General features: G+C 48.9%; 6 protein-coding genes and 1 pseudogene across 11 annotated transcripts in view; 3 read left to right on the top strand and 4 right to left on the bottom strand.

Moving 5' to 3' along the window:
• MED11 (mediator complex subunit 11) overlaps positions 1-4247 on the top strand; it is a 6723-nt gene extending 2476 nt beyond the window's left edge. Inside the window, exon 3 of the mRNA XM_012449419.3 lies at positions 1-4247. This exon is cut by the window's left edge and continues 616 nt beyond it. The gene's annotated coding sequence lies outside the window, so the exon portion shown is untranslated.
• Positions 807-6223, bottom strand: CXCL16 (C-X-C motif chemokine ligand 16). Its single transcript, XM_012449421.3, has 6 exons — positions 6016-6223; positions 5539-5677; positions 5161-5243; positions 1844-2260; positions 1357-1404; positions 807-1238 (listed from the first exon to the last, which is right to left on the bottom strand). The coding sequence occupies exons 1-5, from the start codon at positions 6083-6085 to the stop codon at positions 1358-1360; spliced, it is 756 nt and encodes a 251-aa protein (XP_012304844.2). The 5' UTR covers positions 6086-6223; the 3' UTR covers positions 807-1238; position 1357.
• A 358-nt stretch (positions 6224-6581) lies between these two features.
• On the top strand, positions 6582-13832 carry ZMYND15 (zinc finger MYND-type containing 15). The gene is made up of 14 exons (XM_012449420.2): positions 6582-6810; positions 7275-7893; positions 8659-8893; positions 8986-9141; positions 9407-9567; positions 11012-11164; positions 11478-11558; positions 11701-11817; positions 11901-11989; positions 12078-12176; positions 12331-12484; positions 12572-12630; positions 12914-13074; positions 13433-13832. The coding sequence occupies exons 2-14, from the start codon at positions 7305-7307 to the stop codon at positions 13602-13604; spliced, it is 2226 nt and encodes a 741-aa protein (XP_012304843.1). The 5' UTR covers positions 6582-6810; positions 7275-7304; the 3' UTR covers positions 13605-13832.
• Positions 13833-35723: 21891 nt separating this feature from the next.
• LOC105715173 (nucleoside diphosphate kinase B-like) lies at positions 35724-36597 on the bottom strand (annotated as a pseudogene).
• A 1659-nt stretch (positions 36598-38256) lies between these two features.
• On the top strand, positions 38257-44788 carry TM4SF5 (transmembrane 4 L six family member 5). 2 transcript variants are annotated; one of them, XM_012449422.3, is made up of 5 exons: positions 38257-38563; positions 42655-42735; positions 44056-44192; positions 44418-44601; positions 44678-44788. In XM_012449422.3, the coding sequence occupies exons 1-5, from the start codon at positions 38387-38389 to the stop codon at positions 44690-44692; spliced, it is 594 nt and encodes a 197-aa protein (XP_012304845.1). In that variant the 5' UTR covers positions 38257-38386; the 3' UTR covers positions 44693-44788. The 2 variants fall into 2 exon arrangements, with proteins under 2 accessions (XP_012304845.1, XP_064223695.1); XM_064367625.1 differs by lacking the exon at positions 42655-42735.
• Positions 44789-46893: 2105 nt separating this feature from the next.
• Positions 46894-52721, bottom strand: LOC135270978 (vitelline membrane outer layer protein 1 homolog). 3 transcript variants are annotated; one of them, XM_064367623.1, is made up of 4 exons: positions 51896-52721; positions 47752-48012; positions 47534-47646; positions 46894-47264 (listed from the first exon to the last, which is right to left on the bottom strand). In XM_064367623.1, the coding sequence occupies exons 2-4, from the start codon at positions 47950-47952 to the stop codon at positions 46967-46969; spliced, it is 612 nt and encodes a 203-aa protein (XP_064223693.1). In that variant the 5' UTR covers positions 47953-48012; positions 51896-52721; the 3' UTR covers positions 46894-46966. The 3 variants fall into 3 exon arrangements, with proteins under 3 accessions (XP_064223693.1, XP_064223694.1, XP_064223691.1); XM_064367624.1 differs by having other exon boundaries at positions 47752-48003; XM_064367621.1 differs by having other exon boundaries at positions 47752-47976; positions 51896-52709.
• Positions 52722-58588: 5867 nt separating this feature from the next.
• Positions 58589-64377, bottom strand: LOC135270977 (vitelline membrane outer layer protein 1 homolog). Of its 3 annotated transcripts, none has more exons than XM_064367619.1 (4): positions 63617-64377; positions 59447-59707; positions 59229-59341; positions 58589-58959 (listed from the first exon to the last, which is right to left on the bottom strand). In XM_064367619.1, the coding sequence occupies exons 2-4, from the start codon at positions 59645-59647 to the stop codon at positions 58662-58664; spliced, it is 612 nt and encodes a 203-aa protein (XP_064223689.1). In that variant the 5' UTR covers positions 59648-59707; positions 63617-64377; the 3' UTR covers positions 58589-58661. The 3 variants fall into 3 exon arrangements, with proteins under 3 accessions (XP_064223689.1, XP_064223690.1, XP_064223688.1); XM_064367620.1 differs by having other exon boundaries at positions 59447-59698; XM_064367618.1 differs by having other exon boundaries at positions 59447-59671; positions 63617-64370.
• Positions 64378-67465: the final 3088 nt, after the last annotated feature.

Raw genomic sequence — 67465 nt, 5'->3', positions numbered from 1 at the left:
GATCAGACTCTTACTGGGGTATGCAAGGGACTGAGGAAGTAAAACCAGCCCAGATGGCATCCCAGCACAGCACCTGCTAAGGAGGGAGGGTGGGAAAGCCCAGGCCTTCATTGCAGGGCTAGGGAAGGAAGCAGGAGAAGGCTGTGGTGGAGAAGGAACAACTGGTATAGTGGGAGAATTGGGATGAAGAGGAGCCATCAGCAAAAAAAGCTGAACCCAGGAATCATGGTAGGGGTACAAGGGCCTGAGGCCAGTTGTCTCCGTAAAGAAGACTTAATCAATCATTATAAAAATAATTTTTAGTAGTTAAAAAAACACATAGGGCCAAGCACGGTGGCTCACACCTGTAATCCCAGCACTTTGGGAGGTTGAGGCAGGCAGATCACTTGAGGTCAGGAGTGCGAGACCAGCCTGGCCAACATGGTGAAACCCTGCCTCTACTAAAAATACAAAAATTAGCCGGGTGGAGTGGCAGGCGCATGTAATCCCAGCTACTTGGGAGGCTGAAGCACAGAAATTGCTTGAACCCAGGAGGTGGAGGTTGTAGTGAGCCAAGATTGTACCACTGCACTCCAGACTGGGAGACAGAGTGAGACTCCATCTCAAAGAAAAAAAAACACAGGCGGCGCAGTGGCTCACACCTGTAATCTTGGCACTTTGGGAGGCCAAGGCAGGCTGATCACGAAGTCAGGAGATCAAGAGTATCCTGGCTAACACGATGAAACCTCCTCTCTATTAGAAATACAAAAAATTAGCTGGGCACGGTGGCACGAGCCTATAATCCCAGCTGTTTGGGAGGCTGAGGCAGGAGAATTGCTTGAACCTGGGAGGCAGATGTTGCAGTGGGCCAAAATCACACCATTGCACTACAGCCTGGACGACAAGAGTAAAACTTTGTCTCAAAAAAACTGAAGAAAAACACATATAGAATTTGTTCAAGTTATTATCACCCAGTATAAAAAGCAGATTTTATTGTATAACCTTTTTTAATTTTAAAAAATTTCTATAGTGCCGGGATTACAGGTGTGAGCCACTGTGCCTGGCCTACATCTGCTGTTTTTTTAATTACCAAGGTGCCATGTTTTGGGGTGTTGTGTTCTGAGCTCCAATGGAGGGAATACACGTAGGGTGGATGTGGTAGGCCACGCCCATAATCCTCACACTTCAGGAGGCCAAGGTGGGTGCATCACTTGACACGAGTTCCAGAATGCCCTGGGCGACATAGTGAGAGCCCGTCTCTAAAAACAGAAAAACACAAGTATGTATACAGTACCTACCATGTTGTCAGTGATTGGTCTCATTTATACTTTTTATGAAAGTAAACCACAATTTACCCAAACAAGCTCACATTCTCACCTCAGATATTAGAGTCAGGTGCCACCGGTGTGTAATAAAGCTGCAAATCTGGAAAGGATGAAGAAATTGAGAAATGAGCTCTGAGATCAAGGAGAGTGATGAGGGGATGATAGCTTGAACTAGGGAATCAGACTTCAAGACATTAACCCTATGACCTGGCCCACAGTAGGTGCTCAGTGCAAATTTGTGAATTGAATGACTGGCCCTCACCTCCCTCCACAGCTTTGTCTCCCACTAGCTTGCTCTAGCCATCTTCTTCATGATGTTGCTCCAAGCACTAGTCCTTGTGCCATGGTTGCTTCCTTCCCTCTCCACTCTCTACAGTCCCTGGCTGACTGGCCTCAGAGGGCCTGCAGTCAACCTGTGCAGACAACCTTGATACTTGAGTGCCGAGGCCAGGGTTCCAGCCACCTGAGAGCTACTGGGTCAGGATCCCTGTCAGGAAGGCTCAGGGTCCCAGGGGGAAGGGTTCAGAGGTCCAGTTTACCTGGAGGGGACTGCGGTGACTGCCCCATCCTCCTCTTGCATAGCACATAGAAAAGAACTGCTATGAGGATGAAGACGATGGCCAGGAGGGACAGCACCGGTGCTATGGCTGATGTACCGGCTGCAGGATCGGCTGCTTTTTCCAGCTGCCGCTGGTTCTCCCCAGCCTCAGGTCCAACTCCTAGATTGTGGCCCGCAGTGGGAATGGTGGTTTCACTGGGATGGGTGAGCTCTTTGTCCAAGGATAGTGATCCTGGTGGGTGGGTGGGCTGCTGGGTGGGCTGCAAGGTGGACAGGAGCATTTGGGCAGGGGTACGGATGTCTGAAGCTGTCCCCTCTGAGGCCCGAGAAGTAGGGGGGCTGGTAGGAGGCACATGCTCCTGGTGGGCTGCACTCCCCAAGTAAGCATGTCCACATTCTGGAGAGGAAATACATGAGGAATCAGGACCATTAGGGGACAACATGAAAAAGCAGATAGAGGTGTAGGGGAGAAAAAGTAGTATCTTTTCCTCACGCATGACAACAGTCAAGGCTGATACCCCTATAAACAAAAAACATTAACAAGAGAAAAGCCTAACATTTATTTCATCTAAGTTTTACATCACATAGGAACCTTCAGAAATGAAGACTCAAAGACCCAGGAAAAAGTGTATTTTTATGCTTAGGTTTGCTGAAGAATGGACCATTGTATAGAAGTATGATTAGACAGGCTGGGTGCAGTGGCTTATGCCTGTAATCCCAGCACTTAGGGAGGCTAAGGCGGGTGGATCACCTGAGGTCAGGAGTTCAAAACCAGCCTGGGCAACATGGTGAAACCCTGTCTCTACTAAAATACAAAAAATTAGGCATGGTGGCGGGTGCTTGTAGTCCCAGCTACTCAAGGAAAATCGCTTGAACCCAGGAGGTTGCAGTGAGCTGAGATCACACCACTGCACTCCAGCCTGGGTGACAGTGAGACTTGGTCTCAAAAAAAAAAAAAAAAGAAGTAGGCTGGGTGTGGTGGCTCATGCCTGTAATCCAGCACTTTGGGAGGCTGAGTCTGGTGGGTCACCTGAGATTGGGAGTTGGAGACCAGCCTGACCAACATTGAGAAACCCCATCTCTACTAAATATACAAAAATTAGCCGGGCGTGGTGGTGCATGCCTGTAATCCCAGCTGTCGAGAGGCTGAGGCAGGAGAATCGCTTGAACGTGGGTGGCAGAGGTTGAGGTGAGCCGAGATTGCACCACTGTACTCCAGCCTGGGCCAACAAAAGCAAAACTCCATCTCGGAAAAAACAAAAACAAAAAAAAATATGATTGGACAAAAAGAGTAGGATTTAATGGTAATAAATGGCGGCTTTGGGGGGACAGCAAGGCCTGTCCAGATTCTTCTTGGCCTCCAAGTATAGGGCAGGACCCCTCTGAAATGACGGCCTTATGACCTACTTCCAGGTGAAGTCATAGAATTCCTTTATGGCCAGATCTCACAGAAAAATGGAAAGAGCAGAGTGAGCTACTTACTTCTGCTGGGGTTTTGTTTGTTTGTTTGTTTTTGTTTTTGAGTTTCATTCTTGTTGCCCAGGCTGGAGTGCAATGGCGTGGTCTCAGCTCACTGCACCCTCTGTCTCCAGGGTTCAAGTGATTCTCCTGCCTCAGCCTCTGGAGTGGCTGGGATTACAGGTGTGTGCCACCACACCCAGGTAATTTTTTTTTTTGTATTTTTAGTAGAGATGGAATTTCGCCATGTTGGCCAAGCTGGTCTCGAACTACTGACTTAGGTGATCTGCCCATCTCGGCCTCCCAAAGTGCTGGGATTACAGGCATGAGCCACTGCACCTGGCCTACATCTGCTGTTTTCTTAATTACCAGGGTACCATGTTTTGGGGTGTCGTGTTCTGAGCTCCTCTTCCAACAGAGGGAAGAGGAGTGAGTCAGGGAGAATATCAAGCTGAAAGCCAGAAGAGGAAGGCAGTGACAGAGAGAAAAGATAGGGAAATAGGAAGTGAGCAAACCACGAGACAAGTGTGTCATGAACCAGGAAGTCAGGAGACCAAGGCTGGAGTCCTGGCTCTGCTGTAAAGTAGCTGTGTAACCTCACCCCTTGTCTCCAACTTCTCTGGAACTGATTTCTTCTAGCTGTAAAATGAGGATAATTGTAGTACCAAGGGCCAGGGTAGCTGGGAGGATTAAAGGAAATCATACAGGTCTGGGCAGACTTAAAGGCAGTATGGGTGATGCTGATCCTACAAAAGTTTAGCTAGCTCATGGAAGAACCTTTGGTATTTTAATGGTTGTATATTTATTTTAGGAGAAAAATACAACCAGTGCATTAAACTTGTGACTTCACAGAGGTTATTGCTTAGGATAATTTGCTATTTAAATTTTCTTGTTTCTTTCTTCGTTGCCCTGGCTGGAGTGCAATGGCGTGATCTCAGCTCACTGCAACCTCTGTCTCCAGGGTTCAAGTGATTCTCCTGCCTCAGCCTCCTGAATAGCTGGGATTACAGGCACGTGCCACCATGCCCAGCTAATTTTGTATTTTTCGTAGAGACGAGGTTTCACCACGTTGGTCAGGCTGGGCTCCAACTCCTGACTTCAGGTGGTCCGCTGCCTTAGCCTCCCAAAATGCTGGGATTACAGGCATGAGCCACTGTGCCCAACCTCTATTTAAGTTTTCAAAACTGGTTTGTGCACACTTAAAAGTAATTCTTTCACTGTATGTAAATTTGAACTCAAAAGAAAAAAGATTGTTAAAATATTGAATGCTACTTAATATACATGCTGAAATGTTTTGGGATGAAGCACAATGATGCCTGCAACCTGCCTTGAAATGCATCAAGAAACAAGGTGATTGATGGACAGAAGGATGAATAGATGAATATGCAATAAAGCAAATGTCATGTCAATGCTGTAACATTGATATTATAAAATATATATTTGCTTATGTAAATATTTAAGATATACATATATAAATAAAATTGTAGTATCTAGGTGTAGGCATTGGATATTCACTGTGCCATTCTTTCAACTTATACATATGTCTGAATTTTCATAAAATACTGGAAAAGAAAAGTAGTACTTTGATTTCAAGAAAAATATTAATAAATAGACAATAGCAACACGTGGTAGAATTAATTGGCAGAAATCATGAAGGTGATGGTGAATGATCACCCTGTTTGGCAAACAGGGACTAGAGTCTTAAGTGCTTTGAACAGGATCAGAAGAAGGTTCTATGAATGTGCAGTCCCAGGGGAAAAGGCTCAGGTAAAGAAAACTGTCAGGTGGAAGCCGCTAAGCCATGGGGACAGAGCCTGAAGAGCAGCAGGGAAGTCTCACCTCTGCGATCAAGGCAGCTCTTCAATTCCTGAACCCATGGGTCCTTGCTGCTCCCACACACGCTTCGGAGAGGCAGCTGGAACCTGCGGGGGAGAGACCTGGGCTCAGCTGCAGCTCCACCTTTCCTTCCCCAGCTCCTTCCTCATTCCAGGGGCGTGAAGTCGCCACCAAGAAAGAGTCCTTTCTCCTGGGGCTGGGAAATTCCCCGGTAGGTGCGTCGGAGTAATGAAGTTTCGGGAAATGGGAGCAAACAGAACCCGGAGATGGGGCGAGGTGAGCCAGGAAGGAGTCCAGGTTTGACCGGAGAAGGTCCTGGAGGCACCTGGCAAGGAGCGACCGCGCAGACGCTGCCGTCGCAGAGGCAGGTGAGAAAATTACCTGATGTAGCGCGGACAGTGATGGTAAGATTTCAGATGTTTTCGGAGATGATATATGTACTGAGCCGATGGCGGGGAGTCCAAAGAAATTATTTTATCACAGTGACAACTTCCAGTGACGCTGCCCTCGTTGCCATTGCCTGAGCGAGACGGGTCGTCGGCACCCATTCCCAGACCCAGGGTCTCCACTCCGCTGTTCCCTGGCCTCCAATCCACTGTCTCATTACAGCCTCTCCCGTAAGTCCGGGGGCAGAGCGCCAGGTTCAGCCCACACATCATCACGCCCTCCACAACGTCCATAATCCCGCCGGGAGCCAGATGTCCCCTGGCCGCCGTCCCCAACCTCAGGTGGCTGGCTGGCTTTCCTCTGTTCCCGCTGCCTTCATCAACCCAACTCCATGGGCCTCGTGCCCCCTCCCCGACTCACCCCCTTCCCTTGACTTGGGGATTTGAGTCCCCTGCCCCGCCCCCGGCTAACCTGGCAGAGTCAGGTACGCCAGCTGGAGGAGCAGGAGTGCGAGGGACCCGGGTCCCCAGGCCCGCCGCATCTCGGGGCTCCGCGGAAGCGGCGGGGATGGAGCCGCCTCGCTCTGACTCCCAGACAGGCTCCGGCGCGTGACGTCCAGCTAGTTTCTCAATGGCTTTCACCAGGGGTCGGAGAAGACCGCGGCAGTCGACGCCACGTCGCCCCCCTGCCCCGCTGCACCCTGACCGTGCGCTCCTCACCGGGCCCGCGCCGCGCCAGCCTCAGGCCGCTGGGAAAGTCCGGGAGGTGGAGCACCCGCGCCCTGCGCCCCCGCACTGGGCTCGAGCTCCATCGAGGGACGGCCAGGAATCTCAGAAGAAACCGAAAGAACACTCCTGCGGCTGGCGAGGCGAGGCGGGGCGGGAGGACGGCGGCCCGAGGAGCCGATTCGGTTGGGTTCAGGAGCCCAGCCCCTCCGCCCGCCCCACTTGCCCGCGGGCCTGAGAAGCGGGTTACAGCTGCCCCGGCCCTCTTCCTCCAAGGCACTTTCACTTCCCCGCTCCCGCACCGCGGGACCCAGCAGCACTGGATGAGCCTCGGGGTGGCGCGGTGGAGGGAGCCGCCGCCGGGCCCGGCCGCGCGCCCCTGTGGGGCCGCCACACGCGGATGCACCGAGCCCGGTGCTGGGGCGTGGGGGCGTGACCGCCCGCTGAGCCGGTCGGGCCTCGGGCAGCCCTGACGTCACAACCGAACCCGCGCACCCTCCACTCCGCGGTATTTACCTTTGAAAAGTGGCAGCGGCTGCAGGTACCGGAGGAGTGGGGCGGCCGGGAGGGGCTACGCCTACCGGGGCTTCCCCGCCACACCGATCCGAGCCCAGGGCAAACCCTCTCCCACTCCCATGCCCCACAGACGCATCCAAAATGCTTCCCTCCTCGCCAAACCCATCCCGATAGAATTAGCCCTCTCTCATCTCTAGCCTTCATTTAAACTCTACTTTTGAGGGTCTGAACTCTCCAATTTTAAGCCCCAAATACCAACTCATCCCTGAGTAGTCTTCTCCAACCGTGGTCACCCAGTTTCAAGTCCTGCCCCCATTTTCCTCCCTGAACTCCCATCCTCAGCCCTGAAAACCCTCTTCTCAGCTCCTAGCCTATCCACAGATCCAACCCTAAGTGACTCTTACCTACCCTCTCCTCCAATTTGTGACCCAGCCCCAAACTCTCTCATTGCTACCCTGTCCCTCACCATATATCCCTTCCTTTGCTCAGTCTGGGCAGGGGCCCTGTGTCCCTGAAGACATGGAGTTTGTGTCTGGATACCAGGATGAGTTCCTTGATTTCGCTGCCCTTCTGTTTGGCTGGTACCGAAAGTTTGTGGCAGAGCGTGGGTCTGTAGGGACCAGCCTGGAAGGCCGCTGGCAACAGCTGGAAGCCCAGATCAGAAGGCTGCCCCAGGACCCTGCCCTTTGGGTGCTCCATGTCTTGCCCAACCATAGTGTGGGCATCAGCCTGGGGCAAGGGGCAGAGCCAGGCCCTGGACCAGGCCTGGGGGCTGCCCTACTCCTGGGAGACCACCCTCCACTCCACCTTCGAGACCTGAGCCCCTACATCAGCTTTGTCAACCTAGAGGATGAGGAGGAAGGGGAGGAGGAAGAGGAAGAAGATGAAGAAGAAAAGAAGAGAGAGGAGGGGGGTTCAGGCACAGAGAAGGTGGAACCAGAGGAGGATCGGGAGCTGGCCCCTACCAGCAGGGAGTCCCCCCAGGAAGTAAACCCTCCAGGAGAGTCAGAGGAGGCTGAGCAGGAGGCAGGAGGTGGTGAGGATGGCTGCCGAGAGAACAGGGTGGAGGACAAAACAAGACCCCAGAAGAGGAAGGGACAGAGGAGTGGTAAGAACTGAGGGCTGGCCCAGCCCTACCCTTTGCCCAGCCATCCTTCCTTCGGAAGCCCTCCCCTGCCACTAGTTCTGAGTGCTGGCCTTCAGGCCAATCTGGCCTGAAAAGGTGTTTTTACTGACCCACAGTGGTTTTTTGTTTTTTGGGTTTTTTTTAATTTAATGTTTAAACATTGCAAGAAAAAAAGTATCCAGAAGTCTGGATTTACACATTCCCAAGAAAAATCTCAAGCTCTGGCAGTGGGCCCACATTTCTGCACAGTAGTGCATTCTGGTCCTGTATAGCAGCTGTCCCCTTTAGAAGGAGCATGCCCTTGGCTGGGCATGATGGCTCACACCTGTAATCTTAGCACTTTGGGAAGCCGAGGCAGGTGAATCACCTGAGGTCAGGAGTTCAAGCCCAGCCTGACCAAAAGGGAGAAACCCCATCTCTACTAAAAATACAAAATTAGCTGGGTGTGGTGGCACATGCCTGTAATCTCAGCTACTCAGGAGACTGAGGCAGGAGAATCGCTTGAACCCAGGAGGCAGAGGTTGCAGTGAGCCAAGATCCTGCCATTGCACTTCAGCCTGGGCAACAAAAGTGAAACTTCCTCTCAAAAAAAAAGGAAAGAAGGAGCATGCCCTCTCTCCCCAGTGGCCTTTGCTCAGTGAGGTTATTTGCCTGGCCCCTGTAGGTATTTGAGTTCGGTACTCATGACTCTGACCATATCGGTCTCTTGCTGCCCCCTACCACTCCAACTTTTCCCTCTTTCCCCAGAGGCTGCCCCCCTGCACCTTTCCTGTCTCTTACTGGTGACGGATGAGCATGGCACCATCTTCGGCATTGATCTGCTGGTGGATGGAGCCCAGGGGACTGGAAGCTGGGGCTCAGGGACTGAGAACCTGGCTTCTCGGGCCTATGTGCTCCTCTGTCACAGCATGGCCTGTCCCATGGGCTCCAGGGACCCCCGAAAGCCCCGACAGTTTACTGTGGGAGATGCCCAGCTGCATCGGTACAGAAATCTGATATCTGAGGCTGGGGAGGGCTGGGGCCCTGGATTCCCAAGCACCCCTCCAGCCCGCTGCCATCTCCACCCCTATTTAGAGAGCTGAAGAGCTTGGTCCCAAGGCTAGGTGTGAAGTTAGCCAAGACTCCAATGCGGACATGGGGTCCCCGACCAGACTTCACCTTTGCTTCCCTTCATGCTCGAACCTGCCACGTTTGTCACAGGCACAGCTTTGAAGTGAACCTGACACCCTGGTGAGCAGCCCCAAAGCTGGGGGCAGAGGAAGACCCCGACAGTCAGGCAAATAGAAAGCAGGCCAGTGGGGGGTGCCTAGCAGACAGACTGAAGGAGGGGCAGGGACGTGAGAAGATGAAGAGGAAACAATACGGGCTGTTACAGGCGGTTAGAGGGTGTAAGACAAACAGACGGAGTGACACAGGGGCAGCTGCTAGGCAGATTGGCAGCAGACAGGACCTACAGAGGCTAACACTGGGTGCCCACCACCCACTGTGTCCCCAGCCCCCAGTGTAATGCTGTCTTGTATTGTGGAGAGGCTTGTCTCCAGGCTGACTGGTGGCGGTGCCCAGATGATGTGAGCCACCAATTTTGGTGCCCAAAGCTTGCAGCCTTCGTGGAGCGGGCAGGAGAACTGGCAACCCTGCCTTTTACCTACACCACAGGTACCATCAGGAGGTCAGAATGGTTGGGGAAAACTGGGATCGGGTCTTTGAGACTGGAAATTAGATGTCTGGCCAGGTGCAGTGGCTCACACCTGTAATCCCAGCACTTTGGGAGGCCGAGGAGGGTGGATCAGGAGGTCAGAAGTTTGAGACCAGCCTGGCCAACATGGTGAAACCCTATCTCTATTAAAAATACAAAATTAGCCGGGCGTGGGGCATGCCTGTAATCTCAGCTACTCAGGAGGCTGAGACAGGAGAATTGCTTAAACCCAGGAGGCAGAGGTTGCAGTGAGCTGAGATTGTGCCACTGCACCCTGGTCTGAGAGACAGAGCAAGACTCCATCTTGGAAAAAAAAAGGAATTAGATGTCTGGAAACAGGGTCCTGGAGTCGAAGGCTGAGTGTCTGGGGCTAGAGCCTAGATCCCTGGAATAAAGGCAGGGGCTGGATGTTTGGGGCTGGAGACAGGGTCTCTGAAGCCAAGGACTGAATGTCTCAGTCACTAAGAGAGTGCAGGGATTGGGGGATAGGGATTCAAATACTTACTTGCTTCCTAACTCCACCACTAACTGGCAGTGTGACCTTAAACAAATCACTTTACAGTGATTTGTTTTGTTACGGTGGCTCACGCCTGTAATCCCAGCACTTTGGGAGGCTGAGACAAACGGATCACAAGGTCAGGAGTTCAAGACCAGCCTGGCCAATATGGTGAAACCCTGTCTCTGCTGAAAATACAAAAATTAGCCAGGCGTGGTGGCACGCACCTGTAGTCCCAGCTACTCGGGAGGCTGAGGCAGAAGAATCACTTGTACCTGTGAGGCTGAGCTTGCTGTGAGCTGAGATCACGCCACTGCACTCCAATCTGGGTGACAGAGTGAGACTCCATCTCAAATAAAAAAACAAAAATCACTTTACTTCTTGGAGCCTCCATCTCCTCATCTGCAAAAGAGGGATGCTAACAAATGTAAAGGCCCGTGGAATTGTCACAAGGATTATGTGGGCTTCGTGCCTGGTACACTGGAGACCCTCAGAAATGGTAGTTCCCTGCCTGACTGGAACCAGACTTAGATCCAGAGTCCTTAGAGGAGGCTGAGGAGAGTTAGTCTGGGGTTCTAGGCCAGGCAATGCTTCACACCTGTAATCCCAGCACATTGGGAAGCTAACTTGAGCCCAGGAGTTTGAGACCAGACTGAGCAATATAGACTCTGTCTCTACAAAAAAAAAAAAAGAAAAAATTAGCCAGGCATGGTGCACAGGCTTGTAGTCACAATTCTCGGGAGGCTGAGGTGGGAGAATCCTTTGAATCTAAGAGGTCGAGGCTGCAGTGATCCATGATCGTGCCACTGTACTCTAGCCTGGGCAACAGAGCAAGACTCTCAAAAAAAAAGAAAAAGAAAAGTGGGCGCTAGCCCGGCACCTCAATTCATCCCCTTCTCCTTCTCCAGAGGTGACCAGTGAAACCTTCAACAAGGAGGCCTTCCTGGCCTCTCGGGGACTCACTTATGGCTACTGGACCCAGCTCAGCATGCTGATTCCAGGGCCTGGCTCTCCCTGGCATCCCCGAGGCAACACGCCATCCCTTAGCCTTCTTCTCGGTGGTGCGTGGGGTCTCTCTTCAAGCATGGGCCCCTCGGCCTAGAGGGAAGGACTAGGAAGAATTTGTCTGGGTCCCTCCCAGAAAATCCCTCCACATACACACTGACCCCCTACCAACAGCATCAGGGCCATTTCAGGCCTTTCCCCAGCCCTCAATGGAGTCACCCCTACCAACTCCACCCAGAAGCCCCATCCCTACACAAACCCCCATTCCTTTTACTGCAGCTTTCTCAGGGAATACAGCTCCTTTGGAAGGATGGGTCAGGTGGGAGGAGTCTCCCTGACCCCAGGATCTTCTTTCTTTCGTCCTCTCAGGAGATCCCTACCAGCTTCTCCAGGGGGACAGGCCTGCCCTAATGCCTCCTGTGCCCCCAGACCCACCGCGGGGTCTTTTTGGTGAGTTGGAGGGGCCCTGTGGGAGCTATGGGTAGGGACAGGGACTGGAGAACCAGAGCCTGGATGACTGTGGAAAAGCAGGCTATTAGACTAGAGGGAGTGGGGTCCATGGCCAGGTCCTCTAGTAACCCCCTCCTCCCAGGCTCATGGCAGGATTACTACACATGGCGGGGCCTCAGCTTGGACTCACCCATGGCTGTGCTTCTCACCTACCCGCTGACTGTGTACTACGTCATCACCCACCTGGTGCCCCAGTCCTGTAAGGAGAGCTGAGTGGGGGGTGTGGGCGAGATGGGGGAGTGAGAGTGGACCACATCCTTAAAGAGCTGGTTTCTCACCCAGTCCCTGAGCTCAACATCCAGAACAAACAGTCACTGAAGATCCACGTGGTGGAGGCCGGGAAGGAGTTTGACTTTGTCATGGTTTTTTGGGTAAGTCCCCCCCAGCACTGAAGGTTGGGCATTTTGGTGTGGGGGTGGATACTGGGTAGAACCCAGATCTGTCCTTTCTGTCCTCCAGGAGCTCCTGGTCCTGCTCCCCCATGTGGCCCTGGAGCTGCAATTTGTAGGTGATGGCCTGCCCCCCGAAAGCGACCAGCAGCATTTTACCTTGCAGAGGGTGAGGGCTGAGGGGGCTCTGCTCTTCAGCCCTGACCCCTCCAGTGACCTCCTGGTTGGGCCCTGCCCTTCTGCCCCCGACTCCCCATCTTGCTGGTGCATCCTCCAGTCCCCTGACTTCCTGTGGCTTTTCCATCCCTCTCCTGGCCCCTCAGGACGGCCCCAAGGTGTCTGTCCGGAATAGTTCTGGCGTATCAGCACGGCCCAGCTCTGGCACTAAGGAGAAGGGGAGCCGCAGGGACCTGCAGATTAAGGTGTCAGCAAGGCCCTACCACCTGCTCCAGGGGCCCAAGCCCGACCTGGTTATTGGTAAGAGCCTGGGGCTCAGGGGTAGGCACATGCGGAAGGCAGGAGGGAAGCCGACCATGGGAGCCAGCATCTCCTATCTCTCTGCAGGATTTAACTCTGGGTTTGGTCTCAAGGATACATGGCTGAGCTCTCTGCCCCGCCTGCAGGTGGGCAATGGGGGCAAACAGGAACTTCTCTCCCCTCCTGCCTGGCCCCTCTCCATCTCCTTTTCTGAAAGTCTCCGGGCTCTCCTCTGCACCATCACCTGCTTCACAGGCCTGGGGAATGCCCACGGGTCCCTCTGCCCCTCTCTGTGTCTGCCTCGGGCCTCCTCCTGCCCCACTCCCTCCAGATCTGTCCCGGGGCCTCGGCTTTCAGCCCTGTCTGTCATCCTGGCTGCTGGGATGGATCTGGAGAGGGGCCTCTCAGAGCTAGTCTTGCCCCACCCAGTCTCGCCGAGTGCCAGCCTTCTTCACCGAGAGCAGCGAGTATGGCTGCGTGATCGACGGCCAGACCATGGCGGTGGCCACTGGAGGAGGCACTAGCCGTCCCCAGCTCAACCCCTTCCGCTCCCCGTTTCGTCTCAGAGCGGCCGACAACTGCATGCCCTGGTAAGGGTCTGCGACCCTATCTCCTTCCTGACCCTTCGCTTCTCTTACTCTCTGGCTCCGCATCCTCAAAGACCCACCTCTGCCCTAGTTCCCACCGTCCTGGGACCCTCTTGCCCCCAGCTCAGCAACCTGCCTTCTCTGCTCCCACTACTGGTCACCACCATGGGAGGTCTCGACAATCCCCAGCACACCCCTCTTTAGATCTAGGCCGCAGAACCTCCCCAACCCACAAAAGACCCTGCGACCCTCTAACAAAGCCAACCCTGAGTCTAGCCCCACGCCCCGGAACTCGGAGGGGCAAGCCCCGCCCCTTGGAGCTCCGCCTCCTGGTCCCTGACCGCGCCCCGCGGCCCCGCAGGTACTGCAACGCCTTCGTCTTCCACCTGGTTTACAAGCCTTTGCAAGGGAGCGTGGCCCGCCCGGCCCCCGTCCCCGCACCCCCGTCCCCAACTCCCTCGGTTTCTCCCGCCCGCACCCGAAGGCGCCGAGGAGAAAAGAAACCCGGGCGGGGGGCCCGCCGGCGGAGATAAGTGCGGAGACTGTAGTAGTCCCCCCTCCCAAACACGCGCCGAAAGGAAAACGTGAAAACAGGGCCGAGGTGGGAGGACAGGTTGGTAAAACACGAAAAGGTAAATAAAAATTACTTGTTTGAAACCACTGAGTCATTGACCTTTTGATTACATGCTCATAATTGGGTTATTAAACCCGAAAGAAAAAGAAAGATTTCTTTCTTTTTTTTGAGACAGAGTTTTGCTTTTGTTGCTCAGGCTGGAGTGCAGTGACGCAATCTCGGTTTACCGCAACCGCCACCACGCCAGTTCTCCTGCCTCCGCCTCCCGAGCTGGGATTACAGGTGCCCGCCACCACACCCAGCTAATTTTTGTACTTTTAGTAGAGACGGGGTTTCACCATGTTGGCCAGGCTGGTCTCGAACTCCTGACCTCAGGTGATCTGCTCGCCTCGGAAAAGAAAAAGTTAGGGATGACTTACATTCCTCCAGCCCCATTCAGTCCCCCCGACAGCTGTCCCTTCTTTAACTCAGAGTTGAGGATTTTGACCCTCCTTTGTAATCCCAAGGCTCTCCTAATTTGTGTTGGCTGGTGGCTTTCCAGACCCAGTAACCCTCAGGGACCCGCCCCAAGGCAAGGAAAGACCAGGCAGCAGAAAGTGGCTTCTTCCTGGGGGCGGGTGAAGCAACCTCCTGGGAGCACACAGACCCTTGATTTGGATTCAGTGAAAGACCTCAGCTACCCAACTCCACCTTTTCTCACCATCTCATATTCAATAATAACTCCTGCTGAGCTGTTCTCCTGAAATCACTCAAGGTACGTCCATTCCTGCTGCAAACGCCACCATATCTCATCGCCACATTGCAGCCAGAGTATTCCTCCTAAAAAAGGCATCTGAGGGCCGGGTGAGGTGGCGCATGCCTGTAATCCCAGCTACTCGGGAAGCTGAGGCAGGAGAATCATTTGAACTGGGAGGTGGAGGTTACAGTGAGCCGAGATCGAACCATTGCACTCCAGTCTGGGCAACAAGAGCGAAACTCCGTCGAAAAAAAAAAAGACGACTGAGGGCTGGGCGAGGTGGCTCATGCCTGTAATCCCAGCACTTTGAGAGGCCAAGGCAGGTGGATCACAAGGTCAGGAGATTGAAACCAGCCTGATCAACACGGTGAAACCCTATCTCTACTAAAATACAAAAATTGGCCGAGTATGGTGGTGTGTGCCTGTAATCCCAGCTAGTCAGGTGGCTGAAGCAGGAGAATCATTTGAACGCAGGAGGCGGAGATTGCAGTGAGCTGAGATCATGCCATTGCACTCCAGCCTGGGCGACAGTGAGACTGTCTCCAAAAAAAGACATCTGACCTCATTTCTCCTTTGCTTCAGTCCCTGCAGTGACTTCCCTTAGCTCTTACAGTCCCTTGAGTGTGGGCTGGCCTTATAGAAAGGGAAAGACTGAGGAGAAACCTGGCAGTTACCACCTTAACCAAGAGATTAGGGTGAGCAATTAAGTCCTGCTGATATTACACTTAAGTCTCTTTCATTTTATAACACATCTCCCTTCCTTTTACTTATTTCATGACATTGATTTGACAAGACATGGAATCATTTGTCCCATAGAATGTTCCTCACTCTGGAGCTGGCTGATTACTTCCTCAGGATGCTTTAAATGTATTCATTTGTCTTCTTTGGTTTCTGTTCAACGGGCAGTTAGGTCTAGATGGCAAGGCTCTGCTGATGGGTCCCTGCCAACCTCTGCAGGCTGATCTCATGCCATTTCCTTCCCTGTCGACTCTCCAGCCAGACGTTTCTAAAGAAAGTTCCGTTCTCTCGCTGTGGAACTTCCCATGTTTTTCTTTCTTTCTTTCTTTTTTTATTCCCCGAGGCATAGTCTTACTCTGTCATCCAGGCTGGAGTGCAGTGCACAATCTCGGCTCACTGCAACCTCCGCCTCCCCGGTTCAACTGATTCTCCTGTCTCAGCCTCCTGAATAGCTGGGATTACAGACACCGGCCACGACACCCAGATATTTTTGTATTTTTAGTAGAGACAGGGTTTCACCATGTTGGCCAGGCTGGTCTTGAACTCCTGACCTCAGTTGATCCACCCATCTCAGCTTCCCAAAGTGCTGGGATTACAGGCATCAGTCACTGTGCCTGGCCGGAACTTCCCACGTTCTTACTCAACTAATTCTTTCTCAGCCTAGGTGTCAGCCTAAATGTCACTTCCTTAGGAAAGGAAGCATTTCCTGACACCCAGATGAGATTTGACACCCCTCCCCCCATTAAGCCCTCATAGCACCTTGCATATCCCCTTTGGTCACGATTATCACACTTGTAATTTCTTGTCTACCCTTTCAACTGTCAACCCAGAAGGGATGGGTGCTACCGCTATCCCCCAGGGTCTAGCCTGGCCGGGCATATGGCAGCATACTATAGGAGCTCATTAGCTGCTTATCAGATTGCTTTCCCCCCATACTTTCCACCTTCCCTCCTCATTTTTTCTCTCACCTTCACCCCCTACAGCCAGAAAGGGGAAGCATGGGTCTCTGGTGGATTGAGGAGAAAGAATTTCTCACGGCTTCCATGGCCAAAAAATAAGATTTTCCTAATTCCTGACATCTATTGCATAACACTAAGAAAGGATGTGGTTATCTCCCAGTGGTGGGATTACTAAAGATTTGTTTATTCATTTTGTTCAGCTGCACTGCTTATTTTTCTTCCATGAACACACAGTAATTTTGTAATAAAAGTGCCTAATATACAAATTGCTCTTTAATAATTCATTTACCAACAATTGATTGAATGCATACAATGCTTTGTGTCAAACTTTAGCCATGCAATGGGGAAAAAAGACAGAAAGTGGTCTCTGCCTCCATAAAGCTTACAGTTTAAGGCTCAAAGATCAGTAAACTATGGCTTCCAGCCAAATCAAGCCCACCTTTTGTTTTTGCATGGCTTGTAAGCTACTAAAAGAAGAAGAGTTCACGAGAAAATAATTCAAAATTCAAATTACAGTGTCTATAAATTTATATTGAAGCAGAGCCACAACCATTTCTTTATGTATTGTGTGTGGTTACTTTCAGGATGCAAATGGCACGGTTTGAGTGCTGCACTTGCAGCAGAAACACTGTGAGCTGCAAAGTCTGAAATATTTATGAACAGGCCCTTTGCAGGAAGTCTGCCAACACCTAGTCCAGGACAAGATTTCCAAAATGCAGCTTTATGAAATTTTGTGCTGGTCATGAAGTCAATTTAGCGAGCCTCAAGCAGCATTCTTTTTTTTAATGAAATAGAATGGATAAAAATATGTATCACAGACCGGGTGCAGTGGCTCATGCCTGTAATCCCAGCACTTTGGGAGACTGAGGCAGGTAGATCATCTGGAGTCAAGAGTTTGAGACCAGCCTGACCAACATGGAGAAACCCCATCTCTACTAAAAATACAAAATTAGCCAGGCATGGCATATGCCTGTAATCCCAGCTACTCAGGAGACAAAGGCAGAAGAATCACTTGAACCTAGGAGGCGGAGGTTTATGTGAGCCAAGATTGTGCCATTGCACTCCAGCCTGGGCAACAAAAGCAAAACTCTGTCTCAAAAACAAAACAAAACAAAACAAAAAAAACCCCACAGACGGGGGTCTCCCTATGTTGCCCAGGCTGGTCTTGAGCTCAAGGGATCCTTCCTCCCCATCTCCACCTCCCAAAATATTGGGTTTACAGGGGCAAGTCACCACACCCAGCCAGGCAAGTCACTTTAACTCTGAGCCACATCCGCTCATTCAATAAATGTTTACTGAGTGCCTACTCAGCAACAGGGTGCTACCCTAGGTTGATTGTGAGGATTATATAAAACAAAGTATGAGAAGCCCCTAACACCAAGCTTATTTCATTATAAAATGATAATATGGCTGGGCACAGTGACTCATGCCCATAAATCCAGCATGTTGGGAGGCCATGGCAGGAGGATTGCTTGAGGCCAGGAGTTCAAGATCAGTCCGGGCAACATAGCAAGATGCTGTCTCTTAAACAACAACAACAACAAAACACTCTTAATAAATTATTGTTATTTATGCCCCATAGTGTGACCTTAGCTCACTGCAGCCTCAACCTCCTGGGTTCTAGCAATACACCTACCTTAGCCTCTTGAGTAGCTGGGACTACTGGTGCATGTCACCATGCCAGGCTAATTTTTAAAAAATTTTTTTGGTCAGGCGCGATGGCTCACGCCTGTAATCCCAGCACTTTGGGAGGCTGAGGGGCAGATCACGAGGTTGGGGGTTGAGACCATCCTGGCCAATATGGTGAAACCCCTCTCTACTAAAATACAAAAAATTAGCAGGACATGGTGGCACGCACCTGTAATCACAGCTATTTGGGAGGTTGAGGCAGGGGAATCACTTGAACCCGGGAGGCAGAGATTGCAGTGAGCTGAGATGGTGCCGCTGCACTGCAGCCAGGCGACGGAGCAAGACTGTCTCAAAATAATAATAATAATTTTTTTTTGTAGAGATGGGGATCTCACTATGTTGCTCAGGCTTGTCTTGAACTCCTGGCCTCAAGAAATCCTCCTCTCTTGGCTTCCCAAAAATTCTGGGATTACAGACATCAGTCACCAAGCCTAGCCTCATTATATTATCATTATAATAATCTGTATTTGCAATTTGAATTTTCTCATTGATCAAAGAATTATTTAGGACTGTTTTGGGATTCTTTAAGAGGTTGGTTTCTGTTACTTAAACATTTAGAAATTTCTGGTTTATTGCATTATGGTCTGAGTATGAGTTCAGTACAACTTCAAGTTTGGGGAATTTCTTATCTCCTTCACAGCCTAATATTTGAACAAGATTTGTAAATGTTTTATTGGCATTGAAAAAGTTAGGTCCTCCATTTATGAGACACAAAGTTAAATAAATATCACTTGAATATGTGCTCCAAGAGGATGGAGGCTCGGGATGTTCACTGATGATATATTTATGGCTGATATCTTTCTGTTATCCAGCAAAGGGCCTGGCACACACCATTCAGTACATATTTGTTGAATGAAAGGCTAATTAATTAATCAACTTTATCATTGAGATTCTCTGTTCCTTTATACCTTTGTGTGTGTGTGTGTATATATATATATATATATATTTTTTTTTTTTTTTTGAGACAGAGTCTCACTCTGTCACCCAGGCTAGAGTACAGAGTGGCATGATCTCCGCTCACTGCAACCTCCGCCTGCCAGGTTCAAGCAATTCTACTGCCTCAGCCTCCCGAGTAGCTGGGATTACAGGTGCGTGCCACCATGCCTGGCTAACTTTTTGTATTTTTAGTAGAGACTGGGTTTCACCATGCTGGTCAGTTTGGTCTCGAACTCCTGACTTCATGATCCGCCTGCCTCAGCCTCTCAAAGTGCTGGGATTACAGGCGTGAGCCACCACGCCCGGCACCTTTGTATATTTTTCTTACTTTGTCTGTCAAATAAAGTTATATTACAGTTTCCTGCTACTATTATATTTCTGATAATTTCCCTGGGTATTTCTAATGATTTTGGTTTATTTATTTTTTCTAGTTTTTGAGACAGAGTGCTCTTTCTTATCAAACACCACCCCTTCCCTCTATGGAAAAAAATCTATTCCCAGTACATTCTCGGGTCTTGCAAATATTACAGCCAAATGCCTTTTTTTTCTGGCATGTCAGTGTCTGCTCACCACAGACATATAGTGGAAGGTGAGTGAGCTCTGGTCTCCTGATCTCCAGGAGTCTGGGCTACGAGAAGGAAGAAGAGAGAAATACCAGAAGGCTATATTTGCAGGGTTTTTATGGAAACATCTGATTTCAAACAATCTTCACCATCTGAGATGGTTTTCCTTCTAATGACTCCATCTGGTCCTCACATTGATCTTAGTTCTCAGGGACTAATAACTCTGGCCTTGCCTTGTTCAGAGAACAGTCAACCCCCACTCCTACCCCGGTCACATTGCAAAACATCTTCAGTGGCAATTCATGGGTCCTTGGAATAGCATCACTCTCATTCCTGGGTCTCCAATCACAACCTTCACTTCCATGGTTTTTTTTGTTTGTTTGTTTGCTTGCTTGCTTGCTTTTTTTGAGGTGGAGTTTTGCTCTTGTTGCCCAGGCTGGAATGCAATGGAGCAATCTCGGCTCACTGCTCCTCCAACTCCCAGGTTCAAGCTATTCTCCTGCCTTAGCCTCCCAAGTAGCTGGGATTACAGGCATGCGCCACCACACCCAGCTAATTTTGTATTTTTAGTAGAGATGGGGTTTCATCATGTTGGCCAGGCTGGTCTCAAACTCCTGACCTCAGAACCTTAGGTGATCCGCCTACCTCAGCCTCCCAGAGTGCTGGGATTACAAGTGTGAGCCACCACACCTGGCCTCACTTCCATGGTTTTAACCCTTCCTTCCTTTCTGGTCCAAGAGACACACTTGGCAGTGGGCAGGAGGAGCATCACTCCATACTTTTTTATTTATTTTTATTTTTATTTTTTGAGATGGAGTCTTGCTCTGTCACCCAGGCTGGAGTGCAATGGCGCCATCTCAGTTCACTGCAACCTCTGCCTCCCAGGTTGAAGTGATTCTCCTGCCTCAGCCTCCTGAGTAGCTGGGATTACAGGCATGTGCTACCATGTCCAGCTAATTTTTGTATTTTTAGTACAGACAGTGTTTCACCATGTTGGTGAGCTGGTCTTGAACTCCCGACCTCCAGTGATCTGCCCGTTTCGGCCTCCCAAAGTGCTGGGATTACAGATGTATGCCACCGCGCCCAGCCTTTGTTGAAATAAATAAATAAAATTGACTGGGTATGGTGGCTTACCCCTGTAATCCTAGCACTTTGGGAGGCTGAGGTGAGCAATTACTTAAGCCCATGAGTTTAAGGCCAGCCTAGGCAACATAGGAAGACTATGTCTCTACAAAAAGTTTGAAAAAAATTTAGCCTCTCATGGTGGTGTGGACCTGTCATCAGGTCCTACTTGGACCTACTCGGGAGTCTGGGAGGTTGAAGCTGCAGTAGCATCATCATGGCTCTCTGATGGTACTACTGCACTCCAGCCTGGGCAACAAAGCAAGACCCTGTCTCAAGGGAAAAAAAGCTGGTGCAGTGGTTCACACCTGTAATCCCAGCACTTTGGGAGGCTGAGGCAGGCAGATCACGAGGTCAGGAGTTCGAGACCAGCCTGACCAACATGGTGAAACCCTGTCTCTACTAAAAATATAAAAATTACCCGGGTGTGGTGGTGCACACCTGTAATGTCAGCTACTCAGGAGGCTAAGGCAGGAGAATCACTTGAGCCCAAGAGGCGGAAGTTACAGTGAGCTGAGGTGGCACCACTGCACTCCAGCCTGGGCGACAGAGTGAGACTCTGTCTCAAAAAAAACAAAATTATATTTATATATATACACACAGACACACATACACATATATATACACACATATACATACATACATAATGGGAGTTAAATATATATTATACACGTGTATGTATGCGTTTGTGTATATATAAAATATATATAATATATAATTACATATATTATATATATTACATAATTATATATTATTATTATATATAATATATCTATAAAATGGGAGTTAGCACAGAGTCTGGCATATGGGCTAACCATTATTATGTTCATTATTATTATTACATCCTGCTGGCCCACTGCTAATATTTGTAGGGCCCAGGACAGCAGTTCAAGTAGAGGTGTACGTAAGTCTTACTTAAATGTACAAAACAAGCCATGCCCAACCCCCAGCCCCGATTCACACCCTTAGTCTGCTCCCCTGGGACTGTCTTCACAATCCAGACTTTAAAGCAACCAAACTCTTCCCTGGACCAGGGCCGCTACTTGCAAGCGCAAGGGTTAGCGCAGCCTGGCTAGGGCAGGGTGGGCAGAAGGTGCTCTGAGCTCAGGCTCCGCGTAGTTGACAAAACCCATCGCGCTCGCACCTGCAGACGTTCCGCTTCACATCCACTGCAACTCACACATTTCTCTTCCACAATTCCCATCTGCGCAGTCGATTATTGAATTTTCAGAAACTTTTCACCAAACCAAAAATGGCCGTGGGATGTTGCAGTACTTGTGATCTGCAGGGCCCTCTGTGTCCCGCTACCCGGGGTGTGGCCCTTGGAACAGCAGCGTCAGCATTGCCTGAGGGCTTGTTAGCAATGCACAGTATCTGTTGCCACCCAAGACCTACTAAATCAGAATCTGCTTTTTTTTATATATACGGAGTTTGGCTCTTGTTGCCCATGTTGGAGTGCAGTAGTAGGATCTTGACTCACTGCAACTTCCGCCTCCCGGGTTCAAGCGATTCTGCTGCCTCTGCCTCCCGAGTACCTGGGATTACAGGTGCGGGCCACCACACCCGCTAATTTTTGTATTTTTAGTAGAGACGGGGTTACACATGTTGGCCAGGCTAGGCTCAAACTCCTGACTTCAGGTGATCCGCCCACCTCGGCCTCCCAAAGTGCTGGGATTACAGTCATGAGCCACAGAATCTGCTTTTAACACGAGCTTCGGGAAATCTGTATGAAATTACAGTTTGAGAAGCACTGAACTAAGCACACAGCCAAATAAGAGCCCCTCCTGCCCAGGTCTGAGGGTCGTTCTGATTCCCTGACCAGCAAATCTTGAGTAGCTGCCTCCCCAGTCACTCTCTACCACACCACCCTATTTCCTTCACACAATTTAGCATAACCTCTAATTTCTAGTGTACTGTCTGTCTCCTCAAACTATAATATAAGCTACAAAGAGGTACCGCATCTGTCAAGTTTAGTGCTGTATCCACTGAGTCCACACTAGGCACATGCAGAGAGGGTGCTTCAGACTGCATCTAACTGAATTAAATACCTTCAATTGTTACACATCATTATTTTAGGTGCCACTAAGAAAAAATGCTGCCAGTTAAACTATGATACAAGTTTGTGGGGGTTTTTTTGAGACAGTCTTGCTCTGTCACCCAGGCTGGAGTGCAGTGGCATCATCTCAGTTCATTGCCACCTCTGCCTCCCAGGTTCAAGCAAGCCTCCTGCCTCAGCCTCCTGAGTAACTGGGACTACAGGTGTGTGCCACCATGCCTGGCTAATTTTTGTATTTTTAGGAGAGACGACATTTCTTCATGTTGGCCACGCTGGTCTCAAACTCCTGACCTCAAGTGATCCACCCGCCTCGGCCTCCCAAAGTGCTAGAATTACAGGCGTGAGCCACAGCGCCTGGCTAAACTATGATACGATGCTTTCTTAACACTTAAATTTTTATTTTATGCTAATTGAAAGCTCTTTCAGACCATTAAAAAATCTAATTCTGGTGCATACGCAAAAACAAAAATCAAACAGTTAAAATACTCTAAAAACATCTTTAGCCGGGCGCGGTGGCTCAAGCCTGTAATCCCAGCACTTTGGGAGGCCGAGGCGGGTGGATCACGAGGTCAAGAGATCGAGACCATCCTGGTCAACATGGTGAAACCCCGTCTCTACTAATACAAAAAATTAGCTGGGCATGGTGGTGCGTGCCTGTAATCCCAGCTACTCAGGAGGCTGAGGCAGGAGAATTGCCTGAACCCAGGAGGCGGAGGTTGCGGTGAGCCGAGATCGCGCCATTGCACTCCAGCCTGGGTAACGAGCGAAACTCCGTCTCAAAAAAAAAAAAAAAAAAAAAAAAAATCTTTAAAGTCTGACTCTTCTGAATCACTTTCTATCGATGTCTGTGTTACTATCCCCTGTACTGTCAAGGGCATTGGAGAAGCAGAATTTCTTTAAAAAGTACTCCACTACTGTCTTCAACATTTTCTTCTAAGCTGCTGATACATTCTTAGTTTACTAAATAGTGTCGAAAAAATTGATGTCTTCACTAACAAATTTTTGCTCCACTACTTCGTTTCTATGCTTAATATATCATTTCCTTTTGATTTCCATTTTAAAGTTTATCTTTTTGAAGATTTTTTTTCTTAATAGCCTTTATTTATTTATTTATTTGAGACAGTCTTGCTCTGGCACCAGACTGGACTGCAGTGCCATGATCTCCGCTCACTGCAACCTCCACCTCCTGGGTTCAAGTGATTCTCCTGCCTCAGCCTCCCAAGTAGCTGGGATTACAGGCATGCGTCACCATGCCTGGCTAATTTTTGTATTTTTAGTAGAGACAGGGTTTCACCATGTTGGTCAGGCATGACTTCAAGTGACTTGCCTGCCTCGGCCTCCCAAAGTGCTGGGATTATAGGCATGAGCCACCGCCCCTGGCTGAATAGGCTTTATTATTACTATTATTTGCCTTTATTTTTTTAAAGCAGTTTTAGGTTCACAGCAAAATTGAGCAGAAATTACAGGGTTTTCTTTCTTTCTTTTCTTTTCTTTTCTTTTTTTTTTTTTAATATTTTTAGTAGAGGTGGGCTTCACCGTGTTGCCCAGGCTGGCCTTGAACCCCTGACCTCAGGTGATCCACCCTCCTCAGCCTCCCAAAGTGCTGGCATCACAGGCATGAGCCACCAATCCCAGCTAAAAGTACAGGGTTTTCTCTTATACTCCTACCCCACACATGCACAACCTTTCCCACTATCAACATCCGGCACCAGAGTGATAGATTTGTTACAATCAATGAACTTACACTGACACGTCATTAGTAGCCAAAGTCCATAGTTTGCGTAAGGGTTCGCCTTTGATGTTGCAGGTTCCATGGGTTTAGACAAATATGTAATGACGTATCTTTTTAGTATCATACAGAGAAGTTTCACTGCCCTAAAACCCTCTGTGCTCTGTTTATTCCTCTCTCCCATCCCTGCCAACCACTGGCTGCCTCTGACCTTTTTACTGTCTTGAGAGTTGTTTTTTTCCAGAAGATTATACACTTGTAGGCAGCCTTTCCAGATCAGCTTCTTTTTTGTTGTATGTTGTTTTGAGATGGAGTTTCACTCTTGTTGAGTGCAATGGAGTGATCTCAGCTCCGAAAACTCTGCCTCCCGGGTTCAAGCGATTCTCCTGCCTCAGCCTCCCAAGTAGGTGGAATTACAGGCATGCATCACCACACCCAGCTAATTTTGTATTTTTAGTGGAGACGGGGGTCTCTCCATGTTGGTCAGGCTGGTCTTGAACTCCTGACCTGAGATGATCCACCCGCCTCAGCCTCCCAAAATGCTGGGATTACAGGCGTGGGCTGCCACATTTGGCCTCAGATCAGCTTCTTTCACTTATGTATATAAGGTTCTTCCATGTCCCTTCAGGGCTTGAGAGCTCATTTCTTCTTAGCACTGGGTAATATTTCATTATCTGCAAATAGTTATTTGTGGCCAGGTGCGGTGGCTCACATCTATAATCCCAGTTTATCCATTCACCTACTGAAGGACATCTTGGTTGTTCTCAAGTTTTAGCAATATGAATAAAGTTTTTCTCAACACTTATGTGCAGTTTTTTGTGAAACATAAGTTTTCAAGTCATTTGGTTATAAATACCAAAGAATTCGATTGCTGGATCATATGGTTCTAGTGGCATTTAGTTTTGTAAGAAACCGTCTTCCAGGTGTGGTGGGTCATGTCTATAATCCCAGCACTTCGGGAGGCAGGGGCGGGTGAATCATCTGAGGTTAGGAGTTGGAGACCAGCCTGACCAACATGGTGAAACCCCGTCTCTACTAAAAATACAGAAAATTAGCCAGGCATGGTGGTGGGCACCTATAATCCCAGCTACTTGGGAGGCTGAGGATTGAATCGCTTGAACCCAGGAGGCAGAGATTGCAGTGAGCCGAGATCACGCCATTGAACTCCAGCCTGGGCGACAAGAGCAAAATTCAAAAATTGTTATTTTATGTTTCGGATAACAGTCCTTTAGCAGATTTCTCTTTTGCAAATATTTTCTTGCACTCTGTGGCTTCTCTTCTCATTCACTTGTCAGTGTCTTTGCAGAGAAGTTTTTTTTTTTTTTTTTTAAGACTGTGTCTCTCTCTTTTGCCAGGCTGGAGTGCAGTGGCGCGATCTCAGCTCACTGCAAACTCTGCCTCCAGGGTTCAAGTGATTCTCCTGCCTCAGCTTCCGAAGTAGTGGGGACAACAGGCACGCCACCATGCCCAGCAAATTTTTGTATTTTTAGTAGAGACGGGGTTTCACCATGTTGGCCAGGATGGTCTTGATCTCCTGACCTCATGATCCAACTGCCTTGGCCTCCCAAAGTGATGGGATTACAGGCACAAGCCACAGTGCCCGGCTGAGAAGAAGTTTTTAATTTACTTATTTTTGAGACAAGGTCTGCTTTGTTGCCCATGCTGGAGTGCAGTGGTACAATCACAGCTCACTGCAGCCTCAACTTCCTGAGCTCAAGTGATCCTCCCACCTCAGTTTTCCAAGTAGCTGAGACCAGAAGCACACACCCCCACATCTGGCTAATTTTTAAACATTTTTTGTAGACACAGAGTCTTGCTATGTTGCCAAGGCTGGTCTCAAACTTATAGGTTTAAGCGATCTTCCTGCCTTGGCCTCCCAAAGTGTGGGGATTACAGGCATGAGACACCATGACCAGTAGAAGTTTTTAATTTTAATCAAGTCCAGCTTATCAATTTTTTTTTTTTAAGACAGGGTTTCACCATGTTGGTCAGGCTGGTCTTGAACTCTCGACCTCAGGTGATCCACCCGCCTTGGCCTCCAAAGTGCTTGGATTACGGCGTGAGCCACCACACTCAGCTGCCAGCTTATCAATTATTTATTTCATAGATCATGAAAGTCATTGCCAAACCTAAGCTTATCAATTATTTATTTCATAGATCATGAAAGTCATTGCCAAACCTAAGCTTATCTAGATTTTTTTCCCATGTTGTCTTCTTGGAGTTTTATAGTTTTGCACTTTACATTTACATCTATGATCCATTTTGAGTGAATTTTTTTTAACTTTATTTATTTATTTTTTTAAGATGGGGTTTCACCATGTTGGTCAGGCTGGTCTTGAACTCCCGACCTCAGGTGATCCATCCGCCTTGGCCTCCAAAGTGCTTGGATTACAGGTGTGAGCCACCACGCCCGGCCCGAGTTAATTTTTGTAAAGAATGAAAGATGAAAGGTCTATGCTTGGGTTCACTTCTTTTGCATGTGGATATCCAGCTGTTCCAGCACTATTTGTTGAAAACGAGTATCTTTTCTCCATTGTAGTGACTTTTCTCCTTTGTCAAAAGTAAGTAGACTTATTTTTGTGTGGGCCTATTTCTGGCCTCTCTATTCTGTTCCATTGATATATTTGTCTATCCTTTAACCAATACCACACTGCTTTGATTACTGTAGTGTTTTTTGGTTGGTTTTTGTTATCATTATTAATATTTGTGAGACAGAGTCTCACTCTGTTGCCCAGGGTGGAGTACAGTGGCACAATCTTGGCTCACTGCAACCTCTGCTTCCAGGTTGAAGCAATTCTCTTGCCTCAGCCTCCCGAGTAGCTGGGACTACAGGTGTATGCCACCACGCCTGGCTAATTTTTGTATTTTTAGTAGAGATATTTCACCATATTGGTCAGGCTGATCTAGAATTCCTGACCTCATGATCTGCTCATCTCAGTCTCCCAAAGTGCTGCTGATGACAGGTGTGAGCCACCATGCCCAGCCTTATTACTATTATTTTTTAGAGAGACGGGGTTTCACTATGTTGTCCAGCCTAGTTTTGAACTCTTGGGCTCGAGGGATCTGCCCACCTCAGCCTCTCAAAGTGCTGGGACTACAAGCGTGAGCCACCATACCTGGCCTTTTGTTTGTTTTTGTTAGAGAGAGGGTCTGGCTCTGTCACCCAGGCCGGAGTGCAGTGGCACCATCACAGCTCACTGTAACATTCAGCTCCTGCCCTCAAGCAATCCTCCCCCTTCAGGATCCCAGTGCACTGGGATTACAGGTATGATTACAGGCTGGCCATGCCCAGCCCTACTACAGCTTTATAGCAAGTCTTGATGTTGGGTGCTGTCACTCTTCCAACTTTGTTCTTCTCCTTCAATATTGTGTTGGCTATTCTGGGTCTTTTGCCCCTCCAAACAAACTTTAGAATCAGTTTGTAAATATCCATGAAATGTTTTTCTGGGATTTTGATTGGAATTGTGTTGAAGACATAGATCAAGTTGGAAAGAACTGACATCCTGACAATATTGAGTGTTCCTATGTATGAACATGGACTATCTCCATTTATTTATATCTTCTTTGATTTCTTATTCTTTTTCTTTATTCTTTTTTGAGACAGAGTCTTGCTCTGTCACCCAGGCTGGAGTACAATGGCACAATCTCGGCTTACTGCAACCTCTGCCTCCCAGGTTCAAGGAATTCTCCTGCCTCAGCCTCCTGAGTAGCTGGGATTACAGGTTTACAGGTGCGTGCCACCACACCTGGCTAATTTTTGTATTTTTTAGTAGAGACGGGGTTTCACCATGTTGGTCAGGGTGGTCTCAAACTCCTGACCTCATGATCCACTCACCTTGGCCTCCCAAAGTGCTGAGATTACAGGCGTGAGACACCGCACCCAGTTCCTCAGGTATGTCTTTATTAGCAGCCTGAGAATGGACTAATACAGCATGTTCTACCCTCTGGCCACAGTGATTTGTGTAAGGGACAGACATAGAGAGATTCTCTTCCTCCTGATGATAGGGTGTAGACATAAGGTCTGGAGCTGCTGCAGCTAATACTACTATCAGGAGGAGGATCCCACTTAAGGAGGAAGTCAAAGCCAAAAAAGGAACAGCAGAGAGAATGGCAGAGAAACAAAACAAGAACACTGATGACATCTTGAACTTCTGGATCAAACCACACCTGAAGTTAGTCCTACATCAGTCCTACTAGATGTTTTGATCTGCTTGAACTGATAAATTCTCTTTTTGTTTCAGTAGAGTTGGGTTTTCTGTTACCTAGTATAAGTAGAGTTGGGTTTTCTGTTACCTAGTACCATGGACTCAGAGTATGGCAAGCAATGATGACATATTTAATACTATTAATATCATTTTTAGAATTTACATTATACATTTTCCCTTTAAAAGAAATTTTTTGGCCTGATGCGGGCTCACACCTGAAATCTCAGCACTTTGGGAAGCCGAGGTGGGCGGATCACGAGGTCAGGAGATCGAGACCATTCTGGCCAACATGGTGAAACCCTATCTCTACTAAAAATACAAAAAGTTAGCCAGGCATGGTGGCAGGTACTTGTAGTCCCAGCTACTCAGGAGGCTGAGGAAGAAGAATCGCTTTAAGTGGAAAGGTGGAGGTTGCAGTGAGCTGAGATCATGCCACTGCACTCCAGGCTGGGTGACAGAGTCAGACTCTGTCTCAAAAAAAAAAAAAAGAAATTTTTTATGGGGCTGGGAGCAGTGGCTCATGTCTGTAATCCCAACACTTTGGGAAGCCTAGGTGTGCGGATTACTTGAGCCCAGGAGTTCAAGACCAGCCTGGGCAACAAAGTGAAACTCCATTTCCACAAAAAATACAAAAAAATTAGATGATCATGGTGATGTACTTCTGTAGTCCCAGCTATGCAGCAGGCTGAGGCAGAAGGATCACTTGAGCCCAGGAGATAGAGGTTGCAGTGAGCCAAGATTGTGTCACTGCACACCAGCCTGGGCAACAGAGTGAGACACTGTCTTTAAAAAAAAATGAGGCTGGGGACAGTGGCTCTGGCCAGGTTGTGGTGGCTCACACCTGTAGTCCCAGAACTTTGGGAGGCCAAGACAAGTGGATTACTTGAGGTCAGGAGTTCAAGACCAGCCTGGCCAATATGTTGAAACTTTGTCTCTACTAAAAATATAAAAATTAGCCAGGCATGGTGGCCCATGCTTGTAATCCCAGCTACTTGGGAGGTTGAGGCAGGAGAATCGCTTGAACTCAGGAGGCTGAGGTTGCAGTGAGCCAAGATGACGCCACTGCACTCCAGCCTGGGTGACAGAGTGAGACTCTGACTCAAAAAAAAAAAAATTTCCAAAACTTACATCCAGTTTTGTAACCTGATTTAATGAAAATTATTTAGACTTATGTCAAGACTTCCCCATTTTGGGGTTTTTATTTTACTTTGTCTCTTGGTGAGTCAAGACAATTTCCTTAAAAAAGAAAAAGGAGCCACAGTGTTATTTTGAAATCCAAACATTCTCAGAAATACAATTCTGTTGCCCTTAACTACAAAATGCAACTTAGACATGTTATAATTTTTTTGCTTGACAAAGCTACCTTACTCCTTTGTGTTCTGACATTCAGTATTTCAGAGAAGACTCTGGCCACACCAATTTTTGTTCCTTTCTAAGTAGCCTTTTTATTTTTTTGAGACGAAGTCTTGGTCTTGTCCCCCAGGCTGGAGTGCAATGGCATGAGCTCGGCTCACTGCAGCTTCTGCCTCCCAGGTTCAAGCATTTCTCCTGCCTCAGCCTCCTGAGTAGCTGGGATTTCAGGCACCCACCACACCCAGCTAATTTTTGTATTTTTAGTAGAGATGGGGTTTCACCATGTTGGCCAGCTGGTCTTGAACTCCCAGCCTCGGGTGATCTGCCCACCATGGCCTCCCAAAGTGCTGGGATTACAGGCATGAGCCACTGTGCCCGGCCTCTAAGTAGCCTTTTAAATTCTGCCTAGATGTATCCTTTAATTCAAATATTTTGTCAGGATGAAACTATGAACTGCTGACTTTTCACATTTTACCTGCGATGCAGTGTAACTTTCAACCCACTGACCCTAGTGGATCTATCTATGCTCAGTGATGTCTTCTCCTAGTGCAGATGTTTTAACTGTGGTGTCACTTCCACCAGCTCTATTCTTGTCCTTTGGAGCAGCCAGTTTCTCGATGCTTTTATTTATTTATTTATTTGTTTGTTTTGAGATGGAGTCTTGCTCTGTCACCAAGACTGGAGTGCAGTGGCACAATCTCAGCTCACTGCAACCTCTACCTCCTGGGTTCAAGAGATTCTCATCCCTCAGCCTCCTGAGTAGCTGGGATTACAGGTGCCCACCACCATGCTTGGCTAATTTTTGTATTTTTTGTGAAGATGGGGTTTCATTATGTTGGCCGGGCTGGTCTCGAACTCCTCACCTCAGGTGATCTGCTCGCTTCAGCCTCCCAAAGTGCTGCGATTACAGGCGTGAGCCACTGTGCCCGGCCAGGAACAGCCAGTTTCTTTACTCTAAATTGCTGTTCCCTCCCAACATGTTTCCTCATCCCTTTGATTGTTTTTATTGCTGGTCCTTTTTCTAATTTTTTTTTTTTTTGAGATGGAGTCTTGCTTTATCACCCAGACTGGAATGCAGTGGCGCAATCTTGAATTTGACACTTTTCCTCTGAATTCGAGACTTTTTCAAGTTTGTCCTCTGCATCCTTCATTTAGTTTTTCTTTCTTTCTTTTTTTTTTTTTTAAGACGGGGTTTCACCATGTTAGTCAGGCTGGTCTTGAACTCCCGACCTCAGGTGATCCGCCCGCCTTGGCCTCCAAAGTGCTTGGATTACAGGCATGAGCCACCATACCTAGCCCATTTACTTTTTCTGAATTTCAATCCTGTTCTTCACTGCTTCTGATGTGGACTTAATTTTCTTTGTGCACGTTGAGAGAATTCTCCCTTCTCTCCCTCAAATACATGCTAGTGCTTTTTCATCTCAGCCTTTTCTTTTCTTTTTGAGACAGAGTTTCATTCTTATTGCCCAGGCAGAAGTACAGTGGCATAATCTTGGTCCACTGTAACCTCTGCCCCATGGGTTCTCCTGGCCCAGCCTCCCAAGTAGCTAAGACTACAGGTGCCCACCACCATGCCTGGCTACTTTTTGTATTTTTAATAGAGACAAGGTTTTGCCATGTTGGCCAGGCTGGCCTCAAACTCCTGATCTCAGGTGATCCACCTGCCTTGGCCTCCCAAAGTGCTGGGATTACAGGCGTGAGCCACCGTGCCCGGTCAGCCTTTTCTTTCTTAAGGTATTTTGTTCCTACTTCCAAGAGAATTCTAGTGATGGCACCAAAAATCTTCCTGAAAATCTCTTGAAAATCCTATGGTAAATATTTCTCCAGGGTACTCTGTTTCTTTCAGTCTTCAGAATGATGTACCCTTCCCTTGTTTTGAGAAAATTTTTCAGAATCCCTACAATGTTTTGTTAACATTATTAACATTATTTCATTCATCCAGAGTTGTATAAAAATAATGTAATGAGGCCGGGCATGGTGGCTCATGCCTGTAATCCCAGTACTTCCTTTCAGAGGTCGAGGTGGGTGGATCATGAGGTCAGGAGATCAAGACCATCCTGGCTCACATGGTGAAACCCTGTCTCTACTAAAAATATAAAAAATTAGCTGGGCATGGAGGCACATGCCTGTAGTTCCAGCTACTCGGGAGGTTGACGCAGGAGAATCGCTTGAACCTGGGAGGCAGAGATTGCAGTGAGCTGAGATCGCACCACTGCACTCCAGCCTGGGTGACAGAGCGAGACTCCATCTCAGAATAATAATTAATAATAATAATAATAATGTAATGAATGCCTGTGGACCACCCCACCCACACAGCTATTTTTTTCTCTTTGTTCATCCTCAAAAGAGGCACCGTCTCTCAGAATCAGCTTGAGCAACTTGTAGACAAATAGGTGGCTAGCTCTTGGCCCGGCTCTCTGTGTATCCGGACAATGGCTGAATCCCCTCTTCAGGTCCACGGTTGGAAGGGCCGCTATTTGGGATATGATAGCTGCTCTAGTAGTTCAACACCAGTTCTGGTGACTCAGCGTGACCTCTCACTGGCCACCTCCTGAGGACCCGGATTCTCCAACTCTGCTTCCCAGTCCTTGTGCTTCTCCCTCTGGCACTGTTTCTGAATAACTGTTCTCTACACACTTCTCTTGCTGTGGCTTCTGCTCATTTATGGTTTCAGCTGCTTCTGGCTTTTGCTCACTCCCTTCTTGCATACAACTCTCAGTTTGAAGACATCCTAGTCTCTGATGACTCTCTCAGGTTGTCTCACAGACAAATTTCCCAATCATGAAGATCCAATTGGTTGATTGGTCATTATCCAGTCAGTGGACCTCTGTTGGATGGAGTTCTCACCTCAAGAGACCTCGTAGGCCTCTGGCTACATGTCTGCCTTTGGGTCAGCTACTTGTTCCTCAGTCAACCAGACGTGGCCTGGATAAGGGGGTCTGTTTCAGGAACCTATTACTGGGCAACAAACCATCCCCCCGATAAAGTCTTTTATTTTTTGAGATGGAGTCTAGCTGTGTCACCCAGGCTGGAGTGCAGTGGCTTGAGCTTGGCTCACTGCAACCTCCACGCCTCCCAGGTTCAATCGATTCTCCTGCCTCAGCCTCCTGAGTAGCTGGGACTACAGGCATGCACCACCATGCCTGGCTAATTTTTGTATTTTTAGTAGAGAAGGGGTTTCACCATATTAGGCTGGTCTCAAACTCCTGACCTTGTGATCTGCCTGCCTCAGCCTCCCAAAGGGCTGGGATTATAGGCATCAGCCACCGTGCCTGGCCAGACAGTTTTAGTGTCATAAAAATATAAGCATTTATTTCACTGATACACAGGTATGAGTTGGCTGGGGGTCAGTTGATCCAGGGTGGGATCCAATCTGAGACTTTAGCTTGCATCTTACACCTTCATTTTACCAGTGGGATAACTCAGGCATGTTCTTCTCATGGCAATGATAATGACACAGCATGGCAAATGGCACCACACAATGCCTCTGAAGGCCTAGGCTCAGAACTGGGATATTGTCACTGCTGCCCACATTCCATTCCACCCTTATGGTAGGAGGTACATGCTACCTCTAGTGGGAGGCACCACAAATGGCATAGCAAAGGGCATGGACTCAGGGAGAATTGAAGAACTGGAGCAGACAGTTCCATTTTTTATCGCAGGATCACATGGTCATATGGCTCTAAGCATGGTAAACCATCTGTACAGAGTCCCTCAAAGGCGGCTGCAGGGATGACAGGCAGTTTCAGAAAGAGGCTGACTGACAAGTGAAAGGACACGTTCACAAGACTTAAATGTAACCACCTCTAGGGTTTAAAATAAGCCTTTTGGCCAGGCGCAGTGGCTCACACCTGTAATCCCAGCACTTTGGGAGGCCGAGGCGGGCAGATCACCTGAGGTCGGGAGTTCGAGACCAGCCTGACCAACATGGAGAAATCCTGTCTCTTAAAAAAATACCAAAAAAAAAATTAACCGAGCGTGGTGGAGCATGCCTGTAATCCTAGCTACTTGGGAGGCTGAGGCAGGAGAATCACTTGAACCTAGGAGGTGGAGGTCATTGTGAGCTGCGATCGCGCCATTGCACTCCAGCCTGGGCAAACAAGAGCAAAACTCCATCTCAAAAAAAAAAAAAAAAGCCTTTTAACACTAAGGAGGGCTGGGTGCAGTAGCTCACGCCTGTAATCCCAGCCCTTTGGGAGACTGAGGCAGACAGATTACTTGAGGACAGGAGTTCCAGACCACCCCCACCAACAGGGTGAAACTCTGTCTCCACTAAAAACACAAAAATTATCCATGTGGTGGTCAGTGCCTCTAATCCCAGCTACATGAGAGGCTGAGGCAGGAGAATTGCTTGAACCCAGGAGGCAGAGGTTGCAGTAAGCAGAGATCACACCATTGCACTCCAGCCTGGGCAACAGAGCGAGACTCTGTCTCAAAAAAAACAAACAGCCTGGCATGGTGGCACGTGCCTGTAGTCCCAGCTACTTGGGAGGCTGAGGTGGGAGGATTACTTGAGCCCAGGAGTTCTGGGCTGTAGTGTGCTATGCCAATCAGGTGTCTGCACTAAATTTGTCATCAATATGGTGACCTCCAGGGAGCGGGGGACCACCAGGTTGCCTAAGGAGGGGTGAACCAGCCCAGGTCAGAAACGGAGCAGGTCAAAACTCCCGTGCTGATCAGTAGTGGGACTGCACCTGTGAAGAGCCACTGCACTCCAGCCTGGGCAACATAGCGATACCCCGTCTCTAATAAAAAACAAACAAAACTAAGGAGGGCTGGGTGCAGTAGCCTGTAATCCCAACACTTTCGGAGGCCAAGCTAGGAGGATAGCTTGAGCCTAGGAGTTTGAAACCAGCCTGAGCAACGTAGGAAAACTCCATCTCTAAAAAAAAAAAAAAAAAAAAACTTATTTTTAATTAGTTGTGTGTGGTGATGTGGGCCTATAGTCCTGGCTACTCAGGAGGCTGAAGTGAGAAGATTGCTTGAGCCCAGGAGGTTACAGCTGCAGTGAGCCATGATGATCTTAGCACAGCACTCTAGTCTGAGTGATAGAGACTCTGTCTCAAAAAAAAAAAAAGTAGAATATAAAATCTTTAAAGAAAAGGGACAGAAAACATCAGAAGCAACATGGAAATATTTTTTAAAGCATTAAACATGCCAACAGAAGCAAAACCAAATATATCAGGTATCATAATCATCTATGAGTCAGAGACAAGTAGTTGAGGGAGGTTCAAAGTATTTGTCAGGCGTCCTCTGATTCAAGAGGTAAATTCTCCATATATTTTTCTCAATCCAATTCCTCTGTCTTAGAAGTAACAGAGATTCTGGCCATCCATTCTGAGTGGTAAGGTTTCTCCATTTTCCACCTCTCTGTAGTGGTCTGAATGGGCTGCTGGGAGAAGCTGCATCAGGGGGCCACTGGCTGGATACTACTTTCCAGGTGACAGCCTCATTGCGTGCCCTCTGAAGCCCTGTGGCACTTCCTGCTACCCTCATCTCTTCATGGCACTCCCACATCCTACTTGAACTAAGGTTAATTCTGTGAGGGCCTTCACTCTCCTGTTTGCTTGTGAGACCCAAATCTGGTTCTCATTCATACAACTGGAAATCGTTATAGTCTCCAGCACAAGGCCCTGTCCCTAGCAAGGGCTTAATGAATTAATTTCCAGATCAACAAAGACTCTACACTGCAATTGACACAATTCAAACCAATTCACATATCAAAACTTTCTTTTTTTTATTTTGAGACAGAGTCTTACTCTGTTGTCCAGGCTGGAGTGCAGTAGCGCGATCTCAGCTCACTGCAACCTCAAGCAATTCTCCCACCTCAGCCTCCTGAGTAGCTGGGACTACAGGTGTGCGCCACCAGACCCACCTAATTTTTCTATTTTTAGTAGAGATGGGATTTCACCATGTTGGCCAGGCTGATCTCGAACTCCCGACTCCAAGTGATCCGCCTGCCTCAGCCTCCCAAAGTGCTGGGATTACAGGCATGAGCCACTGCGCCCGGCTTACATATCAAAACTTTCTAAGGAATAATCAGGCTTCAGGCATAGCTGGATGTGGTTCTCATACAACTAGAAATCCCTGTAGCCTTCCGCACAAGGCTCTGTCCCTAGCAAGGGCTTAATGAATTAAATTTCCAAATCAACAAAGACTCTACATTGCAGTTGACACAATTCCAACCAATTCACATATCAAAACTTTTTTTTTTTCCAGCTTCCAAAGGCTTTACTGGCAAATATGCTCTACAAAAGAATGATCAATCCTGTTGCTTCTAAGTCAGTGGAATGAAGAGCTGTGTCCAGGGACACACCAAGCCATGCTGAAGGAGACTGCTGCTGTGTCCCCTCTTATTCATAAACCCAGTCATGAGCACAAGACTTGTAGTCAACCAGTTCTTCAGGCTTAAACCATAGGCTGATTTCTTTTTCAGCACTTTTTACTGAGTCACTGCCATGAATGCTGTTCCTGCCAACCTGAATGCAGAAGTCCCCATGAATGGTGCCTCGCTTAGAATCTGCTGGATTGGTCTCCTCAAGCATCACTCAGCCTGTCTTCACCACATTCAGCCCCTCCCTGACCATGGCCACGACCAGCCCTGAGTTCATGTACTTCACCAGCCCAGGGAAGAATGGGCGGTCTTTCAGGTCAATGTAATACTGCTTCAGGTGTTCCTCGGAGGCCCAGAGGAACTTCATGGCCACCAGTCGGGACCCCTTCTGCTTGAAGAGCTCGATGATCTCGCCCACTAGGCCAAGCTGCACGCCGTCGAGCTTGATGGCGATGAAGGTGCACTTGAGGTTGGCCACGGTTTGGGAAGTTGGCAGGGCCAGGTGGCGGCACTGCGGTGTGGGAACCACATATTAAAACTTTCTAAGGAATGATCAGTCTTCAGGCATAGGTAGATCTGCAGGTTCAAATGACATCAAGACCTACTATCTCCATCTCTCAATTGTTCTTTCTTCTGGATTGACTTCTCCCTGTAACAGGCAGGCCCTCTCTCATCACAACAGCTGGTTGTGAAGTCATCAGGGGCTGGGCATAGTGGCTCACACCTGTAATCCCAGCACTTTGGGAGGCTGAGGTGGGAGGATCGCTTGAGCTCAGGAGCACTGGGTAACAGTGAGACCTTGTCTCTACTAAAAATAAAACAATTAGCCAGGCATGGTAACACACACCTGTAGTCCTAGCTACTCAGGAGGCTGAGGTGGGAGGATCAATTGAGCCCAGGTGGTCAAGGCTGCAGGGAGCCATGATCCACTACACACCAGCCTGGGCAACAAAGCAAGACTCCGGCAGCAACAAAGCAAGACGAAAAAAGGCAGAAGCTGATTCTCACAGAGCTGGCTCAGATCACATGGCTGTTGCTAAATCAAACACCAAGGCTAGCGGGATAGAACGTTCTCATCAATCAGGCCTAAGTCCCAAGCCCACCCTGAGAGAGACAGGTAGTGGCCTCAAGAGGAGGAGACATCAATAATCAAATACTGAGAAGGCGAAATGGTAGGATTATGAGAGTCCACAATCACCTCTTTAATTTCTCCCTAGGAGGAACGCTCCCTGTGGGACTAGCAGAAATGAAGAGGCCACCACACGTTCTGTGCTTCCTAGTTGACAAAATAGTTCTCGGGTGGTCCCACTTAATTCTCACAAGTAGTCCACAAGGCAAGTGGCATTACTTTATTCTTTATTTTTTTATATTTTATTTTTGAGATGGAGTCTCACTCTGTCGCCCAGGCTGGAGTGCAATTTCACTATCTTGGCTCACTGCAACCTCTGCCTCCCAGGTTCAAGCCATTCTCCTGCCTCAGCCTCCGGGTAGCTGGGATTACAGGTGCTCACCATCGCGCCCAGCTAATTTCTGTATTGTTAGTAGAGACACGGTTTCATCATGCTGGTCTTGAATTCCTGACCTTGTATTCCACCTGCCACGGCCTCCCAAAGTGCTTGAATTACAGGTGTGAGCCACTGCACCAGGCCTATTTTTTATTTTTTTGAGACAGTTTCGCTCGTCACCCAGGCTGGAATGCAGTGGCACAATCTCGGCTCACTGCAACCTCCACCTCCCAGGTTCAAGTGATTCTCCTGCCTTAGCCTCCCAAGTAGCTGTGATTACAGGTGCTCACCACCTCGCCCAGCTAATTTTTGTATTTTTAGTAGAGACGGGGTTTCTCCATGTTGTCCAGGCTAATCTCGAACTCCTGACCTCAGGTGATCCACCCACCTCGGCCTCCCAAAGTACTGGGATTACAGGCACGAGCCAGCGCACCCGGCCGCAAGTGGCATCACTTTATACAGATGAGGTAACTGAGACATATTAAGGGGCTTGGCTAAGTTGCAAAGCAGGTATGGAATCAGCAGAGGGGCTGTGGAGGAGCATGCAGAAAAACGGGAAGGCATGAATCCAGGGTAGTGTGTCCACGGCCCCCACCTCATCCACCACCACATCCTCCCTTTATCTCAGGGCTGCAGCCCTCCGCCTCTGCCTCCTCCATGCCCGCAACCTGCGCCTCTCTCCTTATCATTCTGATTCTGCCAGTTTCTGCCACACCTCTTTCCGACCTTTGCTCCTTGCTCCAGGGTTGTTTTCCTCTGGACCTGGGAACGTCCTGCTTACTTTCACTCACCGCCTGCCCTTCCTAACATCTCGCCATGTGCACGGGAAAGTGTGCCCGCTGCGTGGGGCTCTCCCTCATCACCCTCTCCCTGGTCTGCATCGTGGCCAATGCCCTCCTGCTGGTGCCTAATGGGGAGACCTCCTGGACCAACACCAACCATCTCAGCTTGCAAGTCTGGCTCATGGGTGGCTTCATCGGCGGGGGCCTAATGGTGAGAAGGTTGGCAGGGAAGCCTGGGCCAGGTGGCTGGGTGCCACCTAAGGGGTTCTGAACAGGAGGGACAGGGAGAGAGGAGTAAGGATGGTTCCTTGGGAGAGGATGGCAATGGCTTGGTGGGTACTAAGAGCCCTCTGGAGTCAGTCCTGGAAGAGCCCCAGGGTCCCAAGCTGAAAGTCTGAAGGGAACAGAAAGGACGTGAGCCTCACTGCTGTAAAGAGCTCCCCCACCTCGTAGGGAGCATGTCCTGCCTGTCCTTCCTGTTTCCACTGTTGAGCAGATGCTGAGAACACCTCACTACAAGGGTGGAGGCAGAAGGAGCAGCTGGTTGTCAGAGACATCATCAGACAGGATAATAACAGACATGAGGGTGGGGTGCAGCAAAATTACGCAGAGCTGGCCAGGCACGGTGGCTCACGCCTAGAATCCCAGCACTTTGGGAGACCAAAGCAGGCGGATCACGATGTCAGGAGTTCAAGACCAGCCTGGCCAATATGGTGAAACCCCGTCTCTCCTTAAAATACAAAAATTAGCCGGGCCTGGTGGTGGTTGCCTGTAATCCCAACTACACAGGAGGCTGAGGAGGGAGAATTGCTTCAACTCAGGAGGCAGGGGTTGCAGTGAGCCAAGATTGTGCCACTACACTCCAGCCTGGGCAACAGAGCAAGACTCTGTCTTGGGGAAAAAAAAAAAAAAAAGAAATTACCCAGAGCCAGGGACTGACATCACAGATCAGTCATCCTCCCCTGCCTCCACGTCCATTCACTCTCACCCCATATTTCTGGAGGCCCAACCTGTGCCGAGTGCTAAGGATAAACTCAGAACTGAGGTCAGAATGGCAGAGAGGATGCCCCCAAGTCATCTTCTGGGAGATGAGAAACTTTTTTTTTCGAGGGGGCAGGGGTGTTGGGTTTTTTTGTTTGTTTGTTTGTTTGAGACAGGGTCTCTTTCTGTTGCCCAGGCTGAAGTGTGGTGGTGCAAACATGGCTCACTGCAGCCTCAACCTCCTGGGCCCAAGCAGTCCTCCTACCTCAGCCTCCCGAGTAGCTGGAACCAGAGGTGGGCATCACCACACCCAGCTAACTTAAATTTTTTGTAGAGACGGAGTATCCCTATGCTACCCAGGCTGGTCTCAAACTCCTGGCTTCAAGTGATCCTCCTGCTTCAGCCTCCCAAAGTGCTAGAATTATAGGTGTGAGCCACCATGCCTGGCCAAGACTAAGATCTGTCAGAAGTGGGGGAAAAGGAGATACAGATTTCCCCAACTTACTAACCCCCATCTTCCAAGTTTCTACCCATCTAGGGAAACTTTGGGATGGTCAAACTGGTTTAATATCTTCATGTGATAAAGACAAAAGATCTACCCAGCACAGTTCCCCACTTCTTAGGACGGTTGGCCAATGACATTCTCCAGGGGAGAGCTCACCTTGGTCCCTTTTGCTGGTCACATCTCTATTTGCTAAAAGAGGATACCTCTCCTTTAACCAACAATCCCCTCTTATTCTCTGGCGTCTTTTCTTGCACTCCCTCCTGCGTGGATTCTTGGCTGCTGGACTCTACTCCATCACTCTAAACTCAGCCTTCTCTGAGAGTCACATTCCTCTCAGGCTTACACACTTAGCCAGTGTCACGGGGTGCTTCCTCTCCAACCTCAACCATCCCTGTCTCCTCACACTCCTCTGCCCCCTCTAACCAGCTTGCTTCAGTGGAGATCCCGAGGCTGCCCTCCCCACATACTCATTCACAGCTGCCTTCCTCCCCACTCTGTGCCATGATCACTCTTAGGAAGCATCGGCACAGTGGCTCATGCCTGTAATCCCAGCACTTTGGGAGCCTGAGGCCGGTGAATCACCTGAGGTCGGTGAATCACCCGAGGTCGGTGAATCACCCGAGGTCAGGAGTTCGAGACCAGCCTGGCCAACATGGTGAAACCCTGTCTCTACTAAAAATACAAAAATTAGCTGGGGTTGGTGATGGGTGCCTGTAATCCCAGCTACTCGGGAGGCTGAGGCAGGAGAATCACTTGAACCCAGGAGATGGAAGTTGCAGTGAACCAAGATTGCACCATTGCACTCCAGGCTGGGCAACAAGATTGAAACTCCGTCTCAAATAAAATAAAATAAAACAAAACAGTGCTGGCATGAAGAGCTCCTAGGCAAAGTGGATGCCACTTTTTACAGGATTTTCCTGGAAGGGCTCTATGCAGTGATGTCTGAACTGAGCCCCAAATGACAAGAAGAAGGTGCGAGTATTGCAGGCAGGAAACTGGCAAGTCAAAAGCCTAAGATGGGAATAGGCTCCACACTTCTAAGGATCAGACGGGTGGCCGGCATAGGTGAGGTGCAATGAAATGAGGTCTGAGGAGGGCAGAGGCTAGGCCTGGAACACCCCTGAAAACCACAGTGGAGTCATTTGAATTTTTATTATAAGTACAACAGAAAACTATTGAAGGACTTTTTACACTTTTTTTTTTTTTTGATGTTTTAAAACTTTTTATTGAAGTCATACAGACAAGTACCCAGATCCGTAGTACACAGCTCAACAAATTTTTTAAAAGTGAGCATATCTGAGCCCAGGTCAAAACCAGATCATTACCAGAAGCCCAGACATGCCTCTCGCCACACACAAAACCCAGAATCACCTCACCAACAAGGGTAACAACTATTCTGTCTTCTTTTTTTTTTTTTTTGAGACAGAGTTTTGCTCTTGTTACCCAGGCTGGAGTGCAATGGCATGATCTTGGCTCATTGCAATATCCGCCTCCCGGGTTCAAGCAGCTCTCCTGCCTCAGCCTCCCAAGTAGCTGGTACTACAGGCATGCACCACTATGCCCGGCTAATTTTTGTAGTTTTAGTAAAGACAGGGTTTCACCATGTTGGCCAGGCTGGTCTCGAACTCCTGGCCTTGTGATCCGCCCACCTTGGCCTCCCAAAGTGCTGAGATTACAGGCGTGAGCCACCGCGCCCGACTATTCTGTCTTCTAACCCCATAGACTAGTTTGGCCTATTTCGCACTTTACACAAATGGAATCATAGAGTATATGTTCCTTTGTGTCTGGCTTCTTTATTTTTTATTTTATTTTATTTATTTATTTTTTTTGAGACGGAGTTTCACTCTTGTTACCCAGGCTGGAGTGCAATGGCGCGATCTCGGCTCACCGCAACCTCCGTCTCCTGGGTTCAGGCAATTCTCCTGCCTCAGCCTCCTGAGCAGCAGGGATTACAGGCATGCGCCACCATGCCCAGCTAATTTTTTGTATTTTTGGTAGAGACAGGGTTTCACCATGTTGACCAGGATGGTCTCGATCTCTTGACCTCATGATCCACCCGCCTTGGCCTCCCAAAGTGCTGGGATTACAGGCTTGAGCCACCGCGCCCGGCCCTTCTTCTTCTTTTTTTTTTTTTTCAGACAGAGTTTTCCGCTTGTTGCCCAGGTTGAAGTGCAATCTCTACCTCCAGGGTTCAAGCCATTCTCCTGCCTCAGTCTCCTGAGTAGCTGGGATTACAGGCACCTGCCATCATGCCCGGCTAGTTTTGTATTTTTAGTAGAGATGAGCTTTCTCCATGTTGGTCAGACTGGTCTCAAACTCCCGACCTCAGGTGATCTGCCCACCTCCACCTCCCAAAGCGGTGAGATTATAGGCATGAGCCACCGCCCCCTGCCTCTGAGCCAGTCTTGACACCATGTCAGCTTGTTCTCTCATGAAATCCTGAGAACAGACCTGTGAGGTAGATCTTCCAGACCCATTTTACACAGGACAAAACTGAGATCCTGAGAGAGGAATCAATTCATAGTATGTGAAGTAGTCCCCCTGACATCCATTCAACAGGGTAACTACTATGTGCCAAGATTGGGGAAAATAATGATATTGGGCGATACCCTCTAGAGGCCACAATCTGGACAGAGATAAGGTAGGCACATAAATAAGGATAAAGCAAAGTGAAGCCCAGCAGAGCTCCAGGAGAAGCAGAGATAAGGTCTTCTACAGTCCAAAGGGCTAAGGGATCACAGGCAGCTTCCCGAAGGACATAAGCACTGATGCAAGTAAGGCCTGGACATGCTATAACAATGACTCTTGTCCCACAGATACTGTGTCCGGGAATTGCAGCCGTGCGTGCAGGAGGCAAGGGCTGCTGTGGTGCTGGGTGCTGTGGAAATCGCTGCAGGGTAAGATCCAAATCAAGAAGGAATTCCGGGCTGGGTGTGGTGGCTCATGCCTGTAATCCCAACACTTTAGGAGGCTGAGGTGGGAAGATGGCTTGAGCCCAGGAGTTCTAGACCAGCCTTGGCAACATGGCGAGACCCCTGTCTCTACTAAAAATACAAAAATTAGCCGGGTGTGGAGGCACACACCTACAATCCCAGCTACTTGAGAGGCTGAGGCGGGAGGACTGCTTGAGCCCAGGAGGTCGAGGCTGCAGTAAATAGTGATCACACCACTGCACTCCAGTCTGGGCGACAGAGTGAGACCCTGTCTCACAGGGAAAAAAAGAAAAGAAAAGAAAAAAAAACAAATTCAGACTCAATTTCCACACGTGTTCTCGCAGAGCCACGGCACTCTCTACGGAATTCCTACCTACACAAACTCGTCTGTGAGTCCCAGGCTCCACCCCACCCCTGCCTGGCACAGGCAGATCTCAAATCTCAATGATCCAGAGGGGCATGGGGGTTGGGGGGGACTACAGTCCTGGTGAACCTTGGCGGCCACTGGCTCTTGGGGCTAGCCTAACTCCAAGCCAGGGGTTTGACAAGAAATGTGTATATATATATATATATATATACACACACACACACACACACACACACACACATACATACACACATACATACATACAGGTGTGAGCCACTGTGCCCGGCCCTGGAAATGTATTTTAAATCTGACTCTGTTTTTAAAAGAAAAAAAAAAGAAGAAGAAATTAAAAAAAAAAAAATACACTCACTGATTTAACCTGATTCTTGTTTTTAAAAGGAAAAAAAAAAAAAAGAAGAATAAATTAAATCTGACTCGAGGCTGGGCACAGTGGCTCACGCCTGTAATCCTAGCACTTTGGGAGGCCAAGGAGGGCAGATCGCCTGAGACCAGGAGCTCGAGACCAGCTTGGTCAACACGGTGAAACCCCATCTCTACTAAAAATATAAAAATTAGCCAGGCGTGGTGGCCGGCGCCTGTAATCCCAGCTACCTGGGAGGCTGAAAGAACGAGAATGGCTTGATTCCGTTAGGCTGTGTAGAGAAAAAAAAAAAAGAAATGAGAATGGCTTGAACCAGGGAGACAGAAGTTGTAGTGAGAGTCGAGACCGTGTCACTACACTCCAGCCTGGGCGACAGAAAAGACTCTGTCTAAAATAAATAAATGCATAAATAAAATTAAAATAAATTTCCACCGGACTGGAGCAGAGCTCGATGTGTGAGGGCTGGTGCTGAACGCTGTCACCCACAGGTGGGGACATTGGGCCTTACTCACCTCCCCTTCCACGCCACATCCAGATGCTGCGCTCTGTCTTCTCCTCCGCGTTCGGGGTGCTTGGTGCCATCTACTGCCTCTCGGTGTCTGGAGCTGGGCTCCGAAATGGACCCAGATGCTTAATGAACGGCCAGTGGGGCTACCACTTCGAAGACACGGCGTAAGGCTTAGCCTGTATTCGTGCCCTCCATTCTCTGCCTCTTCCCTCCAGCCCTTACCCCGGGGACTGGGACATCTGGGTGGGACTTGGCTTCGAGAGCGCCCGCGCCACTTGGGCTACCCGGGCCTTTGCAAATCCCCTGGGACGCGTTCCCGGGGCTGGGGAGGGGTGGGGAGTGGCGCACGCGCATGCCGCCTTCTCCCACGTGACCTTGCCCGCCCACAGGGGAGCCTACTTGCTCAACCGCACTCTATGGGATTGGTGCGAGGCGCCCCCTCGCGTGGTCCCCTGGAACGTGACGCTCTTCTCGCTGCTGGTGGCCGCCTCGTGTCTGGAGATGGTACTGTGTGGGATCCAGCTGGTGAACGCGATCATCGGTGTCTTCTGTGGCGATTGCAGGAAAAAAAAGGTGGGATGGCGTGGGGCGGAGGTATAGAGGGAACCTACCTGGTCCTGGCTGAGTTCTCACCTTCTCTTTTCCGCAGGACACCCCTCACTGAGGCTCCACTGACCACCGGGTTACACCTGCTCCCTCCTGGATGCCTGCGTGGCCCACTCACTCCCTGGCTCGCTAGAATAAACTGTTTTGAGCTCTCTTCCCTGTCTCAGATTGTGGGCTTTGGGGCCCCTGCACTCCACTTGTTACTTTTTTTGTTGTTGTTGAGACGGAGTCTTGCTTTGTCGCCCAGGCTGGAGTTCAGTGGCGTGATCTCGGCTCACTGCAAACTCTGCCTCCCAGATTTAAGCGATTCTTCTGCCTCAGCCTCCCGAGTAGCTGGGATTACAGGCAGCCTGCCACCACGCCTGGCTGATTTTTGTATCTTTAGTAGAGACAGGGCTTCACCATATTGGCCAGGCTGGTCTCGAACTTCAGACCTCGTGATCCACCAGCCTCGGCTTCCCAAAGTGCTGGGATTACAGGCCTGAGCCACCGCGCCTGGCCTTACTTTCTTAACAAATAGATACTGGGTCAGGCGCCGTGGCTCACGCCCGTAATCCCAACACTTGGGAGGCTGAAGTGGGTGGATCACTTAAGGTCAGGAGTTCGAGACCAGCCTGACCAACATAGTGAAACCCTGTCTCCACTAAAAATACAAAAATTAGCCGGGCCTGGTGGCGCACACCTGTAGTCCCAGCTACTCGGGAGGCTGAGGCAGGAGAATTGCATGAACCCGGGAGGCGGAGATTGTAGGGTGCCGGGATCGTGCCACTGAACTCCAGCCTGGGCGACAGAGTGACACTCCGTCTCAAAATAAATAAATAAATAAATAAATACTGAGCTATTTGGTTGTGCTGGAAATAACGATGGTAAACAAGAGGGACAAGTTCTGTGCTCTCAACTTGGCATTCCAAGGGTGGAAGATAGGCAATTGTTAAAAGAAGCAAAAAATTATTTCAAGAGGTAAAAAATACTTTTTTTTTTTTTAGACAGTGTCTCGCTCTGTCACTCAGGCTGTAAGGCAGTGGCATGATATCGGCTCACTGTATCCTCCACCTTCTGGGCTCAAGCAATCATCCCATCTCAGCCTCCCAAGTAGCTGGGACCACAGGCATATGCCACCATGCCTTGCTAACTTTTTGTATTTTTTGTAGAGACAGGCTTTCGCCGTCACTGTCACTCAGGCTGGAGTGCAGTGGCCTGATCTCAGCTATTGCAGCCTCAACCTCCAGGGCGCAAGCGATCCTCCTGCCTCTGCCTCCTGAGTAGCTGGGACTATAGGCACACAACACCACGCCCTGCTAATTTTTGTACTCTGTGTGGAGAGGGGTTTTCACCATGTTGTCCAGGCTGGTCTCCAACACCTAAGCTTAAGCAATCCACTAGCCTTGGCCTCCCAGAGTGCTGAGATTACAGGTGTGAGCCACCATGCTTGGCCATAATTTAGTATAATTTGCCTTTTTTTTTTTTTTTTTTTTTTGAGACAGTTTTGCTCTAGTTGCCAAAGCTGGAGTGCAATGGAGCGATCTCAGCTCACAGCAACCTCTGCCTCTTGGATTCAAGTGATTCTCCTGCCTCAGCTTCCCGAGTAGCTGGGATTACAGGTGTGCACCACCACGCTCAGCTAATTTTGTTTTTTCAGTAGTGACGTAGTTTCTCCATGTTGATCAGTAAGTCTGGCTTTCTGAAGGTGTCTGCAGACACCCTGCCCCCATTTGGTGCCTAGGTTGTCTCCTTACTGAACCAGTGACCTAAGATTAAGAAAATTCAGGCCAGGTGCAGTGGCTCATGCCTGTAATCCAAGCACTTTGGTAGGCTGAGGTGGGCAGATCACCTGAGGTCAGGAGTTTGAGACCATCCTGGTCAACATGGGGAAACCCCCATCTCTACTAAAAATACAAAAATTAGCTGGGCGTGGTGGCGGGCACCTATAGTCGCAGCTACTTGGGAGGCTGAGGCAGGAGAATCCTTGAACCCAGGAGGGGGAGGTTGCAGTGAGCCAAGATCACGACACTGCACTCCAGCCTGAGCGACAGAGCAAAACTCCTCTAAAGAAAGAAAGAAAGAAAGAAAAAGCCAGACGTCCATCACTTGTGTGAAAGTTGTGTGTTTAAGTGTGTTTTTCTGGACTACAAGTCCTTAACTTTCAGCAGTCTACCGTGGACCCCTGAGACCAAACCCAAATGTATGCCTCGCCCAATGCTAGGTTAGGAGGGGGAAAGAAGACACAGTTCCCCATCCCTAAAACAGATGAGACCAAAGTCAACTTGGAGAAGCTTTAATAGCAGGAGGTGGGACTAGCCTCCCGGCCCAGAAGAGAGCTGCGCTGCGCCTTTCAACTGCGGCAGCAGAAAAAGAGCACATCGTTCAGCGCAGTGTCATCGCCGGAGCCTAAAGCCCCCTCGATCTTGGTCTGCAGGCCGCACACACCCTTGGCGCAAGGGGGACTCCAGTCTCCAAAGTCTCCCCAGCTCAGCCCAGGCCCCTCCAGTTCCTTGCCGTCTGAACAGCGGAAGCGCACGTTGTTCGCTGCTGTGTCATCACCTCTCCCGATAGGTGGTTCAACGCGAAGCGAGAAAGCCACCAGGAAGCCGCTGCCAGGACACCACAATGGCTTACTCCACTCGCCCCACCTACAAGGGAAACGGAGATGCGCTGGCTCTGCGTGCTCCCCCGTTCACCAACAGGCCGATCACCTCTTGGGACTTTCCAAGCCAAGTGCTGTCTACACGCCCTGGTAAGCTGGGTCTAGCTCCCTGACCTCCACCCCCAGCCCCGGTCTATACTGGCCTATACTGCCCCGTAGCTCTGGAGGAGCCAGCCTGCCTGTCGTGATGGAGTATGTCATAGAAGGTAAGGGACATACCATCACCCCGGGGGATCCGTGGCCCCTGTGCCCCACCTTCCAGACTTGGACTCTATCGCGTGCGCATTTCCTAGGGCGTTCCTGAGTGCGCAGTGCAGCCTGATCCCATTCAGTGCAGTGTCGTCGCCACGACCTTGGAAAGGCTCCACCTGAGTATCGAGAAGAGGAGCAAGGACGAGTCATGGAATTGCCATCCTTGACTCTGTGGTCCCAAGCATCTCCGCCCTCTCCAGGACCTAGGCCTGAGCCCCAACCTTGAGCGAGAACCCGCGGGCGAGGAATCCGTCAGGACACATCTCAGGCCAGGCCCAGTCGCCCCAGGGACCCCCGTTGGTCACTTGGATGACCGGCCTGTAGCTGTTCCGGCCATCTGTCTCTGCACAGGTGCAACACGTCGACCGCAGCAGCAGCAGCAGTAGCGATGGCAGCAGCTTTCCTCTGGCGCCCAGCTCCATCCTGCAGCCTCTGAATCCGGCCTCCTAAGCAGATTTATATCAGTTTGGCCCCTGCAAGTACTCCAATTGCAGAACGGCCTCTCAGATTAAGTGAAACCCAAAACTAACCCACTCTTGGAACCCAGCAGACTTGATTTCTTGCTCCCAGAGGCAGAGGCTCGCAGAGCTACGGGAGAAGGGCAGTGACAGATGGCACGAACTGAAATAACCATCAACTACTGAAAGTTTACTATAGGCTATGAATTATGGTTCCAATTTCCGTCTTTTGACTAGACATCAGGATGAATGAACTTTCATCTACTGCAGTCAGTAAATTTAGAGAGGTTAGAAAACCATGGCCAGGTACAGTGGCTCACGCCTGTAATCCCAGCACTTTGGGAGGCAAAGGCAGGTGGATCACTGGAGGTCGGGAGTTCGAGACCAGCCTGACTAACATGGAGATACCCTGTCTCTACTAAAAAAATCAAAAGTAGCCAGGCTTGGTGGCCCATGCCTATAGTCCAGGCTACTCAGAAAGCTAAGGCAGGAGAATCGTTTGAACCTGGGAGGCAGAGGTTGACGTGAGCCGAGAGCAGGCCACTGCACTCCAGTCTGGGCAACCAGGGTGCAACTCTGTCAAGAAAGAAAGAAGGAAGGAAGGAAGAAGGGAGGGAGTGAGGGAGGGAAGGAGGGAAAGAGGGAAGGAGGGAGGGAGGGAGGGAGGGAGCAAACCTTTTGTGCCAAGCTTTGACATTAAATCTCTTCCGAACAGATTAGTTCCTGCTTCAGGAATTAAATAAAAGTTGAATGCAAGTTGACTGGTCTTTGTATTTCATCTCTGTGTTTTCTAAAACATTTCCTTTAAATGCTTTCCCTTTTACCCCAGAGACTAGCAATTGCGCTGGAGAACTAGTTAAATCAGCTGGGGGGAAACAAACAGAAGAGTGAGCCGCTCCTGTGTCAATGAAAAAGGTGACTAATTCACGTTTGGGTCCCACCTCTCAATTTATCACTGGCTGCTGGTGGGACTCAAATTAGAAAAGATAGAGTCCCAACCCCCCTACTCTTCTTCCTCACAAGTAGGCATGAGTGGAAGAGCTTCCTCTCATTCTCTAAGTCAGGACATTCCCTCTTGAAATGGCCTGGCTTTTCACATCTGTAACATCTGTCCTGTCCTCCTTCACTCCCAAGCACAGAGCCTCTCTGTCTGTCTTTCTTCCCTTCTTTCACAGCCACAGCCTTTGCAGCACTTACTTTGACTTTCTCCTCTAAAATACTGGCTTTGCCCTCCCTCCTTTTGCATTCCTCAATTCCAGGACCTTCCTCTTTCGCCACCTTTAGAAAACTTTGCAGGCATGGGTCTAAATGTAGCCCCTAGTATCATTTGTCCACTTCGACCAAAGATTTTTGCCTTCAGCTTTTGCCTTTCTTCATCTCTTCCGACATAGACTTTCTGGGCTTCTCCTAAGAGTTCTTCTATGGGCCAATTTTTCCAGTTCTCTAGCTTTTGCAATTTCCTTGCAATATCTGGCCAACTATTAGTGACAAAACGCAATTTTAACATTCCTTGTCCAGGGGGGCATTCTGGGCCTCATCAGTGTATTTTCTCATTTGTTCTCTCACTCTGTCTAAAAATTTCATAGATCCTTCATCTTTTTCTTGTTGTATATCAAAAGCTTTAGAAAGATTTTGAGGTCAGGGCACTGACTCCTCAATTCCTTTAATTATCATTTCTCTTAAATCTTTCATGTTGTCCCAGTGGGCTGCAATATTATTATCCCGCTGCAGGTCCTGAGCTGGACATTTAGAGTCCACTGCCGGGCCATTTTGGCTGAAAGAGTGTTCATGCTCTCAGGCTGCCATAGCAGCTCTGTGGGTCATATTCCGCTCTTCCTTTGAACAGAGAATACCTACGATGGACATTAATTCTGTCCAAGTATATAACTGGGGCCTAAACATTGGTCAATTTGTTCTATCACTCCATCAGGATCATCTAATAGCAGCTTAAGTTCTTTCTTTAGACCTCGGACCTCGGAAGCAGTTAAGGGAGCATTCACAAAGCCAACTGCACCTCTTCCCTGAGGCACCTTCTTTATGGAAAAAGCTTTAAGCTGATTCCCTAGAGGTAAGAGACTTTGAATATCTCTTTTACATTGTTCTATTTCCTGCAGGAGTCCCTTCTTCAAAGAAGGACACTCAGGCCCGCAATGATCAGGCTCCTGAGGTGACAGTTCCCAAGAGTCCGGGTTATACGGGGGAGGAATGACAGGGGTAGGGAGTTCTGGTTCTGGATCTGGGACAACAGTGGCCACCTGGGGAGGAGTAGGTGGGTTAGGATTAAGAAATCAGGGAAGATGGTCTAGGGGGTCCCATTTACTTGCAGGTTGCTCATGAGTAAAAACCTCACCCTTTTCAAATGAGTTAACCTCTGACTTTTTGCCTTTCTCTGCTTCTTTTCCGACATCCTTTAAAGGGTAAAGAACAGGCCCTCATCTCCAGCATAGAGCATAGACTATTTCTTCTTGTGAGACAGGGCTTTTGCTGTTAACATACATTATTAGAAGCTAACAGACCCACTCCTCATCCAACCCAAAGTTTGGCCAGACAACAGCAGGCTTGAGGATCAGTTCCTTGTGTTGCCGGAAATAGGGTTGCGGGGTCCAAGGATGACCCTGAGAAGGCCTTTCTCCATGCCCAGCTTGGGCTTTCTGGGGAGGAGAAGGCAAAATGGCCCACTGCCTCTGGGACCCACATCACTCCCTCTGTCTTCCTAGGAAACACATTCTGGTTTGAAGACCAAGGGCCAAGGTGAGAGACAGGTCCCGTAAAATACCCCTGGTCAGTATTTCTTTCCTTTTTTTTTTTCAGACGGCGTCTCGCTCTGTCACTCACGCTGGAGCTGGAGTGCAATGGTGTACCCTCAGCTCACCGCAACCTCCACCTCCTGGGTTGAAGTGATTCTCCTGCCTCAGCCTCCAAAGTAGCTGAGATTACAGGCATGCGCCACCATGCCCAGCTGATTTTTGTATTTTTAAGTAGAGATGGGGTTTCGCCATGTTTGCCAGGATGGTCTCGAACCCCTGACCTTCAGATCCACCTCCCCCAGCCTCCCAATGTGTGTGAGCCACTGTGCCCAGCTCAGTATTTCTTTTTATTTTTGAGACGGAGTTTCGCTCTCGTTACCCAGACTGGAGTGCAATGGCGCGATCTCGGCTCACCGCAACCTCCGCCTCCTGGGTTCAGGCAATTCTCCTGCCTCAGCCTCCTGAGTAGCTGGGATTACAGGCACGCGCCACCGTGCCCAGCTAATTTTTTTTGTATTTAGTAGAGACGGGGTTTCACCTTGTTGACAAGGATGGTCTCGATCTCTCGACCTCGTGATCCACCCTCCTTGGCCTCCCAAAGTGCTGGGATCACAGGCTTGAGCCACCGCGCCCGGCCAGTATTTCTTTTCTTAAAGGCTGGAGGACACCAAGAACAGGGGATCTGAGGTTGCCACCTCAAAAATCTTAGGGACCTATAGAGGAGGACTCTGGCTTGGTATGTAGGAAGAACCTTGTGAGAGAGAATGGAGAAGAAGGCTTCTAAGAAGATAGAGGGACCCAGGAGGTTAGGGTGGCTTCGCATGGGTAGCTTTGCTTTGGGGATTTCAAACAGGGCCTTGGTCTCAACTGGATTAGACCAGGAGTCCAGAACTGCTGCTTGTTGTCCCCAGCCTACCCTTGGCTTCAATACCCAGAAGGAGATAAGAGCAGGAACTGCTTCCAGGCAAACCAACGCTCCCAACCTCAAAAGGCTGGGGCTTGTTAGAGACGCCTTCCCAGAGAGCCTCACACCCATGTCTTTAGTGTGGCAGCCACACTAATTGCTTTTAACTGGCCAACAGGTGTCTGGTATTTTACCTCCAGGATGTTCTATAGAATACAAAAAGAATGGCAAGCGAAAGAGGTCCGAAGTTACTCACCGTGCAGGAGATCGAATGGTGCTCCTTGCTGGCTCACCAAGTCTGTTGCCAACAATACAGTTGCTGGGTCCAAGGATGGCCCTGAGAAGGGCCTTTTTTCCTGCCCAGCTTGGGCTTGGGGCTCAGCTTCTAGGCTTCCCTTGCTTGAGGAATCGCGCAGAGAGCCTTAACCCCACGGTGACTGTTACAGCTCCAAACAAGTGTTTGCAAACCAAGAGAGTGAGCAGCAATGCAGTTGACTGAGCAAGCAAAGATAAAGCTTCCACAGCACGGAAGGGGACCTGCCGTTGTCGGTCAGGGCTGCCTGGGCTTATATCCCCAAGTAATTTCCTCTTTTGCCAGATTTTTTGTCCAATGGAAGGTGTATATTTTCAATCCTCCTTCCAAATGGTGGGTTTTTTGATCCTTTTTACCTGATTGGCTTGGCAGCTCAAGACTCTTGAGTTGCCAGGTGTTTGCCACCTAGTCCTCAGTGGCCAAAAGGCTTGTGACCTTGAGTCACCTCGTTTCTCCTTTCTGGTGGTGGTTTCCTCATCTTCTATTGAACTGGCAGGCAGTATCAGGATGTAGTTAAACAGTAATTTTCAGTTGCTTACCGAAACTCTGAACACAGCTACCCGAAATGGTTGTGTGCTATAGCTGGCCTGGAGCCAGAACCTGAGCAATGCCATTTTATAAGACAAAGCTGTGTCTCCAAAATGAGTTGTAATAACTGCCCCATTCTCTTTGCAATAACTGCTGACTTGGTTTCTGTAAATAAGACTGCTAGTCTGCTCTGGATAATGTCCACCAGGTGAAGTTGTTTACCTTTCTCATCAGTAACTGACAGAATTGCTGGCCTTTGCTTATCAGAATGCACAGCCCAAGCTAATCTCATCTTGGCCCCTGTGAACTAAGATCTGTAATTTCCACCGGTACCCAAACCATGTGTAAACTAACATTTGTCTTGACTTTTGTGAATCATTTATGTAGCAATTAAAGTGACAATAAGCCCCCAGCCCTCGGAATGTCCGGAGGCCCCCACCCCTGTCCCTGCCCAGGAGGTGATTTACAGAATCCACCAGCCCTCGGAATGTCTGAAGCCCGTTGATCCCCCTCCCCGCTCCTCAGCCCCACTCCCAAGGTGGTCTTTCGGGTATAAAAAGCCTTGACACTCTCCCCTCGGGGCCACAGGTTTGAGAGACGTGAGTCCTCCGTGGTCGCCGGCAATAAAGACCCTGCAATTTGGCATACTTTTGTCTTGGTGAATTATTTTAATCTCGCATCCCAATACTACAGTTGAAGTACCCGTGTTGACCTTTTCCTATGCTAGCATTTCCAGAAAGTTCCCCCTTGACCCAAAAGCTTTTATTCCCTCACTTGGTCCAAATAAAACAGCAATACTTTATCATGTATCGCTTTTTCTTATGTTTAGTCCTTTCATTGTCCCTCCAATGCTTTAACATATGCCCTAAAGGACAGTCAGAGGGGATTTGATCACCCTCATCTTTCCTTGTCTCCATTTTACTTCCGGTCCCTGTTTTACTAGGAACATTCCCCATACTGAGTACCAGTTAGGCTCAACCTGTTGACCTAGAGAGTTCTTGCCTAACCCTTTTCTGGCTTGCTCAAGGCTTAGCTTTGCACGCTTGAGGTGTTTCCTGCCTTTCTCTGCCCCGGAAGGGTTTCCTAAGCACTTCCCCACCCCTGTCCCCGCAAGGTCTCTTCCACTCTATTCCTTTCACTTTATCCTCTCTGGCCCCTTCTCTTGAGGGAAATTAGGTTCTTTTAGCATTGGCGGAACTGTATAAACCCCCAACGTCAGAATCCCTACAAGAAGGTCACCATTAGCCGTATGAGGTAACCATGGAACCACAGAGAGCACCTACTCACTCCACCCAGCAGTAGGGCTTATCACCAATCACACAGGAAGCACCACAAGCAGTAGTGCCTCTGATCATTTACACACACATTCAACCTCCAGAATCCTGAACACCAAGGAAATATTTTGTCACTCCCTTGTAACATTTCCTACCTTGGTCTGTGCACAGAGTTGCCTGGTTGCCCGGTGTTGCAAGCCTTTTTCCGCCACGTTGCTGAGAGTCTGGCTTTATTCCTCACACCAGGTGGGTCCCAGCTTTCGACCTCTGAGGCTGCCACAACAAGGAAGCAGGGCATGCATCCTCGTGAGAGCAGATCATAGACCTCCCTGGAGTGGAATGGTGCCCCATATGGGCCACCAAAAATTGTTAGAAGTAAGTGCTTATTCTCTGGTGTCACAAGGAAGAACTAGCATTCAAAGAGTTTTCTCAGCAAGGCAACTTTACTTTCTGCAGAAAGGGCACTATTCACCAGCAGTCTTGCCACAAGAGTGCAAAGAACAAAGGAAAGACAGCGATATTTATCCCTTTCTCATTGGGTCCTTACTGCTGTGTCCCACATCCATTGGCTGGAGCTGAAACTCACAATTTAAGCTAAAACCCAACTAGATAACAATTTAAAACTTTCCTAAGTAGGCAGTGGAGAACAAAGGAAAAGAGGAAGCTACCTGAGAAAGACTTAAAGAAACGATAACATTTCCGAACAAGGAAGGGACATGAGCTATGAACTGAGACCTGCCTGGTCTTGTCCAGACATGCCTGAGGAATCCAGAGCACATAACTGGGCCAAAGTGTAAGAGCTATGAATACAGAATGTATCTATCCTTTTATGACAGGTGATAGATATTTCAGACTTAACAATAGAATTATTATCAAAAAGGTAAGGAGGCTTCAGAGTAAATTAATCTTTAAAGAAGCTATTATTCCCAATACTTATTATTTATTCTTAAACTAAGAGGAAGTCCAGGCACAGTGACTCACACCTGTAATCCCAGCAGTTTGGGAGGCCAAGGCAGGTGGATCACCTGAAGTCAGGAGTTTGAGAACAGCCTGACCAACATGGTGAAACCCTGTCTCTACTAAAAATACAAAAAACTGAGCCAGGCCTGGATGTAATCCCAGCTACTCAATAGGCTGAGACAGGAGAATCACTTGAACCTGGGAAATGGAGGTTACAAAGAGCTGAGATTGTGCCACTGTACTCCAGGCTGGGCAACAAGGGCGAAACTCCATCAAAAAAAAAAAAAAAAAACAGGGCACAGTGGCTCATGACTGTAAGCCCGGCACTTTGGGAGGCCAAGGCAGGACAATCATGAGTTCAGGAGTTCAAGACCAGCCTGACCAACAGGGTGAAACCCCATCTCTACTAAAATTACAAAAATCAGCCGGGCATGGTGGCACACACCTATAATCCCAGCTACTCAGGAGGCTGAGGCAGGAGAATCGCTTGAACCCAGGAGGCAGAGGTTGCAAGTGAGCCAAGATCTCTCCCCTGCATTCCAGCCTGGGAGACAGAGTGAGACTCCATCTCAAAAAAAAAAAGAAATCAAAAAACAGAGTAGAAAGCTTTGAAGAGGAACTTTTTCTACTTTCTACGGAGGGGCAGTGAGAGAGGGTGAATTGAAATAACCATCACCTACTGAATATTTACTATAGGCTACGAATTATGCTTAATGCTTTGCAGACGTATTTAATTTAACACTCACAACAATTTTTAGGAGGTGAGAATTACCCTTCCTATTTTGTAGATGAGAGAACTGGCTCAAAAATGGCAACTTGCCTTCGGTTTACAGCCAAGGAAGCTGGGAAACATTCCAGCAGTGGGAGCAGAGACCAGGGCTAGGGATGGAAGTGATGTCACGGGAGTCCCACCAGGGGCAGGATGGGTCAAGAGCAACCCAGACTCCTCCAGGATGTGAGGGGATATCAGAGTGAGAACAAGGCAAGAATCCACCAACTAGAGAAGCTGAGAAATCTCCTGTCAGCTCAGAAGTCTCCTCCTCTGAGAGGTTTTCTTAGAGATCAGGGCCCTACCTAACACCTTAAGAATCCAGGACACCCCTCCCCACCTTAGAAGAAGATATACACAAACAGGAATTTTTTTTTTTTTTTTTTTTTTTTTTGAGACAGAGTCTTGCTCTGTTGCCAGGCTGGAGTACAGTGGCGCTATCTCAGCTCACTGCAACCTCCACCTCCTGGGTTCAAGCGATTCTCCTGCCTCAGCCTCCCAAGTAGCTGGGAGTACAGTTGAGTGCCACCATGCCCAGCTAATTAGTTTTTTTTTTGAGATGGAGTCTTGCTCTGTCGCCCAGGCTGGAGTGCAGTGTTTCAATCTCGGCGCACTGCAACCTCTGCCTCCCAGGTTCAAATGATTCTCCTGCCTCAGACTCCCCGGTAGCTGAGATTACAGGTGCCCTGCCACCACACCCAGCTAATTTTTTGTATTTTTAGTAGAGACAGGGTTTCACCATGCTGGCCAGGCTGGTCTCAATCTCTTGACCTAGTGATCTGCCCACCACGGACTCCCAAAGCACTGGGATTACAGGCGTGAGCCACCACACCCGACCCAACAGGAATAATTCTAAGAAGTTTGGGGACAGGAAACTAAGAACCTCTAAGAAGAGATCATGCTGTTTCTTCCATTGCTTTCTGTATCCTGGTATCCTTTCCCAGAATGCCTTTCCCCCTGTGACCACCAGATGGACTCCTAATTTGCAAAACAAAAAGCAAAAAAAGCTGGCTAAGTGTCTTTTTGGTTTGTTTGCTTGTGTTGAGAAGAAGTCTCAGTCTGTTGCCCAGGCTGGAGTGCAGTGGCACCATCTGGGCTCACTGCAACCTCTGATTCCCAGGTTCAAGCAATTTTCCTGACTCCTGAGTAGCTGGGATTACAGACGTGTGCCACCACACCCGGCTAATTTGTATGTTTTTAGTATGGACGGAGTTTCGCCATGCTGGCCTGGCTGCTCTGGAGCTCCTGACCTCAGGTCATCTGCCAACCTCTGCCTCCCAAAATGCTGGGATTACAGTCATGAGCCACCGTGCCTGGCCTAAAAAAGCCTAGCTAAATGTGTTAGGGGGCCACAACCCCTGATTTACCTGCCCCTCATATACACTCCTTTGTTTATTCAATACCCATTTATTTAGCAATAATGTGTTTTGGCTGAAGCAATATTCCAAGTGCTGTAGGCAACCAAGGAAAACAAGACCCCTGTCATCAGAGCTCACAATTCCAGTGGGGAGACAGAGGATAAATTCTCCCCCAGTGGACCCTGAGTTCTGTGAAGACACCGTTGTAGTCTCCAAGCCTAGTGCATTCAGAAGTACTTAATAAAGGTTGGCGCAATGAATGATTGAAGGATTGAAGAGCCAGTCTGGAGTTCTGAAAATTAAACCACAGCCAGGTGCAGTGACTCACACCTGTAATCCTAACATTTTGGGAGGCCAAGGCGGGTGGATCATCTGAGGTTGAGAGTACGCGAGTAGCCTGACCAACATAGAGAAACCCTGTCTCTACTAAAAATACAAAATTATCTGGGTGTGGTGGCGCATGCCTGTAATCCCAGCTACTCAGGAGGCTGAGGCAGGAGAATTGCTTGAACTTCGGAGGCGGAGGTTGCCATGACCCGAAATCATGCCGTTGCAGTCCAGCCTGGGCAACAAAAGTGAAACTCGGTCTCAATTTAAAAAAAGAAAGAAAGATAAGAAAAGAAAATAATGGGAAAGGATAAATCCTGAGGAACGTATATGATTGAGAGAGGTCATGTATCCAGATCAAGACAAAGTTCCCTGCGGATGAGATAGAGAATTTAGAAGCGGGTGCCCCCTGGATCCCAGAGGCACCTGGTGCTTAAACTTAATAAGATTTATAGGTGGCCAGGTGCAGTGGCTCACACCTGTCATCCCAGCACTTTGGGAGGCTGAAGCGGGCAGATCACCTGAGGTCGAGAGTTGGCGAGCAGCCTGACCAACATGGAGAAACCTCTACTAAAAATACAAAATTATCTGGGCATGGTAACCCATGCCTGTAATCCCAGCTACTCCAGAGGCTGAGGCAGGAGAATTGCTTGAACCTGGGAGACAGAGGTTGCGATGAGCCCCAGATCATGCCATTGCACTCCAGCAGGGGAAACAAGAGCCAAACTTTGTCTCAAAAAAAAAAAGAAGAAAAAGGAAAAGAAAATGTGAAAGGATAAACCTGACAAACACATATGATCGAGAGAGGTCATGTATCCAGATCAAGACAAAGTTCCCTGGGATAAGATAGAGAATTTAGAAGCAGGTGGGTCCTCCCTGAATCCCAGAGGCACCCAGAGCTTGAACTTAGTAAGATTTTTAGGTGGCCAGATGTGGTGGCTCACATCTGTAATCCCAGCTCTTTGGGAGGCTGAGGAGGGCAGAACACCTCAGGTCAGGAGTTTGAGACCAGACTGGCCAACATGGGGAAACCTCATCTCTACTAAAAATACAAAAATTAACCGGGCATAGTGGTGGGCACCTATAGTCCCAGCTACTCAGGAGGCTGAAGCAGGAGAATCACTTGAACCCAGGAGGGGGAGGTTGCAGTGAGCCAAGATCATGCCACTGCACTCCAGCCTGAGCGACAGAGCAAAACTCCTCTAAAAAAAAGAAAAGAAGAAAAGAGAAAAAGCCAGACTTCCATCACTTATGTGATAATTATGTGTTTAAGTGCGTTTTTCTGGACTACCAGTCCTTAACTTTCAGCAGTCTACCGTGGACCCCTGAGACCAAACCCAAATGTATGCCTCGCCCAATGCTAGGTTAGGAGGGGGAAAGAAGACGCAGTTCCCCATCCCTAAAACAGATGAGACCAAAGTCAACATGGAGAAGCTTTAATAGCAGGAGGTGGGACTAGCCTCCCGGCCCAGAAGAGAGCTGCGCTGCGCCTTTCAACTGCGGCAGCAGAAAAAGAGCACATCGTTCAGCGCAGTGTCATCGTCGGAGCCTAAAGGCCCCTCGATCTTGGTCTGCAGGCCGCACACACCCTTGGCGCAAGGGGGACTCCAGTCTCCAAAGTCTCCCCAGCTCAGCCCAGGCCCCTCCAGTTCCTTGCCGTCTGAACAGCGGAAGCGCACGTTGTTCGCTGCTGTGTCATCACCTCTCCCGATAGGTGGTTCAACGCGAAGCGAGAAAGCCACCAGGAAGCTGCTGCCAGGACACCACAATGGCTCACTCCACTCGCCCCACCTACAAGGGAAACGGAGATGCGCTGGCTCTGCGTGCTCCCCCGTTCACCAACAGGCCGATCACCTCTTGGGACTTTCCAAGCCAAGTGCTGTCTACACGCCCTGGTAAGCTGGGTCTAGCTCCCTGACCTCCACCCCCAGCCCCGGTCTATACTGGCCTATACTGCCCCGTAGCTCTGGAGGAGCCAGCCTGCCTGTCGTGATGGAGTATGTCATAGAAGGTAAGGGACATACCATCACCCCGGGGGATCCGTGGCCCCTGTGCCCCACCTTCCAGACTTGGACTCTATCGCGTGCGCATTTCCTAGGGCGTTCCTGAGTGCGCAGTGCAGCCTGATCCCATTCAGTGCAGTGTCGTCGCCACGACCTTGGAAAGGCTCCACCTGAGTATCGAGAAGAGGAGCAAGGACGAGTCATGGAATTGCCATCCTTGACTCTGTGGTCCCAAGCATCTCCGCCCTCTCCAGGACCTAGGCCTGAGCCCCAACCTTGAGCGAGAACCCGCGGGCGAGGAATCCGTCAGGACACATCTCAGGCCAGGCCCAGTCGCCCCAGGGACCCCCGTTGGTCACTTGGATGACCGGCCTGTAGCTGTTCCGGCCATCTGTCTCTGCACAGGTGCAACACGTCGACCGCAGCAGCAGCAGCAGTAGCGATGGCAGCAGCTTTCCTCTGGCGCCCAGCTCCATCCTGCAGCCTCTGAATCCGGCCTCCTAAGCAGATTTATATCAGTTTGGCCCCTGCAAGTACTCCAATTGCAGAACGGCCTCTCAGATTAAGTGAAACCCAAAACTAACCCACTCTTGGAACCCAGCAGACTTGATTTCTTGCTCCCAGAGGCAGAGGCTCGCAGAGCTACGGGAGAAGGGCAGTGACAGATGGCACGAACTGAAATAACCATCAACTACTGAAAGTTTACTATAGGCTATGAATTATGGTTCCAATTTCCGTCTTTTGACTAGACATCAGGATGAATGAACTTTCATCTACTGCAGTCAGTAAATTTAGAGAGGTTAGAAAACCATGGCCAGGTACAGTGGCTCACGCCTGTAATCCCAGCACTTTGGGAGGCAAAGGCAGGTGGATCACTGGAGGTCGGGAGTTCGAGACCAGCCTGACTAACATGGAGATACCCTGTCTCTACTAAAAAAATCAAAAGTAGCCAGGCTTGGTGGCCCATGCCTATAGTCCAGGCTACTCAGAAAGCTAAGGCAGGAGAATCGTTTGAACCTGGGAGGCAGAGGTTGACGTGAGCCGAGAGCAGGCCACTGCACTCCAGTCTGGGCAACCAGGGTGCAACTCTGTCAAGAAAGAAAGAAGGAAGGAAGGAAGAAGGGAGGGAGTGAGGGAGGGAAGGAGGGAAAGAGGGAAGGAGGGAGGGAGGGAGGGAGGGAGCAAACCTTTTGTGCTAGCTTGTAGACGTATGCCAAGCTTTGACATTAAATCTCTTCCGAACAGATTAGTTCCTGCTTCAGGAATTAAATAAAAGTTGAATGCAAGTTGACTGGTCTTTGTATTTCATCTCTGTGTTTTCTAAAACATTTCCTTTAAATGCTTTCCCTTTTACCCCAGAGACTAGCAATTGCGCTGGAGAACTAGTTAAATCAGCTGGGGGGAAACAAACAGAAGAGTGAGCCGCTCCTGTGTCAATGAAAAAGGTGACTAATTCACGTTTGGGTCCCACCTCTCAATTTATCACTGGCTGCTGGTGGGACTCAAATTAGAAAAGATAGAGTCCCAACCCCCCTACTCTTCTTCCTCACAAGTAGGCATGAGTGGAAGAGCTTCCTCTCATTCTCTAAGTCAGGACATTCCCTCTTGAAATGGCCTGGCTTTTCACATCTGTAACATCTGTCCTGTCCTCCTTCACTCCCAAGCACAGAGCCTCTCTGTCTGTCTTTCTTCCCTTCTTTCACAGCCACAGCCTTTGCAGCACTTACTTTGACTTTCTCCTCTAAAATACTGGCTTTGCCCTCCCTCCTTTTGCATTCCTCAATTCCAGGAGCTTCCTCTTTCGCCACCTTTAGAAAACTTTGCAGGCATGGGTCTAAATGTAGCCCCTAGTATCATTTGTCCACTTCGACCAAAGATTTTTGCCTTCAGCTTTTGCCTTTCTTCATCTCTTCCGACATAGACTTTCTGGGCTTCTCCTAAGAGTTCTTCTATGGGCCAATTTTTCCAGTTCTCTGGCTTTTGCAATTTCCTTGCAATATCTGGCCAACTATTAGTAACAATTTTAACATTCCTTGTCCAGGGGGGCATTCTGGGCCTCATCAGTGTATTTTCTCATTTGTTCTCTCACTCTGTCTAAAAATTTCATAGATCCTTCATCTTTTTCTTGTTGTATATCAAAAGCTTTAGAAAGATTTTGAGGTCAGGGCACTGACTCCTCAATTCCTTTAATTATCATTTCTCTTAAATCTTTCATGTTGTCCCAGTGGGCTGCAATATTATTATCCCGCTGCAGGTCCTGAGCTGGACATTTAGAGTCCACTGCCGGGCCATTTTGGCTGAAAGAGTGTTCATGCTCTCAGGCTGCCATAGCAGCTCTGTGGGTCATATTCCGCTCTTCCTTTGAACAGAGAATACCTACGATGGACATTAATTCTGTCCAAGTATATAACTGGGGCCTAAACATTGGTCAATTTGTTCTATCACTCCATCAGGATCATCTAATAGCAGCTTAAGTTCTTTCTTTAGACCTCGGACCTCGGAAGCAGTTAAGGGAGCATTCACAAAGCCAACTGCACCTCTTCCCTGAGGCACCTTCTTTATGGAAAAAGCTTTAAGCTGATTCCCTAGAGGTAAGAGACTTTGAATATCTCTTTTACATTGTTCTATTTCCTGCAGGAGTCCCTTCTTCAAAGAAGGACACTCAGGCCCGCAATGATCAGGCTCCTGAGGTGACAGCTCCCAAGAGTCCGGGTTATACGGGGGAGGAATGACAGGGGTAGGGAGTTCTGGTTCTGGATCTGGGACAACAGTGGCCACCTGGGGAGGAGTAGGTGGGTTAGGATAAAGAAATCAGGGAAGATGGTCTAGGGGGTCCCATTTACTTGCAGGTTGCTCATGAGTAAAAACCTCACCCTTTTCAAATGAGTTAACCTCTGACTTTTTGCTTTTCTCTGCTTCTTTTCCGACATCCTTTAAAGGGTAAAGAACAGGCCCTCATCTCCAGCATAGAGCATAGACTATTTCTTCTTGTGAGACAGGGCTTTTGCTGTTAACATACATTATTAGAAGCTAACAGACCCACTCCTCATCCAACCCAAAGTTTGGCCAGACAACAGCAGGCTTGAGGATCAGTTCCTTGTGTTGCCAGAAATAGGGTTGCGGGGTCCAAGGATGACCCTGAGAAGGCCTTTCTCCATGCCCAGCTTGGGCTTTCTGGGGAGGAGAAGGCAAAATGGCCCACTGCCTCTGGGATCCACATCACTCCCTCTGTCTTCCTAGGAAACACATTCTGGTTTGAAGACCAAGGGCCAAGGTGAGAGACAGGTCCCGTAAAATACCCCTGGTCAGTATTTCTTTCCTTTTTTTTTTTGAGACGGCGTCTCGCTCTGTCACTCACGCTGGAGCTGGAGTGCAATGGTGTACCCTCAGCTCACCGCAACCTCCACCTCCTGGGTTGAAGTGATTCTCCTGCCTCAGCCTCCAAAGTAGCTGAGATTACAGGCATGCGCCACCATGCCCAGCTGATTTTTGTATTTTTAAGTAGAGACGGGGTTTCGCCATGTTTGCCAGGATGGTCTCGAACCCCTGACCTTCAGATCCACCTCCCCCAGCCTCCCAACGTGCGTGAGCCACTGTGCCCAGCTCAGTATTTCTTTTTTTTTTTTTTTTTTTTTTTTTTGAGACGGAGTTTCGCTCTCGTTACCCAGACTGGAGTGCAATGGCGTGATCTCGGCTCACCGCAACCTCCGCCTCCTGGGTTCAGGCAATTCTCCTGCCTCAGCCTCCTGAGTAGCTGGGATTACAGGCACGCGCCACCATGCCCAGCTAATTTTTTTTGTATTTAGTAGAGACGGGGTTTCACCTTGTTGACAAGGATGGTCTCGATCTCTCGACCTCGTGATCCACCCTCCTTGGCCTCCCAAAGTGCTGGGATCACTTGCTTGAGCCACCGTGCCCGGCCAGTATTTCTTTTCTTAAAGGCTGGAGGACACCAAGAACAGGGGATCTGAGGTTGCCACCTCAAAAATCTTAGGGACCTATAGAGGAGGACTCTGGCTTGGTATGTAGGAAGAACCTTGTGAGAGAGAATGGAGAAGAAGGCTTCTAAGAAGATAGAGGGACCCAGGAGGTTAGGGTGGCTTCGCATGGGTAGCTTTGCTTTGGGGATTTCAAACAGGGCCTTGGTCTCAACTGGATTAGACCAGGAGTCCAGAACTGCTGCTTGTTGTCCCCAGCCTACCCTTGGCTTCAATACCCAGAAGGAGATAAGAGCAGGAACTGCTTCCAGGCAAACCAACGCTCCCAACCTCAAAAGGCTGGGGCTTGTTAGAGACGCCTTCCCAGAGAGCCTCACACCCATGTCTTTAGTGTGGCAGCCACACTAATTGCTTTTAACTGGCCAACAGGTGTCTGGTATTTTACCTCCAGGATGTTCTATAGAATATAAAAAGAATGGCAAGCGAAAGAGGTCCGAAGTTACTCACCGTGCAGGAGATCGAATGGTGCTCCTTGCTGGCTCACCAAGTCTGTTGCCAACAATACAGTTGCTGGGTCCAAGGATGGCCCTGAGAAGGGCCTTTTTTCCTGCCCAGCTTGGGCTTGGGGCTCAGCTTCTAGGCTTCCCTTGCTTGAGGAATCGCGCAGACAGCCTTAACCCCACGGTGACTGTTACAGCTCCAAACAAGTGTTTGCAAACCAAGAGAGTGAGCAGCAATGCAGTTGACTGAGCAAGCAAAGATAAAGCTTCCACAGCACGGAAGGGGACCTGCCGTTGTTGGTCAGGGCTGCCTGGGCTTATATCCCCAAGTAATTTCCCCTTTTGCCAGATTTTTTGTCCAATGGAAGGTGTATATTTTCAATCCTCCTTCCAAATGGTGGGTTTTTTGATCCTTTTTACCTGATTGGCTTGGCAGCTCAAGACTCTTGAGTTGCCAGGTGTTTGCCACCTAGTCCTCAGTGGCCAAAAGGCTTGTGACCTTGAGTCACCTCGTTTCTCCTTTCTGGTGGTGGTTTCCTCATCTTCTATTGAACTGGCAGGCAGTATCAGGATGTAGTTAAACAGTAATTTTCAGTTGCTTACCGAAACTCTGAACACAGCTACCCGAAATGGTTGTGTGCTATAGCTGGCCTGGAGCCAGAACCTGAGCAATGCCATTTTATAAGACAAAGCTGTGTCTCCAAAATGAGTTGTAATAACTGCCCCATTCTCTTTGCAATAACTGCTGACTTGGTTTCTGTAAATAAGACTGCTAGTCTGCTCTGGATAATGTCCACCAGGTGAAGTTGTTTACCTTTCTCATCAGTAACTGACAGAATTGCTGGCCTTTGCTTATCAGAATGCACAGCCCAAGCTAATCTCATCTTGGCCCCTGTGAACTAAGATCTGTAATTTCCACCGGTACCCAAACCATGTGTAAACTAACATTTGTCTTGACTTTTGTGAATCATTTATGTAGCAATTAAAGTGACAATAAGCCCCCAGCCCTCGGAATGTCCGGAGGCCCCCACCCCTGTCCCTGCCCAGGAGGTGATTAACAGAATCCACCAGCCCTCGGAATGTCTGAAGCCCGTTGATCCCCCTCCCCGCTCCTCAACCCCACTCCCAAGGTGGTCTTTCGGGTATAAAAAGTCTTGACACTCTCCCCTCGGGGCCGCAGGTTTGAGAGACGTGAGTCCTCCGTGGTCGCCGGCAATAAAGACCCTGCAATTTGGCATACTTTTGTCTTGGTGAATTATTTTAATCTCGCATCCCAATACTACAGTTGAAGTACCCGTGTTGACCTTTTCCTATGCTAGCATTTCCAGAAAGTTCCCCCTTGACCCAAAAGCTTTTATTCCCTCACTTGGTCCAAATAAAACAGCAATACTTTATCATGTATCGCTTTTTCTTATGTTTAGTCCTTTCATTGTCCTTCCAATGCTTTAACATATGCCCTAAAGGACAGTCAGAGGGGATTTGATCACCCTCATCTTTCCTTGTCTCCATTTTACTTCCGGTCCCTGTTTTACTAGGAACATTCCCCATACTGAGTACCAGTTAGGCTCAACCTGTTGACCTAGAGAGTTCTTGCCTAACCCTTTTCTGGCTTGCTCAAGGCTTAGCTTTGCACGCTTGAGGTGTTTCCTGCCTTTCTCTGCCCCGGAAGGATTTCCTAAGCACTTCCCCACCCCTGTCCCCGCAAGGTCTCTTCCACTCTATTCCTTTCACTTTATCCTCTCTGGCCGCTTCTCTTGAGGGAAATTAGGTTCTTTTAGCATTGGCGGAACTGTATAAACCCCCAACGTCAGAATCCCTACAAGAAGGTCACCATTAGCCGTATGAGGTAACCATGGAACCACAGAGAGCACCTACTCACTCCACCCAGCAGTAGGGCTTATCACCAATCACACAGGAAGCACCACAAGCAGTAGTACCTCTGATCATTTACACACACATTCAACCTCCAGAATCCTGAACACCAAGGAAATATTTTGTCACTCCCTTGTAACATTTCCTACCTTGGTCTGTGCACAGAATTGCCTGGTTGCCCGGTGTTGCAAGCCTTTTTCCGCCACGTTGCTGAGAGTACGGCTTTATTCCTCACACCAGGTGGGTCCCAGCTTTCGACCTCTGAGGCTGCCACAACAAGGAAGCAGGGCATGCATCCTCGTGAGAGCAGATCATAGACCTCCCTGGAGTGGAATGGTGCCCCGTATGGGCCACCAAAAATTGTTAGAAGTAAGTGCTTATTCTCTGGTGTCACAAGGAAGAACTAGCATTCAAAGAGTTTTCTCAGCAAGGCAACTTTACTTTCTGCAGAAAGGGCACTATTCACCAGCAGTCTTGCCACAAGAGTGCAAAGAACAAAGGAAAGACAGCGATATTTATCCCTTTCTCATTGGGTCCTTACTGCTGTGTCCCACATCCATTGGCTGGAGCTGAAACTCACAATTTAAGCTAAAACCCAACTAGATAACAATTTAAAACTTTCCTAAGTAGGCAGTGGAGAACAAAGGAAAAGAGGAAGCTACCTGAGAAAGACTTAAAGAAACGATAACATTTCCGAACAAGGAAGGGACATGAGCTATGAACTGAGACCTGCCTGGTCTTGTCCAGACATGCCTGAGCAATCCAGAGCACATAACTGGGCCAAAGTGTAAGAGCTATGAATACAGAATGTATCTATCCTTTTATGACAGGTGATAGATATTTCAGACTTAACAATAGAATTATTATCAAAAAGGTAAGGAGGCTTCAGAGTAAATTAATCTTTAAAGAAGCTATTATTCCCAATACTTATTATTTATTCTTAAACTAAGAGGAAGTCCAGGCACAGTGACTCACACCTGTAATCCCAGCAGTTTGGGAGGCCAAGGCAGGTGGATCACCTGAAGTCAGGAGTTTGAGAACAGCCTGACCAACATGGTGAAACCCTGTCTCTACTAAAAATACAAAAAACTGAGCCAGGCCTGGATGTAATCCCAGCTACTCAATAGGCTGAGACAGGAGAATCACTTGAACCTGGGAAATGGAGGTTACAAAGAGCTGAGATTGTGCCACTGTACTCCAGGCTGGGCAACAAGGGCGAAACTCCATCAACAAAAAAAAAAAAAACAGGGCACAGTGGCTCATGACTGTAAGCCCGGCACTTTGGGAGGCCAAGGCAGGACAATCATGAGTTCAGGAGTTCAAGACCAGCCTGACCAACAGGGTGAAACCCCATCTCTACTAAAATTACAAAAATCAGCCGGGCATGGTGGCACACACCTATAATCCCAGCTACTCAGGAGGCTGAGGCAGGAGAATCGCTTGAACCCAGGAGGCAGAGGTTGCAAGTGAGCCAAGATCTCTCCCCTGCATTCCAGCCTGGGAGACAGAGTGAGACTCCATCTAAAAAAAAAAAAGAAATCAAAAAACAGAGTAGAAAGCTTTGAAGAGGAACTTTTTCTACTTTCTACAGAGGGGCAGTGAGAGAGGGTGAATTGAAATAACCATCACCTACTGAATATTTACTATAGGCTACGAATTATGCTTAATGCTTTGCAGACGTATTTAATTTAACACTCACAACAATTTTTAGGAGGTGAGAATTACCCTTCCTATTTTGTAGATGAGAGAACTGGCTCAAAAATGGCAACTTGCCTTCGGTTTACAGCCAAGGAAGCTGGGAAACATTCCAGCAGTGGGAGCAGAGACCAGGGCTAGGGATGGAAGTGATGTCACGGGAGTCCCACCAGGGGCAGGATGGGTCAAGAGCAACCCAGACTCCTCCAGGATGTGAGGGGATATCAGAGTGAGAACAAGGCAAGAATCCACCAACTAGAGAAGCTGAGAAATCTCCTGTCAGCTCAGA

The sequence above is a fragment of the Aotus nancymaae genome, unplaced genomic scaffold (assembly GCF_030222135.1).
Source record: "Aotus nancymaae isolate 86718 unplaced genomic scaffold, 86718_ANA_hifiasm-v0.15.2.pri h1tg000072l, whole genome shotgun sequence".
NCBI classification, from domain to species: Eukaryota; Metazoa; Chordata; class Mammalia; order Primates; family Aotidae; genus Aotus; species Aotus nancymaae.
The sequence above is the reverse complement of the archived record's forward strand: the minus strand, read 5'-3'. Positions and strand labels throughout refer to the sequence as shown.

What these genes read in the sequence shown, in the direction of transcription:
- CXCL16 (XM_012449421.3), bottom strand. Translation starts at nt 6,085, where the DNA reads ATGCGGCGGGCCTGGGGACCCGGGTCCCTCGCACTCCTGCTCCTCCAG. An exon ending in CACTGTCCGCGCTACATCAG is followed by an intron (nt 5,244 to 5,538) that starts GTAATTTTCTCA and finishes TCTCCCCCGCAG; the next exon opens with GTTCCAGCTGCCTCTCCGAA. An exon ending in GAGCTGCCTTGATCGCAGAG is followed by an intron (nt 2,261 to 5,160) that starts GTGAGACTTCCC and finishes TTTCCTCTCCAG; the next exon opens with AATGTGGACATGCTTACTTG.
- ZMYND15 (XM_012449420.2), top strand. Translation starts at nt 7,305, where the DNA reads ATGGAGTTTGTGTCTGGATACCAGGATGAGTTCCTTGATTTCGCTGCC. An exon ending in GAAGTGAACCTGACACCCTG is followed by an intron (nt 9,142 to 9,406) that starts GTGAGCAGCCCC and finishes CTGTGTCCCCAG; the next exon opens with CCCCCAGTGTAATGCTGTCT. An exon ending in ACTTTGTCATGGTTTTTTGG is followed by an intron (nt 11,990 to 12,077) that starts GTAAGTCCCCCC and finishes TCTGTCCTCCAG; the next exon opens with GAGCTCCTGGTCCTGCTCCC.
- TM4SF5 (XM_012449422.3), top strand. Translation starts at nt 38,387, where the DNA reads ATGTGCACGGGAAAGTGTGCCCGCTGCGTGGGGCTCTCCCTCATCACC. An exon ending in GCTGTGGAAATCGCTGCAGG is followed by an intron (nt 42,736 to 44,055) that starts GTAAGATCCAAA and finishes CGCCACATCCAG; the next exon opens with ATGCTGCGCTCTGTCTTCTC. An exon ending in TACCACTTCGAAGACACGGC is followed by an intron (nt 44,193 to 44,417) that starts GTAAGGCTTAGC and finishes GCCCGCCCACAG; the next exon opens with GGGAGCCTACTTGCTCAACC.
- LOC135270978 (XM_064367623.1), bottom strand. Translation starts at nt 47,952, where the DNA reads ATGGAGCTGGGCGCCAGAGGAAAGCTGCTGCCATCGCTACTGCTGCTG. An exon ending in CCCGCGGGTTCTCGCTCAAG is followed by an intron (nt 47,647 to 47,751) that starts GTTGGGGCTCAG and finishes CTCGATACTCAG; the next exon opens with GTGGAGCCTTTCCAAGGTCG. An exon ending in ATAGAGTCCAAGTCTGGAAG is followed by an intron (nt 47,265 to 47,533) that starts GTGGGGCACAGG and finishes TTTCCCTTGTAG; the next exon opens with GTGGGGCGAGTGGAGTAAGC.
- LOC135270977 (XM_064367619.1), bottom strand. Translation starts at nt 59,647, where the DNA reads ATGGAGCTGGGCGCCAGAGGAAAGCTGCTGCCATCGCTACTGCTGCTG. An exon ending in CCCGCGGGTTCTCGCTCAAG is followed by an intron (nt 59,342 to 59,446) that starts GTTGGGGCTCAG and finishes CTCGATACTCAG; the next exon opens with GTGGAGCCTTTCCAAGGTCG. An exon ending in ATAGAGTCCAAGTCTGGAAG is followed by an intron (nt 58,960 to 59,228) that starts GTGGGGCACAGG and finishes TTTCCCTTGTAG; the next exon opens with GTGGGGCGAGTGGAGTGAGC.